At 39.7% G+C, this 60,948-nt stretch overlaps 7 protein-coding genes across 15 annotated transcripts; all 7 read left to right on the top strand.

The window, feature by feature from the left end:
• Positions 1-219: 219 nt before the first annotated feature.
• Positions 220-4,533, top strand: LOC110630239 (pentatricopeptide repeat-containing protein At1g13040, mitochondrial). Of its 3 annotated transcripts, XR_006348213.1 has the most exons (4): positions 220-2,080; positions 2,922-3,020; positions 3,582-3,635; positions 4,230-4,533. XR_006348213.1 is itself a non-coding variant. In XM_021777637.2 (1 exon), exon 1 carries the CDS (start codon positions 524-526, stop codon positions 2,072-2,074), a length of 1,551 nt encoding a protein of 516 aa, XP_021633329.1. In that variant the 5' UTR covers positions 220-523; the 3' UTR covers positions 2,075-2,466. The 3 variants fall into 3 exon arrangements, 1 of the variants encoding a protein (XP_021633329.1); XR_006348214.1 differs by lacking the exon at positions 3,582-3,635; XM_021777637.2 differs by lacking the exons at positions 2,922-3,020; positions 3,582-3,635; positions 4,230-4,533 and having other exon boundaries at positions 220-2,466.
• A 216-nt stretch (positions 4,534-4,749) lies between these two features.
• LOC110630079 lies at positions 4,750-6,291 on the top strand. Its single transcript, XM_021777395.2, has one exon. The coding sequence runs from the start codon at positions 4,901-4,903 to the stop codon at positions 6,080-6,082; it is 1,182 nt and encodes a 393-aa protein (XP_021633087.1). The 5' UTR covers positions 4,750-4,900; the 3' UTR covers positions 6,083-6,291.
• Positions 6,292-6,450: 159 nt separating this feature from the next.
• Positions 6,451-8,802, top strand: LOC110630242 (cytochrome P450 71B36). Of its 2 annotated transcripts, none has more exons than XM_043949480.1 (2): positions 6,451-7,073; positions 7,217-8,802. In XM_043949480.1, the coding sequence occupies exon 2, from the start codon at positions 7,288-7,290 to the stop codon at positions 8,680-8,682; it is 1,395 nt and encodes a 464-aa protein (XP_043805415.1). In that variant the 5' UTR covers positions 6,451-7,073; positions 7,217-7,287; the 3' UTR covers positions 8,683-8,802. The 2 variants fall into 2 exon arrangements, with proteins under 2 accessions (XP_043805415.1, XP_021633335.1); XM_021777643.2 differs by having other exon boundaries at positions 6,469-7,992; positions 8,071-8,802.
• Positions 8,803-8,897: 95 nt separating this feature from the next.
• Positions 8,898-12,130, top strand: LOC110630237 (cytochrome P450 71B34). Its single transcript, XM_021777629.2, has 2 exons — positions 8,898-10,379; positions 11,172-12,130. Exons 1-2 carry the CDS (start codon positions 9,045-9,047, stop codon positions 11,787-11,789), a joined length of 1,953 nt encoding a protein of 650 aa, XP_021633321.2. The 5' UTR covers positions 8,898-9,044; the 3' UTR covers positions 11,790-12,130.
• Positions 12,131-17,642: 5,512 nt separating this feature from the next.
• LOC110630243 lies at positions 17,643-20,498 on the top strand. Its single transcript, XM_021777644.2, has 2 exons — positions 17,643-18,018; positions 20,170-20,498. The coding sequence occupies exons 1-2, from the start codon at positions 17,693-17,695 to the stop codon at positions 20,177-20,179; spliced, it is 336 nt and encodes a 111-aa protein (XP_021633336.1). The 5' UTR covers positions 17,643-17,692; the 3' UTR covers positions 20,180-20,498.
• Positions 20,499-21,625: 1,127 nt separating this feature from the next.
• Positions 21,626-27,077, top strand: LOC110630238 (coilin). Of its 2 annotated transcripts, none has more exons than XM_021777630.2 (13): positions 21,626-21,949; positions 22,046-22,110; positions 22,198-22,473; positions 22,669-22,821; positions 23,206-23,275; positions 24,315-24,392; positions 24,724-24,934; positions 25,096-25,136; positions 25,269-25,463; positions 25,695-25,766; positions 25,852-26,004; positions 26,367-26,595; positions 26,688-27,077. In XM_021777630.2, exons 1-13 carry the CDS (start codon positions 21,764-21,766, stop codon positions 26,873-26,875), a joined length of 1,917 nt encoding a protein of 638 aa, XP_021633322.1. In that variant the 5' UTR covers positions 21,626-21,763; the 3' UTR covers positions 26,876-27,077. The 2 variants fall into 2 exon arrangements, with proteins under 2 accessions (XP_021633322.1, XP_021633324.1); XM_021777632.2 differs by having other exon boundaries at positions 21,628-21,949; positions 26,436-26,595.
• A 16,175-nt stretch (positions 27,078-43,252) lies between these two features.
• LOC110630241 (pentatricopeptide repeat-containing protein At1g13040, mitochondrial) lies at positions 43,253-47,608 on the top strand. Of its 5 annotated transcripts, XM_021777640.2 has the most exons (5): positions 43,253-45,124; positions 45,443-45,521; positions 46,011-46,111; positions 46,673-46,726; positions 47,323-47,608. In XM_021777640.2, exon 1 carries the CDS (start codon positions 43,568-43,570, stop codon positions 45,116-45,118), a length of 1,551 nt encoding a protein of 516 aa, XP_021633332.1. In that variant the 5' UTR covers positions 43,253-43,567; the 3' UTR covers positions 45,119-45,124; positions 45,443-45,521; positions 46,011-46,111; positions 46,673-46,726; positions 47,323-47,608. The 5 variants fall into 5 exon arrangements, with proteins under 5 accessions (XP_021633332.1, XP_021633331.1, XP_021633330.1 ...); XM_021777639.2 differs by lacking the exon at positions 45,443-45,521 and having other exon boundaries at positions 43,254-45,124; XM_021777638.2 differs by having other exon boundaries at positions 43,254-45,521.
• Positions 47,609-60,948: the final 13,340 nt, after the last annotated feature.

Raw genomic sequence — 60,948 nt, 5'->3', positions numbered from 1 at the left:
GAGAATATTACACCGTAATTACTCATTTTTAATAATAATAAATTATATTTGTTAAATAATATTAAAAATCTAAAAATACCTATCCCTTCGATTTTTTTTTTTTTTTAAATATGTAGAAGAGGAAAAGGCAATATGTTTGGGGCCAGGCCGCTTGGGTACATAACTTGCAAAATTCTTAGTAGAAGCCCAATCGCTAGCCCATATTCAAACCCAAAATCCACGTACTTTTTCCGGCTTGGCAGACGGCTCCAGGCTCACTGTTTTGCTCCTGAGTCTCACAGTATCCCCTACTCATTCTCCATCGCCGAAACCATGTGGCTGCGCGCTTTCTCTTTCCTGGTTCCCTGATTCTATCTCCGCTATTAGCTCTGCTTATCTCTACCTCTCTTTTTTCTCCTCTTTTGTCTTACAAATTTGGAAAAACACTTCGATCTTTTTTCTTCATATGTTTGTCCGATGGGGGGTCTATTGATTGCTCCCATGAGTTCTCCATTCGATCCACTGCCATGCATTTCGTCCTGACATGTATCAATCTCTGGGCGCGCACCGCCTCGTATACCGTGCTCGCATTGCCTTTTGTGTTAAGACCGGTCTAATCGAAAACGCTATCCAAATGTTCGACGAAATGACTCAATCAAATTGCCGTGTTTTTAGCGTCGACTTTAACCGATTGATTGGCGTTTTAATCCGCCATTCTCTCTTTGATTTTGCCCACCAATACTACACTAAAATGGGTCCTCTTGGGTTCTCGCTTTCTCCCTTTACTTATTCTCGCTTCATTTCGGGTTTATGCCAAGTAAAGAACTTTACGCTTATTAACGAGTTGCTGCATGACATGGAGAAACTTAATTATGTACCTGATTTTTGGGCATTTAATATTTATTTGAATCTCTTATTTCGTGAAGGTATGATAGAATTAGCCTTAGAGGTGTTTGAGAGGATGGTCGAGAGAGGAAGGGAGCCTGATGTTGTAACATATACTATTATTGTTGACGGGTTGTGTAAAATAAAGAAATACAATACTGCAATTTGGTTTTGGCGTGATATGATAAATAAGGGATTAAGACCCGATAATAAAGCCTGTTATGCGCTTGTTGTTGGGTTGTGCGGTGGGGGGAAGGTAGAATTGGCTTATGAGCTCACAATTGATGTGATGAAGAGTGGTCAAGTTAAGTTTAGTACGACGATATACAATACCTTGATTAGTGGGTTTTGTAGAGCCGGTAGGATTGATAAGGCTCGGGCGATTAAATCTTTTATGAGAAGAAATGGTTCTGAGCCAGATTTGGTTACATACAATGTGTTGTTGAATTATTGTTGTGATGAGCTAATGTTGGAGGAGGCGGAGAAGTTGATAAAGAAGATGGAAAGAAGTGGGATAGAACCTGATGTGTACAGTTACAATCAGCTTCTTAAAGGATTTTGTAAAGCTAATCGGCCAGATGAAGCTTATTTATTGATGAACAAAATGGGGTCAAAAGGGTTGTGTGATGTTGTTTCATACAATACTATTATTAAAGCATTTTGCGAGGGAAGTGATGTCAGAAGAGCTTATAAGCTGTTCCAGGAAATGAGGCAGAAGGGGATTCCACCAGATTTGGTTACATTCACTATACTTGCAAAAGCTTTGCTTAGACAGGGTTTTTCTAATATAGCAAAGAAGCTTGTTGATCAGATGACAGAAATAGGTCTTTCACCTGATCGTATATTTTATACAACTATTATGGATCACCTATGCAAGAGTGGGAAAGTAGATATGGCTCACACCCTTTTTTGTGATATGATAGAACAGGGAATTTCACCTGATGTGACTGCATATAATGCCCTTATAAATGGGTTTTGCAAAGCCTTTAGAGTAAGTGAAGCTTTGCATTTATTTGAAGAAATGGAAAGCAGAGGATACTATCCGGATGAAGTAACATACAAATTGATCATTGGAGGTCTTATCGCAGAAAAGAAGCTGTCAGTTGCTTGTAGGGTGTGGGGTCAAATGATGGAGAAGGGTCTCACCCTTGATAGAGCTTCCTCTGAGACATTGATTAGCGCCAGTTCAAGAGAATTTGCTTCTACGTGAGAAATGGTTAGTAACTTTGTATCTCATGATTATCTTCCTTTCCCTGTGTGTGCAATGCCCAGCTTCTGCCAAAGCTAAAGATGCTCTACTGGAGATGGATGCTCCAGTGACCTTATGGTCATGCTATGTTACTTGTTAGTGTTACTATGCAAGGTATGGGACTTGGATCCGGAATCAATGGTATAGCCACTTTGATGTGGATTTTAGATGGAGTTTGGCTCTTCCACGTCAAGGACTAGTGTTTGGGGTGTTGTCCTCATAAGGTTCCTAACAGTTAGACTGAAGTGCTTCTCTTCTACAATTGTATGGAACCTGGAAATGCAGGGAAAACTTTATATTAGCTTAGATAGTTGGGTGAAATATTTATCAGAGGCAGCACTTTAATTGACTACTGACACAACTGGTAAGTTGATATTCTTACATGCAATAATTGTTCTTGGGATTATTACGTGGTAGATGTTTAATAATAATGCTGATTTAGAGTTGGCTGGGATAGAATTCGCAAATTCAGAATTGGTTATCCATGGTTTACTTGCACTAGTAGTTATAGTTGTTTTTAAGCACATCTTCTGGTGATGTGCCAACTGCCAATTACATTGGTCATTCATGGGATACTAATCATTGAAATACCTTGTTTTCATCCAGGAAGTGATTAAAAAACAAGGAGGATATAAATTTAGAGTATGCTATGTTACGGCCTTCTTTTATGCTTTCTGAATGTGGTCTTAATTTTAAGCTAGCATCTGACATAATATCCAGCATCTTTTATTGATGAGCAGATTTTTTGTGTTTTCTGGTTGAAAGTTAATGGTATTTGGTTACTTATATTTGCCGCTGTATTGCAGAGCCCAAATTGTGGCATTCATTGGTAGGAATACATCTCATCAGGTCTGCGATGTTGGAAACTCATTGCCTTCTTGGTGAATTGCCATGGTGGTGCACACAGGTTTGAGCCCTTTGCTTTCATTAATTCTCTTGCAAATGAATGAATATTGTAAGTGCAAATTTCTGCTTCTTAGATATGAGAAATTTAAATATGTAGAAATGTAGCAGTATCATGGAAATCAGGACTGAAGGGAGTTGTAGAACTAAATATCATAAAATTAAAAAAATTGTTTATTGCCAAATACAGCAATTTGAATAGTTATAGTGCATTTATTTTATTCTTTCAATGATTTTTTCTCGCGATCAAGAGGTGTTTTACTAAATTGCATTGGGCTATGAGCATGATTTCTTTCTTTCATGCTTTGTCCAAGCTACTTGTTTCTCTTTCATAAACATATATCAATTACAGTATTTACAATTTTTTTTTTGTTAAACTTTTGCTTCTGAATTTTATTTTTAATAAAAATCTTATATTGATATCTCCATTTATCTTGCCTTGTCATAAGAGTTATGAAGGAACATGCTCTATAATATTTCTTTAGATGAGATTTCACTTTGAACATACATCCAGTTGAGATGTTATTAACAAGATGAAATGTACTCTGTGCATGTTTATATGCAGTGCATGATGGGATTCGGTGCTTTTAGATCAGATAATTCAAAACAGCACAACCTTGTATGATTCTCCCTCTTAATCTATTATTAGTATTAGTATTTTTATGTTGCTAGATATATATGTGTGTATATATGTATATATGTATCCTTTAATTTCATCTTTCAGCTTGGCTGTGTATTTTTCACTAATAATTGTGTGATCCTGTGCTTTTTGGAGTGGGATAGGGGAATCACAAATCATTGTTCAACAAGTCCTATGAAATTGCAATGCTTTGGACATTCCATCTATGGCATATTGAGGTTGTTATTTCATGTTCTAGATCCGCTGAACATATTAGAAAACAATGTACTTGTCTGCTTCTGTATTCCCTCGCTTTATGAGATTCAGATATCCATGATACACTTTTTGTCCCCTTTCTTTTCTTTCTTAAAATGGAGGTGACAGGAGAACACTAATTCAAAGCTTTGAAACCCAGATGAAGGGTATTGTTTCTCAATCCTAAGTGCGCATTGACATGCATGTTGATTATTGAACACCTAATTTTTTCGTCTTCTGCACCAGCTACTACTTGCTATTGAACAGATATACAGTAGAATGGAGACTTATCAGATGATTGATGCTGAATCTTTGCTAACACGTTCACCTATCTTGCAGAATATAAACCAATTAAAAGCAAAGAATAGAGCTGAGTCGCACTTCTGTTGACTGAAATTCCGTAGCTATTCCATGTTTGGCAATATCAATATTAGACAAAAATGCCAAAATTGACTGCAACTGATTTCTCCAAATGAGACCACCGAACTGTACAGACGACCGAGGTGTCAAGAAATTAAAAGTGCGAAGCTACGCGTAACAGGCAGCACTTGTCATTTTGCAGGCATGATATGCATTTCAAGTGCCAGGACTGAGTGTAGATCATGAATATTCCAAAGTCAATAAAACAGAGAATTTGTATGCTAATTATTGTTGGCTAGCAGGAACCGAATTTGCCTCCCTTTTGATTTAAAATTACACTGCAAGAGTTCGTTTTGAAATTGAAGTGTACCCTTGAATGTTGGAGAGGAAAAAGAACAACAGTATAGATTATGAGCAGTCTGCATAGAAGGGAAACACAGAAGAGAGAGAGAATCACCAATAAAGTTTACTTGCCCCCCATAATTAGGATATGTTTGATTCTTTACCTTCATCAGAAATTCAGAATCCTAGTTGGAGTTCTCACGAAGTCATCCTCCTTAGCCCATTGGCTTTACAACTATTTCCATAATCATCTTCTTGTCACATTCGTCCTTGCCTGTCCTAACTTTTATTACTAAAAATCTACTATCATGCCTAGACACCCTGAAACCAACCCTCACTTCATTAGACTACGACAGCAGCGTGAAGACCAACAACTCCCTACACCACCTACTCCTGGAAGTACACCACCTATTACAGAGCTGCCATCATCAGCAACGCAGCATCGGGACCGACAAGACCAGCCACCTAGCCAACGCGCTCCGAAACAACTTCAACGCTCCAAGCCACGGGGACACGGTGATGGCCCATTCCAAGCTCCATGGAAGCAACCTGCAGCCCCACGTGAAGACCAACATCCCCGTCCGATACATGATCAAAGGCTTGATGGTGAATACCATAGTCCCTGGATGTTTCCACATCATTCAGATAAAGACCAACGCAGTCATGATCCTCGGCTTGACGGCAAATACCATAGCCCATGGGTTCTTCCAAAGCAATACCCTGATGAAGACAACAACATCACTCTCCAGCAGAATCGTCCAGCAAATGAAGATCAGCATCCCAGGCAGCCTAAAAGAAGTCGGACAAAGAAATCACAGGATCAAGATCACTATCCAATCCATTATGGTCTCCCACCGGCACAGCAACAGCAACAGGACCGCTTTGGCCACCCTCTTGGTCTAAGGGCCCCAGAACCCCAACAAACGAGGCCAATAACATGGTTAGGTGCAGCCCTGTGCGCCATTTTCTGGATTGTAATTTTCCTAGGAGGACTCATTGTGCTCATTGTGTATCTAGTGTATCGCCCACGTAGCCCCTGGTTCGAGGTGTCTAGTGTCACCTTGAATGCAGCTTACGTAGATGCAGGTTCTCTGCTCAATGCTGATATCTCTGTGCTTGCAAACTTCACCAATCCAAACGACAAGGTCAGTCTGGATTTCAGTCATATCATCATTGATCTATATTATGGGAATAGTCTCATTGCTACCCAGTACGTAGAATCTTTCTCTGCATCAAAGGCTGAGTCCAGGTTTGCAAATGTTCATATGGTAACTAGCCAGGTTCGGCTTCCTTTAGGAGACGTTGCTCGGCTTCAGGAGCAGATAAATCAAAATGGAATCATATTTAATATTAAAGCAATGTTTCGGGTGCGATCTCAGCTGGGGAGTTTATTTGCATATTCTAATCGGCTTTATGGCCAATGCTTCATCATGGTTACTGCACCTCCTACTGGTGTCCTGAGAGCAGCCAGGTGCAGTACAAAACGTTGAGATGGGTCTTCTAATTAGTGAGAAATGATTTTGCATATTTTCAAGAATGATTCTTCCATGCTTCCTTTATTGTATCATTTTTTTAAAAGAAAAACTCTAATTGGGTTTCAAAGAGTTGCAGTTCCTCAGCTGACTACATCCAATTTTTATTACATTGCCATCTACATACATTTTTTTGAGATAAAATACAATTATTTCAGTGAACTCAATGATGGTGTAGTCTGCAAATTTCTGAAGCAGACGCATATATGTATATTAGTTTTCCTCTCTGGTATACTAAAAAATAATAAAATTAACCAAAAGCAACTGAAAAGGCGAACAAAAAAAAAATACTGAGCAGTATAACAATGTCGTCCATGCAACTTAAAAAAAAAAAAAAACAATTTGCAGTTAAGGTATCAGAAACAGCTGAAGCAATGACCACAGTAAGCTACGGAATCAAAGAATTGTCTGTCAAGCATGAAGACAAGATCAACTTGAAATGGGCGATGATTATTTTACTTTGCAGCCATTTGAAAGACAACGGGAAGATGTGAGTGTTGCTACTTTGCTTTACTTTTACATCTCTCAAGTTCAATAATTGTCCTTGTTGGGATTGAGAAGACTTTTCAAACAATGACAATGTTTTAGAAGATGTGGAAGAATCCCACAAGAAAGAAAAAGAAGAGTATATTAGTGGACACACTGTACTTATTGCAAAGCCCAGCAATATTTTGGCCCAATATCCCACACTGTACTTATTTGCATTCAACCTCATCTCTAAATCCCACCAGACAATGAATCTTGACAGATAAGGTTAGTATCTATCATATTCAATGGAAAAGAAATTATCCCAAATCATATTGCAGAACAAAATTGCAACATTATTAAGTTTTTTCAGTGCAAAAGAGTGAAGATGAAAAATTCTCCTGATGCTTGTAGTTGGTAAACAAGGCAGCTAGTTATTTTGAAGGTGAAGAGACAGCTTGAAGAAGTTTTGGGCATATCTTAGGTAAAGTACAATGATTCTCTATACCTTATGCTTGTGGATGCCTGTTTTCCTTCTGCCTTTTCTGCTTCTAATCAAAAGAAATATGAAAGTTGAATGCGAAAACAAGCAGCTTCCTCCAAGCCCTCACAAGTTTCCAATTATAGGCAACCTTCATCAACTTAGAGGATTGCCTCACTACTCTTTGTGGCAACTCTCCAAGAAATATGGCCCAGTCATGCTTCTCCAATTCGGTCGGGTACCTGCAGTTGTAATATCCTCAGCTGATGCAGCAGAGGAGGTTCTTAAGGTAAATGATCTTCTTTGTTGCAGTAGACCTCCCTTAGCTGGTGCTGGAAGACTTTCATACAACTACTTAGACATAGCCTTTGCCCCATATGGTGATTACTGGAGAGAGATTCGGAAAATATGCGTTCTTGAGCTATTTAGCACGAAAAGGGTGCAGTCTTTTCGGTTCATTAGGGAAGAAGAAGTTGCTTTGCTGATTGATTCAATCTCTCAGTTTTCATCTTCAGCAAATCCTGTTGATCTTACTGAGAAGTTTTTGACACTTTCTGCAAATATAACGTTCAGGATGGCTTTTGGGACAAACTTTAGAGAAACTGATTTTGAAAAGGATAGATTCAAAAGGTTAGTTGATGATGCTCAGGCCTTGTTGGGAAGTTTCTCAGCAAATGAATACTTCCCACATCTAGGTTGGATTTTCGACAAGGTTTCTGGTTATCATACAAGGACAGAAAGAGTTTTCCATGAATTGGATACTTTCTTCAAAAGGGTAATTGATGATCATATTGAACTTGGACATGGGAGGACAGACAAAGGAGAAGAAGACATTATAGATGTGCTGCTAAGAACAGAGAAAGAGCAAACAGGAGTTGGTTCAATTCAGCTTACAAAAGATCATATTAAGGCAGTTCTCATGGTATGCACCTTAGTTTTTGCTCAGATTATACATCCTGTACTCAAACTTGCTTATTTTTATGTGATGTTCTTGCATCAGGACTTATTTTTGGCTGGAACAAACACCAGTGCAGTTGTCCTGATCTGGGCTATGTCTGAGCTGGCTAGGAATCCAAGAGTGATGAAGAAAGCACAACAAGAAGTCAGAGATATTATAGGAAATAAAGCAAGAGTTACTGAAAGTGATATTGGTGAGCTTCATTACCTTAAGCTGGTAATAAAAGAAACACTGAGATTGCACCCTCCTGGTCCATTTCTACTACCAAGAGAAGCCATGTCAAAATTTAAAATCAATGGTTATGACATTTATCCCAAAACACTGATCCAAATCAACATTTGGGCAATTGGAAGAGATCCTAAATACTGGAAGGACCCAGAAGAATTCTTTCCAGAAAGGTTTTTGGACAGCTCCATAGAATTTAAAGGACAAGATTTTGAGTTTTTACCATTTGGAGCTGGAAGAAGAGGCTGCCCTGCAATTTATATGGGAACTATATCAGTGGAGCTTGTGCTTGCAAATTTGTTATATTATTTTGATTGGAAACTACCAAATGGAGGTGAAGGAATCAACATGGAAGAGAAAGCTGTACCTAGTCTCACCGTATCGAAAAAGGAAGCTCTCCAACTTGTGCCTGTCAATTTCCTGCAGTAGCTATCTGAAGTGCATTGCTTTGCTTGTGTGTACTCTTCAAATTCAGTGATTGCTTCAAGTTATGTCTCTGTCTACTGTCTTATTACATTAAATATATCGTACTTCTAACGTATTGTGCCATCAGAAGTGTTGAAAAATCAAAATAAGGTATGATACCATTGCTGAAATTTAGGACAGAAAATTAACTAATTAAACCATAAAATAATTAACTAAAATCAAGAACATCAAATCCAAAAAACAGAGCATACTATATTTCATAAAAATATTAAATTTCCAGCAAGAAGACTAAACATCAGAGCTGAAGACTTGACTTCAACAAACACAACAAGAACTTCAAAATAACATAACAAAATATAGAAAATATGGAGAGAAAATCACTTCAAACTTCATTGATAAAAACAGAGTACTGCAAAGAAAATTTCTATTTTTCTTCATTTTTCCATGTACACTTTTCTCTCAGCTTTACGACAACAAACTCTTCCTTTATAAGTAAAAGGAAAAATCTTACAAAACCAACGACTTCACATAATACAAGACAAATAAGTGATCAAATTTCAACACCCTCTTTTTTCTTTATTACTTGCAATTATTTTTTGCTTTCTCATTATGTCGACAAGGAGTGGTCCCGAGACTTCATTCCTTGTATGCTACTTTGGGCATTTGAACAGCAACTTCAGCCAATAATTACAGGAGGTAAAAAGGCCACGTATCTTCATACTTTAATTGATTTCCAATATCAGCTTTTCTTTGAGCGGCAAGCGTCTGCAATAATTTTCAGGTTCATAAACTTACAGGCAAAAGCTCTAATGGCTCCTTATGCTCTACCTTCGTGGCTTCTTTTCTTAGTTCTGTCTCTGTTGCTGGTCTTCAGATGCAAGAGAAGACGAAATAAGCAGCTCCCACCAAGCCCTCCTAAGCTTCCAATTTTAGGCAACCTGCACCAACTTGGTGAATTGCCTCACCAAACTTATTGGCAACTCTCCAAGAAATATGGCTCTGTCATGCTTTTCAAACTTGGTCGTATATCAACTGTGATAGTCTCTTCTGCTGAAGCAGCAAAACAGGTCTTAAAAGATCATGATCTTGCCTGTTGCAGCAGACCTCAATTAGCTGGCGCTGGAAGACTCTCCTACAATTATTCAGATGTGGCCTTCACACCGTACGGTGATTACTGGAGAAACATGAAAAAACTAATTATTCTTGAGCTCTTTAGCTTGAAGAGGGTGAAGTCTTTTCAGTCCCTAAGGGAAAGAGAAATTGAATTGTTCATCAATTCAATCTCTGAGTCAGCAGCTTCAGCAACTCCTGTTAATCTTACCGAAAAGTTGCTCTCTCTTACTGCAAATATCACCTTTAAAATGTCTTTTGGAATTGATTATCATGGTACTGACTTTGACAGAAAAAGATTTCATGAAGTGGTTCATGATTCTGAAGCTGTGGTAGCAGCATTCTCCATCGGTGAATTAATCCCATATGTTGGATGGATCGTTGATTGGATAAGCGGTCATCACGCAAGGACTGAAAGAGTTTTCAATGAGTTGGATACTTTCTTCCAATATGTAATCAATGATCATCTTAAACCTGAAAGGAAAAAGGAGCAGGATGACATGATTGATGCGCTGATAAGAATGGAGAAGGAACAAGCTGAGCTTGGCAATTCTAAATTCACAAATAATACCATTAAGGGAGTCCTTCTGGTAAGCTGCAAACTTTGTTGAGAATTTGATTTATGGTATTAGGAAAGAAAATAAATCTCAATAAAATATCCTATAACTTATTGAATAATTAAAATTCTAGGATAATATAAAATAATAACTGAAATATCAAATCTAATATTGAAATTTTGAATTAAATCCCAACATTCTTCCTTAATTCAAAATTTGCATAAAATTTAAATTTTATTATTTGAAATTGTGTTGATTAATTGCTTCTCTCCGACTAATCAATGTTAGAGCATTTCTCTCCAAATTACCACACTAAACTTTTAACATAGTTCATTTTTTTTTTGTTGGACACTTCTCTCCAAATAACTTTTCTTGTCGATACACTCCTCACCGTTCATCCTTAGAAGACCCATTAAAATGTGTCATTCACAAACTCTCTTGTATTTCTTTACCATAAGATCATTAAAACTCTGATAACATGTTAAAAATTTGATTCATAATATTAGAAAAGAAAATAAGAAAAGAAATAATAGAGAACTGAATAGTTAAAAATGAAATTTAAATGCCTATTTAGCTTTATAACCAAGGTTCAAAATCTAAAAAATATCAACAAAATATCCAATAACTTATTTGAATAATTAAAATTCTAGAATAATAAAAATAATAACTGAATATCAAATTTAATGCTGAAATTTTGAATTAAATCCCAACATTATGCATATGATTATAAATTCTGCAGTTAAACTACATTTACCATTCATTTTGTTCGTGCTTGCTGTAACTTTGAAACTAAGCCTTAACCTCATTCTGACAATTGTGTATCAGAATTTATTTGCAGCTGGTGTGGACACCTCTGCTATTACTGTGACTTGGGCAATGGCAGAGCTTGCAAAGAACCCAAGAGTGATGACGAAAGTGCAAGATGAAATAAGAAATCATGTTGGAAAGAAAGGTAGATTGACTGAAGATGATATTGATAAGCTTGAATACCTCAAGATGGTAATAAAAGAGACTTTCAGATTGCATCCTGCAGCCCCACTGCTAGTTCCAAGAGAAACCATTTCTCACTGTAATATAAATGGTTATAATATTTATCCTAAAACAATCATCCAAGTCAATGTCTGGGCAATTGGGCGCGATCCTCAATACTGGAAGGACCCAGAAGAGTTCTTCCCAGAAAGATTCGCTGATAGATCCATTGACTTCAAGGGGCAAAATTTTGAGTTTTTGCCATTTGGAGCTGGGAGAAGAATTTGTCCTGGGATGCATATGGGAACAATAACAATAGAGAGTATACTCGCAAATCTTCTGTATTGGTTCGATTGGAAACTGCCCAACGGGATGAAGAGCGAAGACATCAACATGGAAGAGAAAGCTGGAATAAGTCTTACTCTCTCTAAAAAGATACCACTCAGCTTTGTGCCTGTGAAGTACCTTCAGTAGCTTTAACAAGATAATATCAGCTGAAAAGTATTTAAGATTTGTATTTTCTGGCAAAAACATAGACTCCAGTCATAGTTTTCTTTGCTTAAGTGCTGCAGTAAAATATTTTCCAAATAAAATCTGTACATGTGGTGAGATGACTGAATGATTGGAATTAGTAGTCAACGGTGTTAAGGATGGAAATGCTTTGAACTTCATTTCAAGTGTTCAGGGTGGCTATGCCACGGAGTCTGGTTTATGCTTTCTATTTCACTGCAGTTGTATCTGTGAAATTTCTGCAAGTCTTCTGAAAAATAATCTCAAGGGAACAGAGGATTTCTAGGTTATACTTAAGAGCTAAATTATACTCTCAATTTTATTTAAATTTACTCTCAGTTTTGCAGTGTGCATGTCTGTAGATATGGTCCTCTACAAAGACTAGAAGGAATTCTAACACAGCAAGTTTGTTTAAAATGCTGCTTTAATATCAAAATACATCTGTTATCCCATAGTATTGAGCGAAGACAAGAAATGAATAGTGAATTTCGCAAAGCCTTTTCCTGGAAATCAGCTGCAGCCTGCAGGTTAAAATCTGGTACTACTATAGAATGTGAAACATTTTTGTACATTCATGGACAAGTTCAAGGAAATCAAAAGTGTTTAAAAATATAATTCTTGCACGGTTGTTTGAAACTAGGAGAAAGTGATGTTCAATAAAACTCTATTCTACTAAACAAGAAATTATGGACAATAGTTACAACTGCATACTCAGGCCTTGTTCAGGTTGAACATGGTTGGCACTGCAATTACAGGTAAGCTGAACTTCCAGAAAGATTTCTGGATTACAATTATAAATGTTGACTAGAATTCTCAACTTAACTAAACTATAATCCCAACCACTTAGAATTGGCAAATGCCAACAATAATTGTAGTACCAAAAAGATGAGAACATAGACATAACAGACAATGAAATGGCTTCAAAGCGGTGGTGAGATTCTTCCATGGGTATCATGAATCAATTAAATGACCAAATGCTGCTGCATGGGGCCAAAACAATGAATTTCAGTGCGGTTTGAGAAATGGATGGCTTATGTGAAGTGGAAGCAGATGGACATGGTGCTATCATGTTGTTGATACAAAGAAGTTTGAATTTTAACAAGATACTGCACTCCCATACTTCAAGACGATATTTAATGGAAAAATTGACGAATATTGAGCAGCACGGGGATTTGCACAAAAATCAGTCTGCAGGCTAAAGTACAAGAGGAGAACTACTTTTATCAAGAACTAGTAAAGACAGCTGATTACCAATATTGCTCAATGGAGTCAGCTATTTGTGCTTCTTACTGTTGTACTTGGGATTTCCAACAATGATGTCTGGTTTCAAGGCAAAATTAATTAACCTTGCAATTTGTGAGTTCAACATTACCTTGATGCTTTTTTGCATATCTTAAACTACCTTTCCTTGAACTACACTACGTTATCTCGTGTTAAAGTAATTTCCTGAAAGAAATGAAAGAGTCATCAGAATCAAATAAAAAAGTTACCAAGATGTTTTGCTTAATTTGTAATTTTGTCTAAATCAAGAAAATTGCACATGATTGCCTCTCTGAAATTACTGTCACTAAGTAGATACCTCTCTGCAACCACCTTCACTACAATGGACAGCAGAAGATGACCTGAGCTGAAGAGCTGTTTCATTCAAATCCACTGTCATTTGTGAGAGGATATGCAAGAAAAATGAGAGGATATGCAAGAAATTAAGTGAAATGCCATGCAAAAAATTAACAGCAATAACAGCTAAGCCATAACCTCTAACCAGTCAAGTCTTAATCTCAAATTAGTTGAAGTCAACTATACAAGTCATTTTTCCTCATTTAGATCTGTTTGAAGCCAATCCTGGATTGAGTTTCAAAAATTGTAAATCTTTTGATACATTAGGGGAAAAAATAAAATAAAAAATTTGACTACAACCTGCATCATTTTGATGCAAACTAAATCATGTTGTGAAATATTTTGATATCAGTTGCGAGAGAGCATTAACATGGACTACTTTTGCAACTCTGCTTATGCAATGTAAATCTTAATCCTTATAGAACCAATATAACAGAACAAGATAACCTTGAAGAAGTGTGTAACAAACTGCCACTTCTTGAATGTGTAAAGAATTTGAAAGTTCAAAATAAATACAGCAGAAAGAAAATGTAATACCCGGCTAGACTCCGGTGTTGGAATTCCAACTTTCCGACGGAATCCCCGTTGAAATCCTGAATCTCGGATACCAGAACCTCTTAGAAGGGTAAAATATATTTTTACAAAATTTTTTTTCATGATTTTATTGATTGGTTTTAAGTTAAGTTTTAAAATGAAAGAAAAATGCTTTTGAGGGACAAGCTCACGTTCGGCCGCCGAACCTTATGTTCAGCCGCCGAACATGGTGCTGTTGCGGGAGCTATTCTTTCGGCCCGCAAAGGTGGTTTGACCAGCCACCTATAAGAGGCCTCCAGTCCGAACATGGGGGAGTTTCTCTCTCCATTTTCGGGTAATGGTGAGTTCTTGCCCTTCTTTTGATGATTTTATGTTTTTCCTTCAAATTTTTATGAGTTTTCGCTTATTTTTGAAGTTTTAAGCTTAAAATCGAAGATTTTAAAGTTTGGGAGACCGTTTCTACTCAACCACAAGTTTGGGCTACCTTAGATCGTCAAGAGGTAAGTGTAGATCCTTGTATTTTTCTATGTTTTAAGTAAGTTTTAAAAAGGGTTAAGGGTTAAAAATGCATGTTATGGTTAGATCTAATGTTATAGGTTTTGAGTTGGGTTTTTGATAATTGTATGCTTATATGATGTTCTTCTTGTTGTTGTTGGAGCTTAGGTTATTTTTATGCCCCTTATGCTTGATGGAGTGATTTTTTTGCATGTTTTGAGAAGTTAGATATGAGTTTGGTGAGTTTGGGTGGCTGAGTGTTAGGCAGAATCGGGTTCTGCCATTCTTGAGAACCCAGGTTTGGCCGCCGAAGCAAGGTTCGGTCGCCGAACTTGCCTGTAGAGGCAGCCTTTGACCGCCTAACCTGCCCCCGAAAGGATGGACTTTCGGATCTGTGAAGGGGTTAGGCCGCCAAACCTGCCTCCGAAGGTTGGTAACTTTCGGATCTGTGGAGACCTTCGGCCGCCGAACCTGCCCCCGAAAGTGCCTGACTTTTGGATCTGTAGGGACTTTCGGCCGCCGAACCCGTCGCCTAAAGTCCCCTGCCCAGCCTTCCTTTGCTCGTTTTATATGCATGTTTTATGATGTTTTAGGGGATTTTTGGAGAGTTGTTTAGAGTCGTGTAATAGTTGTGTTGGTCCCTCGTTTGAGTCCATCTGTGTAGGATCAGACTTGGGAGACCGTAGAGGCCAGCAGTGAGTTAACTGCTCCAGTGTTAGTAAAGCGTCGGCCAGAGGTGAGTAGAACTAAACTAATCTATTGTTTTTAAAGTAATCAAACTTTTAAGCATGTTCATGCATCATGAATGCCATATTATGTAATAGGTTGTTGCATTAGAATTCACGAATATGATGCATTGCATAATTTACTGTTGATGTGAATGGATATTGGATGACCCACTAGCCCTCGATATGATATGATATGATACGGACGTCCAGATCGAGGCCCATTCTACGCCCTTGGCACGATGTAAGAGAAAGTCCAGGTCGAGACCCATTCTACGCCCCTGGCACAGTTGTATATGTTATGTTATGTTTAAGAGGAAGTCCTGAGGAGCTCCGTTGAGAGCCGGATATTATTTGGATATGTAGAGGGTTACTGATGACAAGTCCATCCTTGATGTGTATTGTTTGTATTGTGATGCATTTCATGAGAGCATATGTTTAATAAACTGTTTTTATGTTCTGCTCACTAGGCTCTTGTAGTTTATCCTTTTCCCCTAACCCTAGGTTTGCAGGGTCAAGAATAGCTCGGGAAGTCGGCTAGATGACTGGTGTAGTTTAATGTAATAGAATAGAAGTGGACATGTACTATATAATGGATTAGATTTGTGCTTTGCCCTAGTTTATGTTTTGTAAATCCCTATAAACATAATTTTTATATAAAAGTTTTTATGATGAGTTATGTTGAACCAAACTTGATGTATGTGATATTGACCATGCTAGAGCATTTGATGGGGGCTCTAGTGTGAGTTTTATGTATACAATTTGTGATGCATACACAGGTCGAACTTGGTATATGAAAAGTTTAAATATTTTTATGAAAATATATGATTATGGGATTTTATCAGGTACACAGGAGGTACAGTAGGCTTGCTACGGGTTCTGACGACCTTAAGTCGATCTGAATCCTAGTTTCGGTAACGGTCCGATTTCTGGGTCGTTACAGAAAAGATTAACAAAGGGAAAAGGTATAATCATAAAAGGGGTAGAGAAAGCTCCATTTCATTTGAATTCTGTTGCTCTGCCTCAGGTTTGCATAAACCCACAAAGTCAAGTCCAAGCCACTGCCATGGCCAACATACATATCTAGGACCATTTCGACCCCTTGAGTCTTCTCGAGTTTCAAACTCATCAAGCTGACGGCTGAGCTCCTCCACTCTATCCATCAGTCTAGATGCCCTCATGTCAGCCAATCTCAATGACTTCTCAGCAGCCTCTCTTGCTGCCATGGCAGCAACAGCCGCCTCTTCTTTGAGTTTTAGCTTTTTCTCTGATTCTAACATGGTTAGCCTTGTCTCTTCAAGTTCCTGTTTAACTGCTGACTGACAGCTGCATGTGCATAAACAAGGACATAGTAATTAGGAACAGAAACCTTAGTAAGAGTATAAAATGAGAATGAAACTATATATTTGCTTCATCTATCTCACTGCTCTAGATACAACATGGACATCACATTGCTATGATACTAAAATCAGTTATGCTTCACTTGTTTCAGTCTACAAGTACCCAAACATTGATACTAGATCTATTGAATTTGGGAAAATGGAAATTGGATCTTAAACTCAAATATAAATTTGCAAATTTTCATTCTCTCATTGCCCCGAGTTTTCAATTTTCTATTTGAACATTTTATCCTGTTTTCAGCCAACACTATAATGTTTTGCTTATCAATAAGATTTTGGAAGCTTTTGAAAAGATGTCACTTAGCTCTAAAAGTTCAGAGACATAAGTTTATTCAAGAGATCTAATCAAATTCTATATATGAGAAAGGTGTTGTTAATATGGCCAACAAAATATCATATGCCAATAAATTGGATATTTTTATATTCAAATAAATTTTAATAAAATGAATTTAAATAATTATAATTCGATTCGAAACGGGTCAAATTAAAAAAAAAATATCATTGCAGGTTTCGATTTTATGTATAAATATCCACTGTCTGAACATATTTATATAAATAATTAATTTAATATAAAAAAATATATTTTATAATAATATTTATAATTTTTTTATATATTTTCATTTAAAAATTAAAATTTAAATATTTTTTAAAAATATTAAATTTTTTAAATAAAAATTATTAATAAAAAATATTTTTTTATATAAATTATTAATTAAAATATATAAAATTTAAATTTTATTCAAATAATAATAATCGATCTAAAATAAATTTAAATAATTTAAATTAATTTTTAATTAAATTTAAAATAAAATTTAATTCAAATTAAAATAATTTAATTTTCGCGGCTAGCTGTCCGTTTCCATCTTACCATCTCTGCCTTTTGAAGAATTGGTTTGCCTGATCCCTTCCAGTTCCAGAGAGTCTGGAGTTTTAAAGTGGCAAATCTGAAATAATAGCTTTATACGAAGGGTAATTTGGTTATTATGTCAGAAAACTCTGTTAGTTCTAAACGGTGCGTTTTTCTTTTCGCCTGGCAACAGCTACTCACAAAGAGCAAAACCCTAACAGAGAGAGAGAGTCCAAATCCCTCTAAGAAATGAACCCGATAGCCAGGTGTGCGTCTTCCATCTTGAGGCTCCCGAGTCAGAGCGTCAACTCACTGAGTCGGGACCTTCTTGCTTATCAGATTCAACAATCGCGGGGGATTCGGGTGAAGGTACTGAATGGGAACTTGGAGCAGGCTTTAGGATTGATGCAGAGGAAGATGCAATCAAGCGGGATCGAACGGTTGATAAAGCGCGAGCAGCTTCATCACATCAAGAATTCGGAGAAGCGCGTTTTGGCACGCAAAAGTCTCCAGCGCAGGCTTCAATCCCAAGAATTTTGTCGTAAGCTCAAATCCCTCCTCATCAAGAAAGTCAGGTACTTTTCGCATTCCTCTTGAGTATTTTGTTAACAAAGGATCAATTTGGCCTACAATTATGTGCTATTATTTTTCTTTCATCCCCCCTCTATTTGTTCTTGCAAATTTTGAATTTTTATCCTATGATTTTTCTAGCCAAGCGGAGTTGTTAGTGGTTGATTAACAGATTGAACTAGTGAAACTTCTGCTGAAAATGTATTTATCTCACTGTTAACGTTCTCTGGTTCTAGATTCATATACTATCAGATAGCCAAGTCAGTAGGATTTTTTGTTTTTGGTTCATTGGCTTGGACTGGGAATCAAACTCCAGTACCACAGAGTTAAAAGCTCATTGATTCAGAAGGATGGTGGTACTACTAGAGGCTAGTAGAACTGTGTTCCTAATTTTGTTCCATTATATCCTTTTCATCTCTTTCTGGTGCATTCAATTTTTGCTTTTCTCGTCTTGAATTAATGAGTCTTGTTGAGTGCTAATGTCGTTTGTTGAGTGTTTTGACATGTGATTGATAAATATAACTAAACATAATGATATGCAATTGAAATGTGGAGAACATTTTGTTCTAGGTTACTACTTGTGAGCAGAGTTTGTGATCAGTAGATAAATAAAATCATTCTCTTTCTGTCATTTTCTTCTTCTCCAAAATGCAAAATCAAAGCCCTGTGCATCTCTGCATTACTCAATCAAATACATGCCTAAGGCAGAAGACTCAAATTTTCCTTCATGCCTAAATAAGATTTGATTTTTCATTCCAATTCTCAATTATAGTTTTCAACTTAAGAGATCAAATCCTTTGGTTGATAACCCCTATTTCTGTCCAGAACATGCCTAAATGATATGCAATTGAAATGTGAAGAACATTTTGTTCTAAGTTACTACTTGTGGGCAGAGTTTGTGATCAGTGGATAAATAAAAATTCTTCTCATCTGTCGTGTTCTTCTTCCCCAAAATGCAAAATCAAAACCCTGTGCATCTCTGCATTACTCAATCAAATACATGCCTAAGGCAGAAGTCTCAAATTTTCCTTCATGCCTAAATAAGATTTGATTTTTCATTCCAATTTCCAATTACGGTTCTCAACTTAAGATAGCAAAATCTTTAGTTGATAACCCTATCTACCATTTGCCTCTCTTTCCCTCTCCAAATTAACCATCAGAAATTGGGAAAGGAAACACCACCTTGCTGTCTTCAAATTTCAAGAAAATTTTCTCTGTTCGCCATTGTAGCTGTTCGGAATCCACAAACCATTCCAACTGGAGGTCAGAATTTCTTCGAATACGTCCTTGAATTCATTCGAGATGTGAGCAAAACTCAGATTGGAGAGGAATATGGCCCGTGGGTCCCCTTTATTGGAACTATGTTTCTATTTATTTTTGTTTCTAATTGGGCGGGGGCGCTTTTACCTTGGAAGATCATACAGTTACCTCACGGGGAGTTAGCCTCACCTACGAATGATATAAATACTACCGTTGCTTTAGCTTTACTTACGTCAATAGCATATTTTTATGCGGGTCTTAGCAAAAAAATATAGAAAAATATAAAAAATATTCTATTCTATAATATATAGAAATATAAAAAAATGGGATCCTTCCTTATTTGATTCATCATCCCTCATATAACCTCATATAACATATAATTGGGGAAGTAGATAGGAGTTCATTAGCAATGGAAGATATCAATTTCAACGCCTACGCCTGTTAAAATCTCATTAACAAACAAAGAAAATACATATGGAATGTATTTTCTTTTAGCTAACCTCATTTTTAGATATTTTGTCTTTGGCTTTAACTTTAATGAATAATTCTAAATCTATCTAAAAATCGAGACGGGGTTGATTCATATATCCTATTCGCTTTACTTTAGGATTTCAATTGAGAATGTCATGAAATCTGAAAGATTCACCGAGTAAAAATTTCCTATAAGTTATCTTCGAATTCCAGAAATTCCCAGTAAGAAAACTTCCTCTAAAGCTCCCATCTCCAATTCCTTGCTCTACTTACTGATTTTTGGGTTTCTTAAGTTCCACTTCTGTAAATACTCTGGCTAAATCTCTTTCTTCTCTGTTTACATTTTAAGGTTTTTTTCATATGGATAATGAATCTCTGAGTAAAATATGTGATGATATTCACTGGTTTGTTGATTAATGTTCCAGGGGTCTATGAGAGCAGCTTTGGCATATCTTTGCAATGTTCTCTGGGTTCTAGCAACACCGAGGGGTTTCTTGCAGCTTTCATTTTACTTGTTCATTTGGGAGCTGTAGTGACTTTGTAATCAATATGCTGCTTACTTTGCTTTTGGTGGAATTTTGATGAATTTCATGTCTTCTGGAACTCCATTCATCACAGAGCACTGTGACCTGCAACATGAAGTGATGAACTCGTATTAAACAGAGTTCGCTTACCATTCGAGCTTATCAAAATTATTATTGGACTTTGTTGTTCCACATGTTGAATTGGAAAATAATCTTTGATTTGTTGACCACATTTTCCAAAATTATAGAACAAAATGTTAGTAAGTGCTTTAAAAATATATTCTGCAAAATAATGCTAATTACTTTTGCTAAAAGGTTGAATTTTAAACATTTTTATGTTTTATATCTCTAAGCTAATAATATTTCAAATTTATGAGAAAAAGAACATTTACAAAGTGAAAGCACCCATGTACTTGCAACTTTTGTAGTTTTTAAACAAAATATGTCAAATTTTGTGAATTCATAACTGAAAGTATAAATTTTAGATTCCAAGATTGGAATTTTATAATGCTAGTTTTTTTTCTTTCAGTTGAAATATAATAATTAATTTGCTCTTGGATTTCTTTTCCACTGCATTTGCAACTTAACTCATTACAAATTCAAAGGATTAATTGTAAATTTGTTTTCTAATTAGAAAATAAAAATGAAGCTTTTTTTTAATAAATAAATATTATAAATTAAAAAAAATATTATTTAATTTGAAAAAAATTCACTAATTAATCTTTTAATTTTAAAAAGTTAAATTTAAAAAATACATAAAATATAATCACACCCTTCTATAAACTAATACCCTTCTATAAACTAAAAGAGAAACGAGAATATGAAATCAATGAGTTTTCATGAGTACTAACCCTAATATGAATACTAACAATAGATTTCAAAATCGGTGCATATAATAATCAATATTAAATGTACATAGCTCTTTAATAGCGTAACAAGAATATGAGATTTCAAACTATTAATGAACAAAAGCTCTAAATGCAATAAATAAAATACAAATCATCATAACTTTCATAAATTTAAATTCAACATCCATCGAATTCATAAAATAAAGTTCTAAAAATTATATTTATAATCTATTTAAAGGAGGAAAAAAGATGTAAATTTCGAGTAAGGGAAGAGGTGTTATATCTCACTGGAGAGAGAAGATGCGACTAGACGAGTAGAAGAAAGAGAACTGTGCCTTTGAAAACAAAAATCCTATGAAAAAAGAGAGGAAACTTTATAAAAAAAACGAGGGACAATGGTTTTTTTTTTCTTTTGCCTGCCTCATTTAGTAAAGAAATCAAGTAAAGCCAAAATTTTGTAGAATCAAACATCACTTAAATAGTGAGCAGCTTAATTCATTGCAGCCCGAATAAAATAAAATCACCGCACCAAGGGAAAATTTTAAACCCACTTCGAGGGTTTAAGAGCTTAACTCAAGCCCACGGAGATCTTCATTCCCTTGCCCGTCTTTGCAAATCCTCTCTCCTGGTCTTCCGTGTCGTGGCTAATGATGGAGACGGTGAGACTCCGTTTAGAGTTCGATCACATTCTAAGCAAATCGCACAAGACAGAGGGCCTCCAACGTTGCTGGATTCTCCTAAAACCCCAACACCAAATCATCTCCGATCTTTCCTCTTATCTACTGCATGCCTTCGATCTCCAAAGCTACTGCCCTCGCGGTCTTATTCTTTCTGTAAGTCCCTGATTATATACGTACCTCTACTGTGAAAGGTTCCTTTTTTTTTTTTTTTTCCTTCTAATCGTGTGATCTTTCTACAATGAGTTGCAGATGGAAGGGTTTGCTTTACCACCTTTCGAATCAACTTCTATTTTGAAAGATAAGGATATTATCCGGTCGGTTCACGAGCTAACACATTATTGATTAAAACTCATTTGCTGATTTCGTCGTTTAGATAATCTTTTGTGCTTATATTGTTTCAGAGTGGAAAAGAATGGCGGGTTATCTTCTGAACTTGTAATGTTAGGTGATGAGGGAAATTCCTTGGAGGTGGTAGAGATTGTGGAAACGCAGCCTGTAGCTGCAGGCATGAATCTTCTGGCAAATGAGGAATTTGAGAAGGAATCGGGAGGCTACCAAAGTGAAGAGGAAGAGGACGCACCAGAACAGGCGAAGGACGCAGTGCAGGTGGAAGATTCTCGGGAAGTGAAAAAAGTGTCCAAAAAGAGAAAGGCATCAAAAGAGCTCAAGATTTCGAAGTATGTCTCGAGTCAAAAGGCTCAATCTCGTATTTTTTTTATTTGATATTTGGATTTGTCCACAGTGATGTAGTGCTCTACATTTGCTTTCCAAATGTATATCGAACAATCTACATGTTGTGCTATGATCTAATTTTTAGAAATTGAGCAAGTATATGTCTTCTCTTGTTCGATTCTGAAATTTGTGTGCTACAGGAGGAAGAAAACCAAATCGGCTAGTGCTGAGAAACGTATAGTTGTTGCAGAGGATATTGGAAATAATGTTTCTGAGGATCAGAGTGGAACTTTGAGCTCTGCTAAGGTTGATGAAAGAAGTGAGAGTAGTAAAGCTTCACCCAACAGAAAGAGGTAGATTCTTTAGCATATTAAGTGTGTTGATCTTATTTCTTTATCCTTGTGGATTCCATTGGTTGGTCAGGTCAAGTAAAGTTTAGCATAAAACTTGGCCTTCACCATATGTGGTGTTACTGAACATTTCCAACAGGCATAATAATAATTTTTTTTTTCCACCAAACCATATAATCAGACTCCTTATTCTTGATGTTTTGTATTCATGAAATGGGACAGAACAAGCTGGTAGGCTCCTGAAGCATAGTATTATCGTATACAAAGCATTGCATGTTGGTGCAAAAATGTATCTTTGGAGTGAAGATTACTTTCAATTCTTTTCTTTACTGCCTCTGACTTAACCAAATACCTAATTACCTATCTCTCCTTGCTTCCGTTCTGTAGGCTCACTCAGCCTCAAGAAAATGGCAAAATGACTGCGGACGCAACCCTGACTCCTAGTGGCACTATGAAGGTCTTGCTTTACTTCGTTGTTTGAACTGAATCCACATAATCTTGATTTTTAGGTGCATTTTGTATTATTAATGAAACTACAATCTTCAGCTGCATAGTCATTACTGCCTTGCATTTGGTTTGTGATTTTTTAATGTTCAATTTTTGTATGCTTACATGGTGCACCAAAATTCTATTGTTTCAAACAATTTCTCATGTTTTTTGTGGTCTATGGCATTTGTCTGGCATCCATACTTATGGGTATAGATATGTTGAATGGTCTGGAAAAATTTCTCTCCATTCATTTGGAATACCAAATTTGTTCTTTACATGTTAACCACCCGGTTTAAGCAGTGTTAGATCTGCAATGTTCTGATATCTACTTAAAAGGAACTAAGTAGTATTCTTGAGATATTTCACTGGCTATTTTGCGCAATATGAAAGTGATGACTGAATTATCATTAAGTCCTATCATATGTCAAACTTGAGGGTAATTTCTATATATTTATGTCCTTCATGTATACTCAAGGTTAAAATGGCCTATAGCTACACTTTTGTTTTTTTGGGAAAAATTGCAATATTCATCAGTGTTATTAAAGGCGCCAAAAGTTTCGAGGTGACACCTTTTGCAAGAGGCGAGAGAGGCAAGCACCTTTTCTCTCCTTGCTTGAGGCGCGAGGCAAGGCACAAATGCTTTTTTTTTTTTTCTTTCTTGCATGCATGCTTTTTTCTTCCCCTCCCTTTTCAAAGACTAAATCCTAATCCATATTTCCTTTTGAACTAGCTGATTGGAGAACTAAATTTTTGGTACTAATTAGAGGATATATCCACATAATTTTGCTAATTAATTAGTGATGTTTATGCTACCCAATTAGGGATGTGATTCTAAAGCTTCCGTAGCGACTAGCATTCTAACAACCAAACCAGGCAAGGCAAGTGGGTTTTCAATGTTGTAGGACTTCTAAAACTTTTAGATTCTGGAATATCACACATAAACCTAGCCTTTTCATCACTTGAATCTCAAGTGTCATCTTAATTATGCCATAATCTTATCTTTTCAGTTGCCTAGTAGAAGTGCTCGACGTAAAAAGGCCAAGAGGAAATGGTTGAGGGAAAAACTGAAAGCTGAAAGGAAAGAGGTAACTGATGTTTGTTTTCAACTCAATGATTCCCATTCCCATTTGTTGTCATTTTAATTGTGTTGCTGTTGTTCTTAACTCAAGAAGTAAAGAAGAGGGGTTGGGGTGGGTTGTACAGTATAGATCCATATCTTACATATATGTGCATGCCACACTTAGTAGGTAAATGCATGAAGTTGAAGAGAGAAAATGAGAGGGTGGGGCAGGGAGGATGAGAGGGAACTTGGGTCCCAAGTTAGCATTCTATAATTTGTGTGCATATTTGCAGAGAATAAGAAGTGGTGTCTATCTTTGGTTACTGAAAATTTTTATATTGTATTGAATTTTGCAGCAATATCATAGGAAACTACTCAATGGAAGTGATCAGTCATCTAAAAAGGCTAACCAGATAGTTTCTCAAGACTCAGATGAAGTATCTGAAAGTGATGGTGAAGAACTTCAGAAAGACAGCCAACAGCTTGATCAAGATAGTGATGCAGAAGATGATGTTGTTCCTGTAGTAATAAGGCCAGGACATATCCGCTTTGAGCCCCTCAGTAAAGGTCTGATGGTGTGTGTCTGTGTGTGTATAATGGATACTGAGTTTCTATTATTCTTAGCTTTTGACTGCTATACGAAATATAAAATAAGTTTATATGAGGTAAAAGCTCTTTTTAAGTCTCTGCCATAATATATGATGTGTTTGATGCATTTATCATTCCAGTGGGTGCTGATGAGGCTGTGCAGAAAAATCAAATTCCTTTGGTATGTTTCTCTAGACATTATGGTTTGGTGGATTCTTTTTTATTTATTTATTTATTTAACTTTATCTATTATTTTGTAATACAGTTTGTTCTTAGCTCCAAATTGATGTCAAACTTCTATTTGGTTCTTCAGGAGAACTTTAGGTGGAATGGAATAACAAGCAAGAAGAAGGGTCAAAAATGGGGTAAAGAAAAAGTTACATCTTACAAAATGAATGATTACAAAAATGTCAATCAAGGGTGTTCCAGGACTCGAAATTATGAAGCAAGGCCTGTATTTAATCATATCAACTTTGAGAAGCTTGAATTCTACGCTAGCTTGCCTAAGGTTCGTTTCTTTTGAAAGTTTTATTATATTAGTTGCATGAAGAAATAGTGCCTACTGGGCTTGATATGGTGAGACCGATCAACAGATTACTTATTAGATCTCTCTGGATCTGATAATCATCTAGGATATCTGTTTGCCCCATTGCAAGTAAAGATGCTGGATCAGTCTATATTTATTTCTTGTTCATCCTGTTTGGACATTTACTTTCAGTTTGTTCTTAAAACTTTGCAGGAAGGTGATGTGATTGCTTATCGTTTGATTGAATTATCATCATCCTGGACCCCTGAACTGTCGTCCTATCGAGTACAACTCTTTTGTGCTTTGTAATTGTTATGGGACTCATTCTTGTTAAGGGAAAATGTTGTTTATTATGTTCGTTTGTGTATAGGTTGGGAAGATATCACGATATGACATTGAGTCCAATAGGGTTCGGCTGGTGCCAGTTCCAAAATATCCAATTATTCCTGAGAAGAAAATGGGCGATGATGCATCTGCTGAACTATCAGAAATGTCCTCTTATGCAAAAGATGGCTCATTATGGGTGTGTTTACTTTACCTCTCTTCTTTTCTTTCAGATGGGGAAGGAGGGGAGTGGGGAGTGGAGGGTGGCATGTTGTTGTTGGGGTGCTGGTGGTGGGCCTATTAGACAGGTTCTGAATTCTGATTGAATATGCTAAAGTTGTTTCCTTATACTCGGAAAACTTGGTAAATGATAGAGTTCTGGTTGAATTAATTAAGGTTTTAGTGGTAGACTTATGCAGATAAATTCTAATATGATTTCGTCTATTTTGAGTTTTGTTGACAACTTGATCTGCAAATTTAATGTTTTCAGTTTTTTGGTTGAGTTTTGGATTTTAGTTTTTGGCTAGTTTGCTGAATTATAACTTCCGGCGATTTACATAGGATGAGAATTTCCTTGCTGGTCTTGGTTTTTTCTTGACCAAGAAACTGACAAGGACAGCTCTTTTCCAGATAGAGTTCTCATCACTTGTGGAAGTGCGTCTTGTCACCCGAGGCAACTTTAATTCAGAGAAATCAACGGCTGGAGTTAGTGACGTCGGTGGCAGAGATGAAGGAACTGAAACAGGCTTCAAATGCAACAATGGCAATGAAGCTTGTGCTTCTGTCCAAGGTATCAATCCTTCTTTAAGACATACCAAGGAGCATGCAAGCAATATGATATGTGTAAATGAGCTCATATTTTATTGTACTTTTGTTCCCCAGAAAATGGAGAAGTAAATGTATGGGAAGAAATTAACCAAGCTTTAAAAGCAAAGAAGGAAGAGCTATCACAAGAGGATAACTGGAACAAGACCCAGAGTTCAGGCAGGAGACCGTGGTCCTATAAGGCCTTGAGAGGCAGTGCACTGGGTCCAACAATGGCTTTATTAAGATCTCAAAATGAACTATGAGCCCTTTGTTTAGGAAAATTACCGTTGACCTTTCACTTGTTTGTGAGCCGTTCAAGGTCCCAATTTTTGCCTTCTGCTTTTCGCATGTTTACAGTGCTAAAGAAGTGGGAACTATTGAGGGCTTGGCTTTTGTATAGTGCTGTCGAAGTCTGAACCCTTTGTAAATCTCTGACTTCTGTTTATTATCATTTCTTTTGACCAACTTATATCTCCTTTTAACAGCTGCAGTGAGTGTTGGACAGCAACCTTCTATTGTTGATGTCCATTGTTGTGAAACCACACTAGTTCAATCTGAGTCCCTATGCAGTCGAGAAGGCGTGCCTCTAGTAGTCTAGCCATGTGTGCAAAGCGTTGCTCCCAGCTAGACCTGGCCACAACCGGTTCTGTCTACGCCAAAACAGGACCAAAACCAGCCAGGTCTACATCTAACTCTCTCACCTTTACTACTGAAGCACAAACAAAAATGGGCAACATTATTTTACTAGAATGAAGAATCATTTCATATGAGAAACAGTGCATCTCATCCAACGGTTGATAATATGATTGATTTCTAACCCTTGAACCGAAATTTAATGGGATCATTATTCTCACTCATATTGTTTACTTCTAATTCCCATTAGGTTTTGTTTTTTTACATAACGTAATTTAAATCCTCAGTCACATCACACAAGCAAAGAAAGATTCGCTTATACTGCCTTTTTTCTTTGTCAAAAATAGATAAATTTAGTTTTATTGATTTAACTATCAACTATAAATTTTCTTTTCAAATCATATGAAAGTAGAAATAAGACCTTATAAGAAGGTGAAAATAACAATTAATATTAGCAATCAATTATTAAAAGAGTTAAAATTTAATGTTTGTAAAATTTTTCGGTGAGGGATAATTAGTATCATATTATATTTTGATTTTGTTTATTAAAAAAAATATCCATCTATCCATTTTACTATTAATTTATTAGTCAAAATGTTTTTAAATTTTGAGATTGTGTCTCTATATTTTGTGCTAACTAATTAAAATGTCCATATAATTTTAGAATTATATTAAAATATTTGTATATTTTTATTTTATTAACTAAAAAGACATTCAAAATTAAAAAAAGTTTTTCTATGTTAAATTACCCTCGTATTGAATAAAATTCATCACTCATCCTACTAGTCTCTACTCTTGTTAATTAGCTCATGATTGTCCGCATAGCCAACTCGTAATTTAATACAGCCTATTTTTAATTTCAAGGAATTTAAGGTTTGTTTTCAATTTTAGTTAGTACAAATTTGATGACCATATTGGGTCTTTGATATTCAAGCCGCAGTTGAACTCGCGTTGGAAGGCCAAGTCGTAACCACGCAGATCCATCATGTAATACGCAGTCTAAACTACGCTCGGGCAGATTGGACTGCGCTTCGACAGATTGGGTAGAGCAGGATTCGGACCCAAAAGAGAGGGATCCAGCTCAAATGACTTGATGAATCAGTAGGAGAATAGATCCCTACACATCCAAGATCATGACAACTCATACACCGTATAAAATTAAATAGCCTCTTGACGATAGAGAAAAGAACGGTATATCCATACATACAACTGTGCATGATAACGACATGTGGTACTGTGGCAGGATGACGATTACACGTTATTAGAAGACAAAAAGGAAAAAGGATAAAGGCAGAGGGGGTCATTCAAAGGAGGACACACATACTCTAATCCTATCCTCTATTGGATCTCAAATCATCAATTGGCACCGTCTGTGGAAACGAATGAGATCTTTTCATCACCGGAATTCTCATCTTCATCATACCCACTGAGGACCACATGGCCAATCACGGTGAAAACTACACTGGAAACACTCTGAATGACTTGAGTTCTACTCATAAAGGACCACAGTTTTCATTTTCTAATCCCACAGTCCCATTGAACCAGCCACCCGTATTGTTCAATCCCTCACTAAGCTCAGCAACGGTCGTGCCTAGAACCACCCTGTCTGACCAAGAGCTACAAAACATAGCTCTTAAACTCTAAAATACCGCCTATTGGTTGGGGCAAATATTGCAATAAAGGGGACTCAATATCCTATTGAATGTACCACCCATAGCCGAAGGATTCAATGTTAACGAATCCTAATCTACTTTGAACTACCAAATACCCCAACAGCGTAGTAAGAGGACAGGTGAAAGAGATGGAAAGGCCAGTAGGAGAAACGAGGCTATGGCTAGAGCAAAAGGCCGAGTAGTAAAGGAGCTTATCGAGAACGATGAAGTCGAAAGCTATTCTTGTAAGCCAATAGGGAGATTAGAAAGTGAAGAGTTGGAGAGAAATTACCGCCTAGAGAAGCGGCTAAGGAGAGAAGAAGCAGACATAAATCAAAAACTGGAGAGGCTAAAGGAGTAACTCCTGGCAGAACTGGGGGCACGAGAAAACAGCAGCCCCTTGCTACCGATCTCATCCCCATTCGTGAGATGGGTACAACAAGAAACTATTCCTAAAATGTTTATGATGCCGCCAATGGCTGCGTACGATAGCACGAAGAATCCTCAGGAGTATGTCTTGAACTACAAGACATTCATAGAGCTTCAGACCTACTCTGATACTTTGATGTGCAAGGTCTTTCCTACCACTCTCACCAGACCAGCCCGAGCATGGTTTAATAGCTTGGAAGCAGGGATCATTAAGAGCTTCATGGAACTAACCAACGTGTTTATCAGCAAATTTATTACTGGGGTCCCAGTGGAGAGAAAGACTAGCTACCTAGAGACAGTCAAGTAAAGGAAAAAATGAGTCTCTGAGGGAGTACGTAGCCAGGTTTAACTCGGAGACTTTGCAGACCCTCGATGAGGCCAGAGTGATAGAAGCCATGCAAAAAGGGACCACCTCTCCAGAGTTTTTCGGCTCGTTGTGTAGAAAGCTACCCACTACCCTAGCAGAGCTGATGAAAAGAGCAAAGAAGTACATAAGGCAAGATGATGCCTTAACCACTAGTAGATTCGCGGGAAGCATGAGATAGGGGGAACGCTGTGGAAGACAAATGACCTGAAAGGCAGGAGCAGAGGCAAAACCGGGGGTCGGAGGTATTGAACATGCACCAGTGGGAAAGAAAGGAACAAAGACCATATTAACCCCGTAATCCCTAAGGTAATCACTCCTTTGAATGTGTTCAGGGCCAAGGTGCTCGTAACTGTCCAAGACAAAGACTTTGTACAATGGTCCAAGCCCATGAAGGCCGATGCAAATAGAAGAGATCTGGACAGGTACTGCCAATACCATCATACTCATGGCCATGACACTAATGATTGCTACCAATTAATAAATGAGATAGAAAGGCTCATCAAGATGGGGCACCTCAGGAACTTTGTAAAGAAGCTAAAAGGGCAGAGACCTTAACAGAACGTGGTGGCAGAGAGGCCCCGTAGAAAGATAGGGGGACCGGTGAATGATGGCTCCAGCAGGACGATCAACATGATCGTGGGAGGAACTGGGGGTTGTATGAGCAGAAGAGTGAAGAAGAGAAGCAGGAATGGAGAAGGGAGCAATGTCGAAATTATGCAGATAGTGGAGCACTCTCTAGTGACCATCTCCTTCTCTCCGAAAGATGCCCCCATGGCGTCCAAATGCCTCATAATGACGCCCTGGTCATAGAGGTCATCATTACAACTTCTGGATTTGCAAAGTCCTAGTGGATGATGGGAGCAAAGTACTACTACCCTACCGAGTCTTCCAACAGATGAATATACTAGAGGAACAACTGGTCAGAGATCAGGCCCCCAGTTAAGGGAATAGGAGGGACTCCCGTGGCAGTGAAAGATAAAGTAAAAGCAGCCCTCACTCTGGGAGAACCACTCTTATCTCGCACTTATTATGTAGTGTTCCTCGTGGTAAAACTACCTCTGAATTATAGTGTCATTTTTGGAAGGCCGATACTATACGACTTCAAGGCAGTGACCAGCATTTGGTACCTGACATGAAGTTTCCAATAAAATCGAGGGTGAGCGTAGTACGAGGAAGATAGGAGGAAGCCTGAGCTATATATCTGGCTACAGTAGAAGAGCTAAGCGCCTGGCCAGAAGAAATAAACTCGGAAGTCATGGAGGTCCGAGATGAGAAGAAAGAGGCCAGGATCGAACCGATTGATAAGCTGGAGACTTTCTCACTGTTCGAGGAAAAAGGCAACAAGGTCTTCAATATCAATACAAGCCTTGAAAAAGACTAGAAAGAGACACCAATGGCTCTGATCATAGTACATGCCTCAAGCTTTGCCTGGAGACCCTCAGACATGTCAGGGATTGATCCCGAGGTGATGACTCACAAATTAAATATCCTCCCCGGAGCCAAACCAATAAAGCAGAAGAAAAGAATGTTTGGGAAGGAGAAGTAGCAGGCTACAAGGGAAGGAGAAGTAGCAGGCTACAAGGGAAGAAGTGCAAAAACTGAAGGAGGCCAGATTTATTAGGGAAGTTATGTATCCACAATGGTTAGCCAACCTTGTACTAGTAAAAAGGGCAAGTGGGAAAGATAGAATGTGTATAGACTTTAAAAGATTGTTATCCCCTTCCTGATATTAATAAAATGGTCGATTCTATGGCCGGTTTTGATTACTTATCATCCTTAGATGCAATGTCAGGGTACCACCAGATCCCATAGACAAGTAGGATGAAGAAAAGATCTCCTTCATTACCGAAGATGGAACATATTGTTATAGGGCTATGCCTTTTGAACTAAAAAATACTGGGGCAACATATCAATAGTTGATGAATAAGATCTTTAAAGATCAGAAATGAAGGAATGTGGAAGTCTATGTTGATGATATGGTGGTAAAAAGTCAAACCTTCCAGTAGCATCTAGCCGACCTAGAAAACGTATTCAGAGTACTGCAGCGGTACAATATGAGATTAAACCCTGCAAAATGTGCCTTTTTTATTAGAGGAGAAAAATTTTTGAGCTATATGGTCAGCGGAAAAGGCATAGAGCCAAACCTGAAGAAAGTAAATGTTACACTGAGAATGCCTGAGCCGGCTTGTGTGAAGAATGTATAGAAACTTACAGGAAGAGTGGTGGCACTCAACCGGTTCATGTCAAAATCAGCGAAAAGATGCTTGTCGTTCTTCAAAAAGCTAAGGAAAGTCCCGAATTTTGAATGGACAAAGGATTGCCAGGAATCCTTTAGAAACCTCAAGCAATACCTCAGTTCTCCACACATACTCAGTAGTCCTTTAGCCAGAAAGGAACTCCTAATCTACTTAGCCATATCTGAACAAGCTGTGAGTGCTGTGTTGGTAAGGGATGAAGCAGGGATCCAAAAGCCTATCTTCTATATCAGCAAGGTACTCAAGGATGCCGAGGTCATATATATGAATATTAAGAAGCTGGCATTCACCTTGTTGCTAGCAGTAAGGAAGTTCAGGGTGTATCTAAAGGGCCATCAAGGGGTAGTAATGACTGACCAACTCCTAAAGAAAATCTTGCACAGGCCTGAGACCTCAGGATGGATGCTAGTCTGGTCCATGGAAATCAGCCCATACTACCTCATTTACCAACCTCGAACAGCCATCAAAGCCCAAGTCTTAGCTGACTTCATAGTCGAATGCTCTTTCAACTCAGATAAAGAAGAGTGAAATGAAGCGCCACCAAGCTTGACAAAAGAGAAGGAGGGGGACCAATAGCTACACAAATTCAGATGGAGCCTATTTGCAGATGGAGCGTCCAGCTCCACAGATAGTGGGGTTAGGGTACTTTTGAAAAGGCTAGATGGACTCAGGGTGTGCTATGCTCTGTGCTTTGGGTTCCCTGCATCCAACAACATGGCAGAGTATGAAACTTTTATAAATGAGATGCAGATAGCCGTAGAAGTGGGGGCAACCGACCTCAAAATAAACATTAACTCCCAATTTGTAATAAACCAAATAACAGGAGCGTATCAAGTAAAGGATCTCATCATGCAGAAGTACTTAGTCAGAATATGGACTTTGGAAGTCGAGCTCGATGAGTAAGGGATCGTTGTGCAGTATCAAAGAATACCTCGGAAAAAAAAATAAAGAAGCAGACCTGCTCAGTAAGTTGTCTGCAGAAGAACTAGAACAGCTCCCGAACGAAGTATATATACAGCAAATAAATGCCCCTACCTTCAAAAAACCAGCCCCAGTCATGCAGATCAAAGAAGAATAGAGTTGGATGACCCCATACTTGGAATATCTAGAAGCAGAGAAGTTACACAAAGACAAAGCAGAAGCTCAAAAAATTACAGTTAAGGCTACCAATTACCAAGTAGTAAGGGAATCTCTATACCAAAGAGGGAAATCCAGCCCGTTGCTAAGATGCATGGGCCTGGAAGAAGCAGCCAAAGTAGTCTGGGAGATATATCAGGGAGTTTGTGGGGTTCATGAAGGGGCAACTATATTGGCAAACATGATTTTTCGATAAGGGTACTACTGGCCCACGATTAAAAGGGAAGTAGAAGAATTTGTCAAAAGATGGATATCTACCAAAGATTTGCCAACACTATTAACAGTCCAGCCACACTGTAGTCAAGCATATCTACCCCCTTGGTCGTTCTCACAGTGGGGGATAGACATTCTGGGTTGTTTTCTAAAAACTGTGGGGTAAAAGAAATTCGTGATAGTAGTTGTAGAGTATTTTTTCAAGTGGCCTGAGGCAGAAGTTGTGCCCACTATCACAACTCGCAAGGTAATAGACTTCGTTTGAAACAACATCATATGTCGATTCGGAATAACAAGGACGCTCATATCAGACAATGGTAAGCAGTTTGACTGTAAATTCTTTGAAGATTTCATGAGAAATATGGGCATATGACACAAGTTTTCTTCGGTGGCTCCTCTGTAGACAAACGGCTAAACAGAAGTGATGAACCGAACTATCCTCTAAGGGCTGAAGAAGCGGCTGGATAGTGCCAAAAGAAATTAGGCTGCCGAGTTACACAGCATCCTCTGGGCATTTCGGATTATGCTCTAGATCCCAACAGGAGAAACACCATTCACATTGGCATTTGGAACCGAAGCTGTAGTCCCCATAGAGCTGCAGATCCCCACCCACTGAGTCTAGTTCAGTGATGAGAATACTAATGGAGAAAAAATTGAGTAATCTAGACGTCTTGGAAGAAATTAGAGATGAGGCTCAGATAAGAACAGCTGCTTACCAATAAAAGGCAGTCGGTATTACAATCAGAAGGTTCAGGAAAGGAGCTTGAAGGTGGGGGACTTGGCTCTGAGAAGACTGAAAGCAACGGGGAAGAGAGCGGCCATAGGAAAGCTAGCACCAACTTGGAAAGATCCCTTTAGAATAGCTAAAGTCATCAGGCCCGGGATATACTGAATCAAAGACCTATAAGGAAATCTAGAGCCTCATGCCTAGAACATCCAACACTTGAAGAGGTATTTTCCATAAAAGGCATGTAATGTAAACCCCTATTCTTTGAGCCATGAATAAATATTGTCGTTTTCCCTTCCTATTAGTATCCTTGAAGCAGGTACCGAAGCCCTTAGTGAGGTAGGTGATTGGCCTTGGAACATGACGTCCGACACCACAAAATCGACTGAGGAGAAGAAGACCCCAATGAGGTAGGTGACTGGTCTCGGAACATGACCGCCGGTACCAAAAAACCGAGTTGAAGAAGTGAAGCCTTCAATGAGGTAGGTGATCGACCTCGAAACATAACCCCCGGCACCACAAAACCAAAATGAGGAGAAGAAAACAGCAATAAGGTAAGTGACCGGTCTCGGAACATGACCGCTGGCACCAAAAAATCGAGTTGAGGAAGCGAAGCCCTCAATGAGGTAGGTGACCGCCTTTGGAACATGACCCCCGACACCATAAAACTGACTGAGGAGAAGAAGACCCCAATGAGGTAGGCTATTGGTCTCGAAACATGATTGTCGGCACCACAAAACCGACTGAGGAGAAGAAGACCCCAATGAGGTAGGCGATCGATCTCGAAAACAGACCACCAGTGCCAAAAAATTGAGTTGAAGAAGTGAAACCCTTAGTGAGGTAGGTGATCGGTTTCAGAATATGACCTCCAGCACCATAAAACCGATTGAGGAGAAGAAGACCTCAATAAGGTAGGTGACCAGTCTCAGAACATGACCGTCGGTACCAAAAAACTGAGTTGAGGAAGTGAAGCCCTCAGTGAGGTAGGTGACCAGCCTCGAAACATGGCCCCTGGCACTGCAAAATTGATTGAGGAGAAGAAGACTCCAATGAGGTAGGTGACAGGTCTTGGAACATGATCGTCGGCACCAAAAAATCGAGTTGAGAAAGTGAAGCCCTCAGTGAGGTAGGTGACCGGTCTTGGAACATGACCGCCAGCACTACAAAACCGTCTGACGAGAAGAAGACCCTAATGAGGTAGGCGATTGGTTTCAGAAACATACCACTGGGGCCAAAAGACCGAGTTGAGAAAGTGAAGCCCTCAGTGAGGTAGGTGACCGATTTCGAAACATGACCACTGGCACCACAAAATCGATTGAGGAGAAGAAGACCCCAATGAGGCAGGTGACCAGTCTCGGAACATGACCGCCGACACTAAAAAGCTGAGTTGAGAAAGTGAAGCTCTCAGTGAGTAGGTCACCTCCAACACCACAAAACCGACTGAGGAGAAGAAGACCCCAATGAGGTAGGTGACCAGTCTTAGAACATAACCGCCGACACTAAAAAACCAAGTTGAGGAAGTGAAGCCCTCAGTGTGATAGGTGACTAGCCTCAGAACATGACCCCCGGCACCACAAAACCGACTGAGGAGAAGAAGACCCTAATGAGGTAGGTGACTGATCTCGAAACATAACCGCTGGCACCAAAAAATCGAGTTGAGGAAGTGAAGCCCTCAGTGAGGTAGGTGATCAGTCTCGGAACATGACCGTTGGCACCACAAAACCGACTGAGGAGAAGAAGACCCCAATGAGGTAGGCGACCGGTCTTGGAAATAGACCATTAGTGCCGAAAAACCGAGTTGAGGAAGTGAAGCTCTCAGTGAGGTAGGTGACTGGTCTCGGAACATGACCACAAGCATTACAAAACCAGCTAGGGAACAAAGGCCAACAATGAAGGATCAGCGCCAACAAAGGCCATAAGCCCATAAGAGAAAACAAACTGAGAAAAGTGCTACCGACCTAAGAAGGGATCTCGACACACGTAAGACTCAGCAAAATAAAAGCATAACTTCGACCTTGCTGGAGAGCTCGAATCAAACTAGAATACAGGCAAGAGTCAAACTCTAGCCTCACAAAAAGGCTTAGGTTACAGGAATGCAAGTAAGAAGAAACAAGGGACCGACCTCTCTAAGGAGCTTGGACCATAGAAAATGAGATAACGATCTAAAAAATGAGCCTAGAGTATGACAAAATGGGCCTAAAAATTGAAGCGTTATGACTGACTTCACAATAGAATTCGGTGCAAAAAAAATAACCTAAGGCATCCTAATGCCCATTTCGCAAAAATGACTTCACCTATGAAAAAGCTAACTCAAGGCTCATGAAGCCAAAGTGTTATACTGACCCCAAAAATGAGCTTGGCGCCCTTAAGGCCTATTGGCAAATGAAATCAGGGCAAAATTAAGATAAAAGTAAACCTTATTGTTAAACTCCACAAATGAGTGTGCGAAGGAAAAAATTAAACAAAACTTAGCCAGTTAGAGGACAGAACGAGCTAAAATAAAGAACCATAAGAAAACGAGTTGATGAACTATCAACCCGGTAATTATCACAGGCAGTTTACCTAAAAACAGCCCAAATATACAAGTATAAACAAAATTAGAATGACAGATTGATAGCCCGGCAACATTCGCCAGCTGTCTACATAAAAACAGCTAAGTATGAAAATACGGATAAATTCGAACGACGGGTTACCAGCTCGACAACATTCATAGGTTATATACATAAAAATATTCTAAGTATGTAAAACATAAGCACATTAAGTTAAATGAGCTAACTTTCCTACAGAGCTCACGAATTGCCAGTTCGGTAAAGGCTATAGGCTATACACACAAAAATAGTCCAAGTATACAAACTCAAACAATTAAAATTAACGAACTATCAACTTGGTAACATCCATAAGTTGAACAATCTCAGGTATAGATATATACAAATAGAATCAATAAGTACAAAAAACAAAAATAGACAAAGAAAAAAATGAAATATAAATTTTACTGATTTATGGAATGAGTTACAAAGGTAGCAAGGAAGGGAGAATAGGAACTAACTAAATCGTTAAGAGATTTATCTGCAGTATCCTCCCCCTGAGGTCCGAAAGGCAAACGAGGAGCACCCTTAGGCAATGGATTGTCATCCTCTCTGTAGCACACCTCTTCGCCATCAGAGTCCACTTCTAGAGCTCCCAGGTCCACCAACAAAGTGGAGGGGGCATCCCTAGCTGACTTTAAGCCCTGATTATAGCCTGAAGCAAATATTCAGAATGCCTTTTTATATATGGTCTCTTTCATCTTCGTAGAGGCCTTATATTCCGCTAGTCGCGCTTCACAGACCTACTGGATTTTATCTTTCAGTTCGACAGAGTCCTTGTACTCTCATAAGCGCTCCTCACAAGCCTACTGGACCCTATCCTCTGCAGTCCATGCATCTTTCAATAATGCAGAACACCTCTCCTCTAGAGCAGTGACCTCTTGGCAGAGTTGTTATTGCCGGAGGCGAGATTCCTCTGCTGCCAAAGTCATGCCTTTTAAGTCCTCGATGTGTTTATTAAACTCCTGCTGGAGGACTGCAGCACGAGCTAAGGTCTCATCACGCTAGGTCCTGGCCCCATCACATTGGCGGTAGGACCCCTCTAAAGAGGATAGTTGTGCTAAGGCTTCATTCCCCTGAGACTCAGCTGCAAAAGCTCATTGGGAAGCCCGGGTGACCTCCTCTCTCATATCCCCTAGTCGCTTGGTGATGTCCTCTATAACTCATTTGAACTCAATAGTTTGCTCGCGAGCCTCACCAGTGGCAATGATATTTACATCTCGACACTCCTTAGCGATGCACTGCTCCATTGAGCTCTGGAAAGATCGATTTTGAGCATCAATCTCAAGGAATACCCCGAACGCCTGCCACAAGGAAAGAAAAATGAAATTAGAAAAAACCAAAGGAGCTTAAAATACCCTTGAAGAAAAACAAAATGACTTACTATGAGGAGCATCTCCCTTAAGCTATCTCCGAGGTCGTCCACAGAACGAGTATTGAATGCAGCTTGTTGTTTGGTGGAGTAGGTAAGGTGGCTGACAAGAGCCAAAAAGTGGGGATCTGAGGCATCTGGAGTTCCCCCAAACATCTTATTGTAGAGCTCTTTGGCAGCTGAAGCTGGCATAGACTCTAGAGTCACTCCGGCAACGTTCAAGAGCTTGTTGTCAAGAGTTAAGGACAGTTGCTCTACCACCTTCTTTCCTTTATCAATGGAGGGAGGAGGTGCTGTCTTCGTAGGCTCCGCAACACGAGCTCGCTTAGGAACCTTGCCTTCTGTTGCAAGCTCTAAGGTCCGGGCTCGCTTGCTGGCTGCTCCTCCAATCACAATGACCCCATAGCTCGGGTAGGGGGGACGTCCAAAGGAGCAACTCTAGTGCTCTCCTTTGAACTACTATCGGCAAATTCACCAACAGCAATGGGCTCTTTGGAGGTCGATTTGGGAGCAGCCAGAGTCTTGGCTGGAGTTGGCGTCTTAGTGGGAATGGACGTCTTCAAGGTGGCAGACCGAGAACCCCCTGCTGCGGGTACCAGCGCTAAAGTAGGGGTAGAGGGAGTTGAATGACCTGCAGCTGCTAGATCCATCGCTTGGAAAACTTCTCGAGTCACATTAGCCACTGATTTATTAGTCTTGAAGGCTGCCAGGGTCACCTTCATGTTCTCCAGGGACAAAGAGAAGTTCTTCAGAAGCTTGACATTCTCCATAGGAATAGCAGACACTGAGAAAAAAAATGAGATACCAACTCGGTTAGAACTCGAAATAACAAAAGAGAAATGCAACAAGGAATAAAAATGAAAAAAATAATAATACCAGTTTCTTGACAGTCCCGAAAGTTGGACATGAATATGCAGTTCTCAACGTCATACTTCTTCCTTACAGAGGTCGATCGGAGAAGGCAGATCTAATTCAACAGGGTCAACCTAGGGAAGTCATTATAGTCCTGAGGGACCTCCCCCCAAGAGAGATCAACATCCCAATTGATCCCTGAGCTTTCTTTTAGCTTGACAACCACAAAAGCCTCTGCCCAACCCTTTATCGAGTCATTGTACCTGAAGATGGATAACCCTGCCCGTGAATCAAAGTAATAGAATTCGTGGGTAGACCGGATGAGGTGGAAGAAGGTGAAAACCAAAGCAACATAAGGGGCAAAACCCCAACAAAGATAAATCGACTCGAAGTAACACATGAACAGAATGGAGTTGGAAGATAACATACAGGGAGTCACCCTAAAGTGATGGAAAATCTCATTAAAGAAAGGGGTAAAGGAAAATGTTAACCCAAAATCACACTGTTTTACAAAGAAAACTAAACTACGTCTTTGTTGGGCGTCTATCAAGCCCGCCGAAGGAGGATTGGGAAGAATAATCCTCTCGGAGGGAAGGGGAGCCCTAATCCTATAGATGATGGTGTCGGTGTACTCGCAAGAGAAGAAATTGAGAAGGGAAGAAGAGGTGACAGAAGATATTAAACCAATGACATTAGGAATTTTAATGGAAGCCATAAAAAAAGTGAGACTGTAACGACCCGAAAATCGGACCGCTACCGGCGCTAGGATCCGGGTCGATTTAAGGCCGCCGGGACCCGTAGCAAGCCTGACATGCAACCTGTAAACCTGTTTAATCCCATACATGATCAACAATCATACATAAAAATTTAAAACTTTTCTTTCATTCATTTCTCATATGCCAAACTCAACCTGTGCATGCACTAAACATAATCATAAACTTGACCCCTCTGTGGGATCTCATCAATGCCCCCAATGGGTGGCAATACATGTGTTGAGTTGGCTAAACATAGACATCCATAAACATTAAGATCATGTATCAAAAGGGATTACAATAACTATGGTCAAGCACACTTCTAAACCTCAATATCATTACATTACATATCCAAACATCATTATACAATCCGTCATGTCCACATTCTAATTATTACAATAACAAGACTTTACTCTTCTTGACTTCTCTGTCTAGCCCGTACCTGCAATCCTGGGGGATTAGGGAAAGGGGTGAGCTACAAGAGCCCAGTGAGCAGAATAATAAAACATTTAAAACATATGATAACATGAAATGCATCACATCACAGCTAATCACATCAAGGATGAATTTGTCACCAATAGTCCCCTACATGGTCCAACTGTGCAAGGGGCGTAGAATGGGCCTCACTGGTCTTTCTCTTACATAACATAACATAACATGGACCAACTGTGCCAGGAGCGTAGAATGGGCCTCACTGGTCTTTCTCTTACATGGTGCCAGGGGCGTAGAATGGGCCTCACTGGTCTTCCGTACCGTATCATCATCATCATAACAAATGAGGACTAAAGGATCATTCAACATTCATCCACATCATCAACATAATATGCAATGCAACATATTCGTGAGTCTAATGCAAACATCCTATTATATCTCATGGCATTCATGATGCGTGAATCATGTTAAAACTGATTTATTTATTTAAAGCATAAAAGTCATTCCACTCACCTCTGGCTGAAGCTCTACCGACTCAGAAGCAGCTGAACTCACTGCTGGGGTCCTCGGTTCCTCGGGTCCAAACCTACACAGGTGGACTCAAATGAGGGACCAACATACTAGAACATAACTCTAAAAACATCCCCCAAAAACCCCCTAAAACACCTCAAAACAATCATGTAAAAACATGCAAAGGAAGGCATAATAGGGCAGGTTCGGCGGCACCTTCGGCGGCCGAAAGTCCCTCCAGAGCCGAAACCCAGGCAGGTTCGGTGGCACCTTCGGCGGCCGAAAGTCCCAGACAGAGACGAAAGTCTCTTTTCGGGGGCAACTTCGGCAGCCGAAAGGCCTGCCTCCCCAGCCATGTTCGGCGGCCGAAAGTTCCTTCGGCTGCCGAACCTGGTTTCTGCCAAAGGGCAGAAACTTGGCTCCTTCAAGCACATTTGCCTCCAAAACCTCCAATCATGCATTTAGCTCAACCAAAACATGCAAATATACATACATTGACTCCTAGGGGTTTCAAACTACCTAAAACCCCAACTACAACACACAACAACAACACAATCCAAGCCACATTGCTCAAAGCATAACATTAACTCAAAAATCTAACTATGAGCTAAACATGCATTCTATCCCATAGATCTTGCATAAAACTTACTTTAAACATAAAATGAGCTTAAGATCGGCTCTTACCTCTTGAGGATCGAGAGGGAGACGTCCTAAACTCGGAGGTGGGAGATTTTGAGTTCTTGAACCTCAAAGCTCCAAAACTTGCTCAAATCTCTTCAAAACGACATAAACCTTGTTAAAACATGAAAGATTGAAGGAAAATCATAAAAAATGAACCATGGAGGAGCAAGAACTCACCGTGGTCGAAAATGGGGAGAAAACTCACCCATTTCGGCCATGGAGCTCTTATATAGGGGCTGGCCAGTTCACGTTCGGGGGCCGAACGTGCCCCCACATCTCATGCATGTTCGGCGGCCGAACCTGGTTTCTTTCAAACAAAACTTTCGGAGGCCAAAAGTGCTCCCAAAACCTATCCACGTTCGGCGGCCGAACATGACTTTCGGCGGCCGAACCTGGTAAGGTTCCATGGTCTTTTCCTTTTAAAAACTCAAATTCATTCTTACTTAAAATCATCAAAAACATTAAAACATTTCATGAAAACATGGTTTTACCCATCTAGAGGTCTCCGACATCCGAGATTCCACCGGACGGTAGGAATTCCGATACCGGAGTCTAGCCGGGTATTACATCTATCAAGCCCGCCGAAGGAGGATTGGGAAGAATAATCCTCTCGGAGGGAAGGGGAGCCCTAATCCTATAGATGATGGTGTCGGTGTACTCGCAAGAGAAGAAATTGAGAAGGGAAGAAGAGGTGACAGAAGATATTAAACCAATGACATTAGGAATTTTAATGGAAGCCATAAAAAAAGTGAGACGTACCTCAAATCAAGGAAGTAAGGATTACAGAGAAGAAAAAAGACGAGTTAGCAAAAGCAGCGAGAGAAGAAAAACCGAGAGTGAAGTAAAAAATATGAATTTGAAATGGGTAAAGGCAGAGATAAGACATTTTGGCAAAAGCATTCCTAGAGCTGCGTGATCATAATTAGAGTTTCGGAATTTACCCTTCATTAATCATGAAATAATTAATGAGCAGTTAAAAAAGCACTTGATGACAGTTAGACCTCTGATACCCGGCCCGCAGTTGAACCCACGTTGGAAAGCCAAGTCGTAACCCCATCAAAATTCAATACGCAGATCTGTCCTCTAACACGCAGCTCAGGCTACACTCGGACAGGGCGGGCAGAGAAGGGATTGAGTCCAATGGAGAGGGATCCAGTCCAAATGACTTGATGGATTAGTGGGGGAACAAGCCCCTACACATCCAGGATCATGACAATTCAAGCGCTGTAAGAAATTAAATAGCCATCTGATAATAGAGAAAATGGCAGTACATCCATACGTACGACTCTGTATGATAATGGCATGTGATACTGTGGTAGGGTGGTAATTACACATCACTAGAAGATAAAAAGAAAAAAAAATAAAGGTAGAGGGGTCATTCAAAGGAGGACATACATATCATAATCTTACCTTCTATTAAATCTCATATCATCAAAATTAATTTGAGACATGTAAGAGAATATGAGGAGATCACAATCAATTTGATACATGTAAGAGAATATGAGGAGGGAGAGCATGAAAACAGATCGAAAGGGGTGAGTGTAAATTTTATTTTAAAAAAAAGATAATATAAATATTAAAAATCTTTTTTAAACTAACAATAAAAATGAATAGAAATTAATGAGTGTGATTTTTAGTTAATACAATAAAATATAAAAATATTTTATTATAATTTCTATAATTATAAAAGTATTTTAATTAATTAAAATAAATTAACGATAAAATAGATAAAAATTAATAGAAATTTTTTTAATTAATAAAATGAAAATTAAGGTGATTTTAATATAATTTTAAAATTATAAAAGATATTTTAATTAATTAAAGTAAATTACAGGAATATTACACAGTAATTATTCATTTTTAATAATAATGATAAATTATATTTGTTAGATAATATTAAAAATCTAAAACTACCTATCCCGTCGGTTTTTTTTTTCATAAAAAATGTGTGGAAGCGGAAAAGGCAAAATGTTTGGGGTCAGGCAGCTTGGGTACATAACTTGCAAAATTCTTAGTAGAAGCCCAGTCGCTAGCCCATATTCAAGCCCAAAATCCACGTACTCTTTCCGGCTTGGCAGACGTCTCCAGGCTCCCTGTTTTGATCCTCAGTCCACAGTATCCCCTACTCATTCTCCATCGCCGAAACCAGGTGGCTGCGCACTTTCTCTTTCCTGGTTCCCTGATTCTATCTCCGCTATTAGCTCTGCTTATCTCTACCTCTCTTTTTTCTCCCCTCTTGTCTTACAAATTTGGAAAAACACTTCGATCTTTTTTCTTCATATGTTTGTCCGATTGGCGGTCTATTGATTGCTCCCATGAGTTCTCCTTTTGATCCACTGCCATGCATTTCGTCCTGACATGTATCAATCTCTGGGCGCGCACCGCCTCGTATACCGCTCTCGCATTGCCTTTTGTGTTAAGACCGGTCGAATCGAAAACGCTATCCAAATGTTCGACGAAATGACTCAATCAAATTGCCGTGTTTTTAGCGTCGACTTTAACCGATTGATTGGCGTTTTAATCCGCCATTCTCTCTTTGATTTTGCCCACCAATACTACACTAAAATGGGTCCTCTTGGGTTCTCGCTTTCTCCCTTTACTTATTCTCGCTTCATTTCGGGTTTATGCCAAGTAAAGAACTTTACGCTTATTGACGAGTTGCTGCATGACATGGAGAAACTTAATTATGTTCCTGATATTTGGGCATTTAATATTTATTTGAATCTCTTATTTCGTGAAGGTAGGATAGAATTAGCCTTAGAGGTGTTTGAGAGGATGGTCCAGAGAGGAAGGGAACCTGATGTTGTAACATATACTATTATTGTTGACGGGTTGTGTAAAATAAAGAAATACGATACTGCAATTTGGTTTTGGCGTGATATGATAAATAAGGGATTAAGACCCGATAATAAAGCCTGTTATGCGCTTGTTGTTGGGTTGTGCGGTGGGGGGAAGGTAGAATTGGCTTATGAGCTCACAATTGATGTGATGAAGAGTGGTCAAGTTAAGTTTAGTACGAAAATATACAATACCTTGATTAGTGGGTTTTGTAGAGCCGGTAGGATTGATAAGGCTCAGGCGATTAAATCTTTTATGAGAAGAAATGGTTCTGAGCCAGATTTGGTTACATACAATGTGTTGTTGAATTATTGTTGTGATGAGCTAATGTTGGAGGAGGCGGAGAAGTTGATGAAGAAGATGGAAAGAAGTGGGATAGAACCTGATGTGTACAGTTACAATCAGCTTCTTAAAGGATTTTGTAAAGCTAATCGGCCAGATGAAGCTTATTTACTGATGAACAAAATGGAGTCAAAAGAGTTGTGTGATGTTGTTTCATACAATACTATTATTAAAGCATTTTGCGAGGGAAGTGATGTCAGAAGAGCTTATAAGCTGTTCCAGGAAATGAGGCAGAAGGGGATTCCACCAGATTTGGTTACATTCACTATACTTACAAAAGCTTTGCTTAGAGAGGGTTTTTCTAATATAGCAAAGAAGCTTGTTGATCAGATGACAGAAATAGGTCTATCACCTGATCGTATATTTTATACAACTATTATGGATCACCTATGCAAGAGTGGGAAAGTAGATATGGCTCACACCCTTTTTTGTGATATGATAGAACAGGGAATTTCACCTGATGTGACTGCACATAATGCCCTTATAAATGGGTTTTGCAAATCCTATAGAGTAAGTGAAGCTTTGCATTTATTTGTAGAAATGGAAAGCAGAGGATACTATCCGGATGAAGTAACATACAAATTGATCATTGGAGGGCTTATCGCAGAAAAGAAGCTGTCAGTTGCTTGTAGGGTGTGGGGTCAAATGATGGAGAAGGGTTTCACCCTTGATAGAGCTTCCTCTGAGACATTGATTAGCGCCAGTTCAAGAGAATTTGCTTCTACGTGAGAAATGGTTAGTAACTTCGTATCTCATGATTATCTTCCTTTCCCTGTGTGTGCAATGCCCAGCTTCTGCCAAAGCTAAAGATGCCCTACTGGAGATAGATCCTCCAGTGACCTTTTGGTCATGCTATGTTACTTGTTAGTGTTACTATGCAAGGTATGGGTCTTGGATCCCGAATCAATGGTATAGCGACTTTGATGTGGATTTTAGATGGAGTTTGGCTCTTCCACGTCAAGGACTAGTGTTTGGGGTGTTGTCCTCATAAGGTTCCTAACAGTTAGACTGATGTGCTTCTCTTCTACAATTGTATGGAACCTGGAAATGCAGGGAAAACTTTATATTAGCTTAGATAGTTAGGTGAAATATTTATCAGAGGCAGCACTTTAATTGACTACTGACACAACTGGTAAGTTGATATTCTTACTGCAATAATTGTTCTTGGGAAATGTATTACTACGTGGTAGATGTTTAATAATAATGCTGATTTAGTGTTGGCTGGGATAGAATTCGCAAATTCAGAATTGGTAATCGATGGTTTACTTGCACTATTAGTTATAGTTTTTTTTAAGCACATCTTCTGGTGATGCCTATATATTGTTGCTATAGAAGTCAATAGATCACCTGCGTGATGTGCCAACTGCCAATTACATTGGTCATTCATGGGATACTATCATTAAAATACCTTGTTTTCATCCGGGAAGTGATTAAAAAACAAGGAGGATATAAATTTAGAGTATGCTATGTTACAGCCTTCTTTTACGCTTTCTGTATGTGGTCTTAATTTTAAGCTAGTATCTGACATAATATCCAGAATCTTTTATTGATGAGCAGATTTTGTGTTTTCTGGTTGAAAGTTAATGGTATTTGGTTACTTATATTTGCCGCTGTATTGCAGAGCCCAAATTGTGGCATTCATTGGCAGGAATACACCTCATCAGGTCCGCGTCGTTGGAAACTCATTGCCTTCTTGGTGAATTGCCATTGTGGTGCACACAGGTTTGAGCCCTTTGCTTTCAGTAATTCTCTTGCAAATGAATGAATATTGTAAGTGCAAATTTCTGCTTCTTAGATTAAATATGTAGAAAGAAAAGGAACATGGAGCAGTTTGATTGGAATCAGGACTGAAGGGAGTTGTAGAACTAAATATCAGAAAATTAATAGAAAATTGTTTATTGCCAAATACAGCAATTTGAATAGTTATCGTGCATTTATTTTATTCTTTCAACGATTTTTTCTCATGATCAAGAGGTGTTTTACTAAATTGCGTTGGGCTATGAGCATGATTTCTTTCTTGCATGCTTTGTCTAAGCTACTTGTTTCTCTTTCATAAACATATATCAATTACAGTGTTTACAATTTTTTTTTGTTAAACTTTTGCTTCTGAATTTTATTTTTAATAAAAATCTTATATTGATATCTTCATTTATCTTGCCTTGTCATAAGAGTTAAGAAGGAACATGCTCTATAATATTTCTTTAGATGAGACTTCACTTTGAACATACATCCAGTTGAGACGTTATTAACAAGATGAAATGTACTCTGCGTGTTTATATGCAGTGCATGATGGGATTCGGTGCTTTTAGACCAGATAATTCAAAACAACACAACCTTGTATGATTCTCTCTCTTAATCTATTATTAGTATTAGTATTTTTATGTTGCTAGATATATATATATGTGTATATATGTATATATGTATCCTTTAATTTCATCTTTCAGCTTGGCTGTGTATTTTTCACTAATAATTGCGTGATCCTGTGCTTTTTGGAGTGGGATAGGGGAATCACAAATCATTGTTTTACAAGTCCTATGAAATTGCAATGCTTTGGACATTCCATCTATGACATATTGAGGTTGTTATTTCATGTTCTAGATCCGCTGAACATATTAGAAAACAATGTACTTGTCTGCTTCTGTATTCCCTCTCTTGATGAGATTCAGATATCCATGATACACTATTTGTCCCCGTTCTTTTCTTTCTTTAAATGGAGGTGACAGGAGAACACTAATTCAAATCTTTGAAACCCAGATGAAGGGTATTGTTTCTCAATCCTAAGTGCGCATTGACATGCATGTTGATTATTGAACACCCAATTTTTTCGTCTTTTGCACCATCTACTACTTAGTATTGAACAGATGTACAATAGAATGGAGACTTATCAGATGATTGATGCTGAATCTTTGCTAACAAGTTCACCTATCTTGCAGAATATAAACCAATTAAAAGCAAAGAATTGAGCTGAGTCGCACTTCTGTTGACTGAAATTCCGTAGCTATTCCATGTTTGGCAATATCAATATTGAACAAAAATGCCAAAATTGACTGCAACTGATTTCTCCAAATGAGACCACCGAAGTGTACAGACGACATAGGTGTCAAGAAATTAAGAGTGCGAAGCTATGCGTAACAGGCAGCACTTGTCATTTTGCAGGCATGATATGCATTTCAAGTGCCAGGACTGGGTGTAGATCATGAACATTCCAAAGTCAATAAATTAGAGAATTTGTATGCTAATTATTTTTGGCTAGCAGGAACTGAATTCGCCTCCCTTTTGATTTAAAATTGCACTGCAAAAGTTCGTTTTGAAATTGAAGTGTACCCTTGAATTTTGAGAGGAAAAAGAACAACAGTGTAGATTATGAGCAGTCTGCATGGAAGGGAAACACAGAAAAGGAGAGAGAATCACCAATAAAGTTTACTTGCCCCCTATAATTAGGATATGTTTGATTCTTTACCTTCATCAGAAATTCAGAATCCTAGTTGGAGTTCTCATGAAGTCATCCTCCTTAGTCCATTGGCTTTACAACTATTTCCATAATCATCTTCTTGTCGCATTCGTCCTTGCATGTCTTAACTTTTATGAGTAAAAATCTTCCACCGTGCCTCGTGTCATGGAATAAGTGATTCAATACTTGAATTTCACCCATGCGATATTAATTCCAACTAAGTTCAACTTTACTAATAGCTCAAAATAAGAGCTGTAGTAGATAAAGGTGGTAACAGAAATCTTAATTGGGGTAAAGGTGGTCACAGAAATCTTAATTGGGGAGAAAGGGTTGATGGTGAACACAAGAGAAAATGATAATAGAAAGAAGAAAATTGTATTGCTTTAAAAAGTATTTTACAAATTGTGGATAATTGGGGATGACGAAGGGTTGATGGTGAATACAAGAGAAAATGACTATGAAAAGAAGGAAATTGTATTGCTTTAGAAAGTGTTTTACAAAGTATGGATGTTTTAGCCAAAATCTTTAGGCTGTACAAATGAATATTATTGTGGGTATTTATAGGCATTCCACCTTTTTAACATGTGGTGGAGATACATTCTTTAATTTGTGGATAGAATTGTCCTTCTAAAATTTTCAGGGGTTTTTTGATAATTTTACATTATTGGAAGAATTCTGGAATGGCCAAGCTGCCCAGCAGATTTCTGGAAGCTTCTAGACTAGTCTGGCAGTCTCCAAGCTGTTTTGGGCGCTTCTGGCCAATTTTGGATCACTCTGGAACCTCTAGCGGCTTACTAGACTCCTTTGGCCAGTTCTCGCACGTCCTAAGCCCTTCTAGAAGCCTCGCGCTCCTTCCAGCACGTCCCAGCGCATTGCATTGCCTCCCAGTGGCTTGTGGACTTGAACGTTGTTGTAACGACCCGGAAACCGGACTCTACCGGCGCTAGAATCCAGATCGACATAAGGTCGCCGGGACCCGTAGCAAGCCTAACATACAACCTGTACACCTGATAACATCCCATACATGATCATATATTTTCATAAGATTTTAAAACTTTCTATTCACCAAGCTTAACATGTGCATGCACTAAAACCATATACATAAAACCCCTACTAGAGCCCTCATCAAATGCTCTAGTGGGTCAACATAACATATGTCAAGCTAGGTTCATATCTCATAAAACATCATTAAAACATTTCATTTAAAGGACCATGTACAAAAGGGATAATCATACATTAGGGCCAAGCACAATTCTAAACTTTAATACACTTCTTTACATTACAAAACATTCTTAAACTCTTTTGACAATACATATCCACTACTAGCACTATTACATAGACATAACATGCTTCAACCTTGAAGACTCCCCGGTCTATCCTGAACCTGCAAGTCTGGGGGTTAAGGGAGAGGGGGTGAGTTAAAAAGCCCAGTGAGCAGAACCAAAATACATTGCCATAAATCATGCTTTCATGAAATGCATCTGTAACGACCCGAAAATCGGACCGCTACCGGCGCTAGGATCCGGGTCGACTTAAGGCCGCCGGGACCCATAGCAAGCCTAACATGCATCCTGTGAACCTGCTTAATCCCATACATGATCAACAACATACATAAAAATTAAAACTTTTCTTTCCATTCATATGCCAACTCAACCTGTGCATGCACTATAACATAATCATAACATTGATCCCTCAGTGGGATCTCATCAGTGCCCCCAAAGGGTGACATAACATATGCTGAGTTGGTTTACATAATCATCATAAAAATCTCTACGATCATGTATTAAAAGGGATAACAACATTCTAGGGTCAAGCACTCCTCTAATAATCCATAAACATCATTACATAACTATACTGTACTACTACATTACATCATACTACGATTTGTCATGTCCACATTCTAACTATTACACAAACAAGCTTTACTCTAACCGACCTCCTCTTCTATCCTGTACCTGCAAGCCTGGGGGTAAAAGGGAGAGGGGTGAGCTAAAAGCCCAGTGAGTAGAACTATAAAACATATTAACACTATGCTCCAATGAAATGTATCATAACACAGACAATTCACATAAGGGTTGGGTGAACTTGTCACCAACTAGTCCAAGCTAACTCTGTGCCAGGCCGTAGCATGGGGTCCTGGTCTTCCTGTCATAACATACATTACTTACCATTTGCCCCAGGGCCTCCTCTGGGCTCCTGGTCTTCGAGTCCCATAACCGTGCCAGGCCGTAGAATGGGGTCCTGGTCTTTCCTTACATAGTGCCAGGTCGTAGAATGGGGTCCTGGTCTTCCTGTCATGGACTAATTGGGTCATCCAATATTCACCCACATCAACAACAATCGATGCAATGCGGCATATTCGTGGAAACTAATGCAATCATCCTATTGCATAATCATGATGCATGAAACATGATAAAACATTTAATTTAAAAGATTAAGTTTAGTTCCACTCACCTCTGGCTGACTCTGACAACACCGAAGCAGCTGAACTCACTGCTGGGGTCCTCGGTTCCTCGGGTCCGAACCTACACAGGTGGACTCAAATGAGGGACCAAACATACCTGAACATAACTATAAACTACTCCCCAAAAACCCCCTAAAACATCATGAAACAACCAGAGAAAAACATGCAAGGAAGGCCTGGATAGGGCACTTTCGGCGGCAGGTTCGGCGGCCGAAAGTCCCTCCAGAGCCGAAAGTCAGGCAGGTTCGGCGGCACCTTCGGCGGCCGAAACTCCCAGACAGAGACGAAACTCATGCATGTTCGGCGGCACTTTCGGCGGCCGAAACTGCCAGACAGAGACGAAAGTCTCCCTTTCGGGGGCAAGCTTCGGCAGCCGAAAGGCTGCCTCCCCAGCCATGTTCGGCGGCCGAAAGTCCTTCGGCTGCCGAACCTGGTTTCTGCCAAAGGGCAGAAACTTGGCTCCCTTTGCACATTTCGCCTCCAAACCTTTCCAACATGCATCAAACCTATTCTACAACACACAAACACAAGCATACATGTTCCTAGGGGCCTCAAACCAATATAAACCCCATCTACAACACATCAAGAAACTCACATTGTTCATGAACATACATTTATACCCATAAACTCCAAAAACATAACCATAACCTAAACATGCATTTTATCCCATAGATCTACTTAAAACTTACTTAAAACATGCAATGAGCTTAAGATCGGCTCTTACCTCTTGAAGATCGAGAGAGAGACGACCTAAACTCGAAGTTGGGAGAGATTGGGTTCTTGAACCTCCAAGCTCCAAAACTTTGCTCAAAAGTTTTAATCTTCAAAACAAAGTTAAAACAAATGAAAATCTTGAAAGATTTAGAGGAAAGACGCCAAAGATGGGTGAGGGGGCGGCGGAGACTCACCTTGGCCGAAAATGGGGAAAAAGCTCGCCCGTTTTCGGCTAAGGGACCCTTTTATAGTGGCTGGCCAGACCACGTTCGGGGGCCGAATGTGCCTCCGCATGCATGCCATGTTCGGCGGCCGAACTTGAGGTTCGGCGGCCGAACCTGGACTTCCCTCACTTACGCTTTCGGGGGCCTAAAGCACACCCGCAACGCATGCATGTTCGGCGGCCGAACCTGAGTTTTCCTCCAATGCTATTTTCATGCAAAAACTCATTTTCTTTCATGCTTAAAACATAAAACACATTAAAACATTTAATAAAAAAACATGGTTTTACCCTACTAGAGGCTTCCGACATCCGAGATTCCACCGGACGGTAGGAATTCCAATACCGGAGTCTAGCCGGGTATTACAGCATCACAACACATACAATTCACATCACGGATGGACTTGTCACCAATAACCCTCTACATCCAATGTGCCCGGCCCTCGACGGAGCTCCGCAGGACTTCCTCTTAAACACAATAAAATGCCAAGACGCGTGGACATGGGCAGCCCTGGACTTTCATTAATCATCATATCATACATAACAAATGCCAGGACGCGTAGACATGGGCAGCCTTAGACTTTCATTAATCATCATATCATATTGAGGGCTAATGGTTCATCTAATATCCATCTACATCAACAACATAGAATGCAATGCATCATATTCGTGAGATTCTAATGCAACAACCCTAGATATATCATGGCATTCGTGATGCATGAACATGCTCAAAACTTTATTATTTTTAAATTATAATTTAATTCTACTCACATCTGGCTGACTCTGATCTAACTCTGAAGCAGCTATCACTGCTGGACTCCTCGGGTCCTCGGGTCCGATCCTACACAGGTGGACTCAAATGAGGTGCCAAACAAACTCAACATAACTCTAAACATCTACCCAAAAAACCCCCTAAAACATCACAAAACATTCATAGAAAAATATGGAAAGGAAGGCTGGACAGGGCACTTTCGGCGGCAGGTTCGGCGGCCGAAAGTCCCTCTAGAGCCAAAAGTCATACACCTTCGGCGGCACCTTCGGCGGCCGAAGGTCCTTCCAGATCCGAAACTCATGCATGTTCGGCGGCACCTTCGGCGGCCGAAACTGCCCTCCAGAGCCGAAAGTCCAAGCTTTCGAGGACAAGCTTAGGCGGCCAAACATGCCACCACAGGCAGGTTCGGCGGCCGAAAGTGCCTTCGGCTGCCGAACCTGAGTTCTTCCAAAGTGGCAGAACTCAGCCTCCTCATGCACATTTTGCCTCCCAAACCTTCCAAACATGCAATTAGCTATTCTACAACGTGCACACACATGCCAACAAGCATATAGGGGCATAAAACTAGTCTAAACCCCAACAAACAACAACATAACGTCACATTGCATACATTTATCCTCAAATCTACATAAACCCTAACATTTTTACAACTAGCTTAAACATGCATTCCTACCCCATAAACCTTCATAAAACTTGTTTAAAACATGGAATAAGCTGAAGATCTACCCTTACCTCTTGAAAATCGAAAGGGGAGGTGACCTAAACTTGGAGAAGTGGAGGAAGAGAGCTCTGGGGTCTCCAAGCTTCAAATCTTGATCTTAGCTCCAAAAATCTTCAAAACAGGGTTAAAACTTGTTAAAAACTTGAAAGGATTGAAGGAAAACCTCAAAACCAACCATGGAAGGGCATGAACTCACCTTTGCCCGAAAATGGAAGAGAAAACTCGCCCATTTTCGGACATGGGGCCTTTTATAGGTGGCTGGCCAGATCACCTTCGGAAGCCAAAGGTGACTCCAAAACTTCACTGTAACGACCCGAAGATCGGACCGCTACCGGCGCTAGGATCCAGGTCAACTTAAGTTCGCCGGGACCCGTAGCAAGCCTGCTATACTCTCGGAGTACCTGTAAAATCCCCATACATGATCATACATTAACATAAAATTTTGCTCTGTACCAGGGCTCAGCCTGTGCATGCACTAACTCTGTACTATAGAACCCCTTACTAGAGCTTGCTCTGGACGGGTTCAACTCATACTATGTTAAGCCTGGTTCTCACATACTCACCAATAAAACATTTCAATAAACAGATCATGTATACAAAAAGGACTTACAACATGGGTCAAGCACAATACTCTACGCTATACAATACTAAAACATCTCTTTACAATATTACATGTCCACTCTATGCTATTACAAAACTCTTTACTCTTTCTGTACCCTGCTGAACTTCCCCTGAACTCTGGACCTGCAAGACTGGGATTAAGGGAGAGGGGTGAGCTATACTAGCCCAGTGAGTAGAACAATAAAAACATGTTCATAAACATGCTCACATGGAATGCATCACATCACAAGTAAATCACCCATCTCAGAAGGACTGATTCAAAAATCCCTCTGTTCTGTGCTCGGCCCGCGAAGGAGCTCCTCAGGACTTTATTACGCACCCTATGGTGCTTTGTGCCCGGCCCCCCAATGGGGCTCCTCAGGACTTTACTCGGAGGGCTAATGAATCCACTCTATGTCCGATCCGTACAAGCAAGGAATAATGCAATGTGTCACATTAGTGTATTCTAGTGCACTCAACCTATTACATATCATGATGCATGGAATAGGCTAAAAGCATGTAATTTCTCAATTTAAAACATTAAGTTTAGTTCCACTCACCTCTGGCTGACTCTGAACTGACTCTGAATACGCTGAAGCAGTGCTCACTGCTGCTCTCTTCGGTTCCTCTGGTCCGTTCCTACACAGGTGGACTCAAATGTGGGACCAAACTAACTCAAAGACATCTCTATAAAACTCCCTAAAACCCTCCTAAAACATCCTAAAACAATCAAGGAAAACATGTAAAAGAAGGCTGGACAGGGCACTTTCGGCGGCAGGTTCGGCGGCCGAAAGTCCCTTCCAGAGCCGAAACTCAGGCACTTTCGGCGGCACTTCGGCTGCCGAAAGTCCTCTCCAGAGACGAAAGTCCCCAACCTTCGGCGGTACCTTCGACAGCCGAAACCCCCCTCTAGAGCCGAAAGTCCAAACTTTCGGGGGCGAGCTTAGGCAGCCGAAACCACCTCCTTAGCATGCTCGGCGGCCGAACCTTCTTTCGGCGGCCGAAACTGGGTTTGCCAGTAAGGCAGAACCCTGCTCTACTTCATGCAAACCAACTTCCAAACTCCCTTAACCCTGCAACCAACAACTCACAACCTGCATATACTCAAGTATAGGCACAAAGGGGTCCAAAACTAACTTAAAACCCCAACAAACATCACAACTCAACACATAAACATGCTTTGACCACAAATCAACCAAAACTCAACTTAACCTAAACATGCATCTCTACCCATAAAACTCCATAAACCTTCATAAATCATGAAAAGAAGTTAAGGATCTACACTTACCTCTTGAAGATCTAGAGGATAGGTGATCCTAACGTGGAGATATGGAGCAACTCTCTCTCAAAGTCTCCAAGCTCCAAAACTTTGGTTTTTAGCTCAAAACCTTCAAACAATCATGAAAACTTATCAAAACTATGCAAGATTTGAAGAAAACATGAAGATCACCCAAGGAAGATCATGGTCTCACCTCTGTCCGTGAAAATGGAAGAAAACTTATCCATTCACCGACCTAGGGCCTTTTATAGGTGGCTGGCCATACCACCTTCGGCGGCCTAACGTGATTCCAAACTCATGCATGTTCGGCGGCCAAACTTCACCTTCGGCGGCCGAACCTGGCATTTCTTCCTTGGTGCTTTTCTTTCAAAAACTCATTTTCTTTGCACTTAAAACATTAAAACATACTAAAATATTTAGAAAAATATAATTCTTACCCTTCTAGAGGATTCTGACATCCTGGATTCCACCGGAAAGTAGAATTCCGATGCCGGACTCTACCCGGGTATTACATCCACCAAGTTCGGCGGCCGAACCTGAATTTTCTTCCTTAGTGCTTTTCTTTCAAAACTCAATTCTTTTGTTCATCAAAACCATAAAACATGTAAAAACATTTTAGAAAAACATATTCTTACCCTTCTAGAACGTCCCGACATCCGAAATTCCGCCGGACGGTAGGAATTCCGATGCCGGAGTCTAGCCGGGTATTACACTTGTCTGGCGTAGCTCCGCAGGCCAACCAACACTTGTCCTGCAATGGCACTCCTGTGTGGTTGCTTAGGCTCCTTACGCGCCCCAGCCCTACGCACATGCTTCGCGCTTTGCGCAATGCTCCGCGCTAGCCAAACCTCGTTTAGGCGCTCTGCAAGCCCACTATCGCAATTCTTCCTTTGTCAAAAATTTTGGATATTTAAGAGAGATGGGAAAAGGTGATACATGCTCCCCCGGCTATTCTTGCGACGCCCTCGTCGCGTCTTGCCAATAGACATGCACCTTGTCTTCATGTTGCCACAAGGAAAGTTCATTTTCCCAGCTCGCCTCAGCATCTAGGAGCTCCTTCTATTTCACTAGATACTCTTTATAGGGTGCATGGGACCCTCTCTTCGGTATTTGCTTATGAGTTAGAAAACTTACATGAAACACCTGATGGCACTCTAGGTATGGTGGCAACTTGACTCGATAGGCCAGCTACCCAATTCGTTTTTCTACTGGGAATGGTCCTTTGTACCTTCTCAGCAATCCCTTGTGAGCTATTTTAAAATTGCAAATAGTTTGAGGAATGAGTTTCACCATGACGAGATCCCCTTCCTCAAACTCTCGGTGTCTCCTCTTCAGATCTGCCCATTTCTTTATCTTCCTTGTTGCGTTTGCCAAAGACGCCTTTGCTAGCTCAAGCTTCTATCTCCAGGCTTTGGCAAATCAAAAGGCACCTGGACTTTTCCCTTTGTATGGAACTACTAAGTCATAAGGTGCAAGTGGTTGTTGTCTCGTGGCTAGCTCGAGCGGGCTTATCCCTATGGACTCTCTCTTCTGCAGATTATAAGAGAATTGGGCTACATCCAGCAACTCAACTCAACTCAATTCCTCTAATTAGCAGTAACGTAATGCCTTAAATACAAATACAGTTCCAACAAGGCATTGATACGCTCGGTTTGCCCATCCGTCTGGGGTGAAAACTCCTAGAAAAGTTAAGATCAATCCTTATGATCTTGAACAACTCTGTTTAGAATTTTCTCACAAATCGAGTGTCCCGATCACTGATAATGGAGCGTGGTATCCCCAATACTTTACCACATCCCTGAAGAATAGTTGGGTTGCATTCCTTGCATCGAAGTTGGCCGGTATTACAATGAACACCCCATACTTGCTGAACCGGTCAACCAACCATAATGTTGCCGAACCCATTTACCCTCGGCAATCTAATGATAAAATCCATAAAAATACTCTCCCAATGTCGCTTCGGGATTGAGAGAGAATCCAACAATCCGGCTGGTCTTTGTTGCTCAGTTTTATTCTGCTAGCAGACCAAGCAGGTTCTCACATACAACTCAACATCGTCAAACGTCTGGGGCCAATAGTAGGCATGCTCCAGTAGAGCCATTGTTCTCCTTACTCCAGGATGGCCAGCCCAGAGGGAATCGTGGCACTCCCTCATGATTTCTTTCCTCAAGCCTCCCCACCTTGGCACAAATATGCTACCCTTCTTGGTTCGGATTAGACCTCTATCCAACCAGAATCTCCTTGTCTTCCCTTGCCTCGCCATTTCCACCAGTTGCTTGGCTTGATTATCATGCATCATCCCCTCTTTGATGTGATCCAGTAGAAAAGAACTTGGTTGGGTGGCAGTAGCAGCCAGCTCTGCCTTTCTGCTGAGATCATCTGCAACCAAATTAGCCCGGCCTGGTTGTACTATATAAGGAAATCAAATTCGGCCAAGAATGCCTGCCATCGAGCTTGCTTTGGGGAGAGCTTCTTCTGAGTGAGGAAGTAACTTGTAGCCACATTATCAGTCTTCACCACGAACTTGAAACCTAGCAGATAGTGTCTCCAAGTTCAAAGGTAGTGGGCTACAGCGGTCATCTCCTTCTCTTGTACGGTGTACTTCCTCTCAGTCTCATTCAACTTTGGGCTTTCATAGGCAACTGGATGCCTCTCTTGCATTAGAACTCCACCAATTGCAAAGTCAGAGGCATCCGCGTGTATCTCAAAAGGTTTGTGTTGTCCCTTGAGGCAACCCAAGAGGGGGGGTGAATTGGGTTTATAAAAAATTTAATGGCAAAGACAAGAAATTAGAAGAGAATGGGGAAGAGAAAAATCAACACAAAGATTTATAGAGGTTCAGCTATCCAAGCCTACGTCCTCTCCTCAAGGTCCACTTGAGAGTTCAACTCCACTATCAAATCTTCTTTGGGTGAAGATCAAAACCCTTACAATCTTAGAGCAAGCCTTTGCTCTTTACAAATCTCTTTTTCAACTCAAGAGCAATTCTTTGCTCAAAGCCACACTCACAACAACAGAATCTCTCAATCAACCTTTACTCACTCAGAAAAGCCAATCAATTACAACTCAAAACAAGCTTTCAAGAAATCAATGCTTTGGCTCAAGGTTTTGAGAGAGAGAGAGAATGAAAAAGCTGTAATCTCAATAAATATTTGCTTAGATGGTTGTTGTAACCTCTTCACATCAAAAGCAAGTTGTATTTATAGTTCTATCATAAATATGGCCGTTGGGGATGCATTAAATGCAAATAGAGCCGTTTATGTTCAGAAATAACCGTTACATCGCGTTCAGAAAAACTCAGGTTCGGCGGCCTAAGCTTAGAGTTCGGCGGCCGAACCATTTGGGGTGAAGAAACTATTCTTTTAAAACTGAACTTTCGGCGGCCTAAACTCAATGTTCGGCGGCCGAACATGGTGGACTTTCGTTTCTGTTCCTCACTTTCGAAAGCCAAACTTTAGGCTTCGGAGGCAGACCCAAAACACACTTTCGGCGGCCGAAGGTTAAATGTTCGGCGGCCGAAAGTGTGGGACTTTCGTCTCTGTCCCTCACTTTCGGAAGCCGAAGGTCACACTTAGGGGGCTGGTTGAAAATCCACTTTCGGCGGCCGAAAGTCAATGTTCGGCGGCCGAACATATGGGACTTTCATTTCTGTCCCTGACTTTCGGAAGCCGAAAGTTGTGTTTAGGGGGCACAAAATCCCTTCTTTAAAACTTTGAAAAATCATAACTTAGGCTATAAAAATTTATTTTTCAATCCGTTTGAATATTTGTAACCTATATTTTTAGATCTTTCATTTTGATGAAAAATATTTTCAAAATCACTTCTTTTGAGAAATTTCATTTTGGTCCCTGAAAGTCAAGTACTTAGAAAAATTGGCCATATCTAAAAGAACTTTTAGAAAAGAAAGAACCTTGAGCCATCACAATCAATTACTTGAAATTCACAATGAATAGAATATAACAAAGCATAAACAAAAATAATTTCTTATCCCTTTCTTGTGGTATGCTTCCATATTAGGCACTTTTCACTTTTGTGACAGAAGTAATTTCATTTATTTCAATAGGGGACCTGCAAGCTCAATACAAACACCTTTAAAGATAATTAGTAGCACACCAATTGTTTATTAATCATCAAAACAAGGATTAGGACATTTAGGTCCAACAATCTCCCCCTTTTTGATGATGACAAACAATTGGTAAACAGTAGGATAATAATCATAAGTGTAGTGTGTGTATTTGAAAAATTTCTCCCCCTTAATGTGCTCCCCCTGTCAAAAATACTTTATGCCATATTTAAAAAATGAGAAAGCACATATGCCATATTTAAAAAAAGAGAAAGCACATAAGAGAGGTTTTGACTCAATGCAATGCTATGAGATGTAATGGATCCTATATGAATGAATGAGTCCCAACAAAAATGCATCTCAAATGAATACTCACAAAATTCACAATCCAAGAGAGAAAAATTTTTAATCCAAAAGAGTCAAACAAAAATAGCCAATATCCAAAAAAAATATTCATAAAATCATTAAATATGTACATAAATAATACCATCCATTATAATACCATCCATTCTCCCCCTTTTGACATCATCAAAAACAAAAAAGATATCGCAATATCAAAAGGGAAAGAACTAAAGCAACTATATAAACAGCAACAAAAAAAAAAAATCACTGAGGAGGCTGAGGAGGTGGCACTCCAGATAACTGCTGAAGGTAGTGCAAAAACTGTCTCTGCTGCTCGATCAGGGTCTGCTGCTGGTCTGTAAGAGGTGCTAACTGCTGCTCCATCTGAGTCTGGCGATCAGACATCTGAGCCTGCTGCAGCTCCAGACGACCCATGGCATCATACAGATCAGATGCAGTCCGAGAAGATGTACCCTGCTCGGTGGACCGCCCGGTACTAGCATCACCTCTGGGAGCTCGCTCGGTCTCATGATCAGCAGGAGAAACATCATCTGTCTCCTCATCAGAACCATCATGTGCCTGTGCTGCTACATGTGCTGCTCTGCGGGCTGCAAAATCTCGTCTGGAATTATAAAATTCATCGCCTCTCCTAACCAAACCCATATGGTGAAGAGTGGCCTCAGTGTAGGGTAAGTACTCACTAGACAAGGGTAGGGCAGACTCTGTGCCTGGATCAACCCCTAGAGCTCGGAGAAGGAGAGTAAGATGACGACCAAAGGGGAGACAGCCCCTACTCAGCCTAAGGGAGTCAGCTATAGTGTGAATCATGATATGGGGTAGGTTAAGGGCTCGACCCTCTAGCAAGCAGGACACTACAAACATGTCAGAGTAGGTGAGAGCAGTCCTATGACCCGCTCTAGGGAGAACCTCATATGTGACAATGTGGTGAACAACTTTAGGGAGAGTGGTGAGGTCACAGGCCATGAGCCTGGAGGGCGCCTCACAGTCTGCGTCTCCAGAAACAATCCTAGTCTGGTGAAGAGAAGAGACCTCACCAGTGATCCACTTATGAGAAGTGGAGACGATAGCCCCAGAGTTTCTGATACCTAGGTGATGAGCTATGATGTCAGGAGTGAGGTAAACTCTCTGACCATTAACAAAACTGACCAGGTGGGGGGGAGTGTGACGGGTGAAGGTGTGTAGGTTAGCATAGAACTCCCTAACTATCCTAGGATGGGTGTCTGAGGGAGTGATAAGAAGGTGCTCCCATCCCTGGACAATGAAAGGCTGTAGAAAACCATGAGAGCGAAAAAGCTGAACATGGCGTGCATGAATTGTTCTCCCAGGATGAACAAACCTGAGAGAAAAAGGCTGAAAAGCAGGATCATGCTCTCTAACTACAGGGAACTCAAAGGGTGGAGAGGCAGGAGGGTCAGGGGAGGGGGACCTAGGGGGATCAGACTGCCTGCTAGACTGACCTCTGAAGTAAGGATGTCTACGGGCTGTGGTTTTTCTACCCATTTTTAGGCTGACAAACTATAGAGGCAAATGATAAACAAATGAACAATAAAATACCAATCCATAAGCAAATATATATCACAGACATCAACCTAAAAACAACACAAAAGCCAACCAATAGACATCACAGTCTCATATGTAAAAACAGATCCAGCTATCAATAGGATAACCCAGCTAACCATGCCCATATTCAAAACCAGAACAACAAAAAAAAAGAGTGCTTTCTAAACCAACCAAATAAAGCAACCCAGCTAACAGTATGTAAAAAAAAAAGATTTCATATAAAAAAAATTATCAGAACCACAGCTAATCAACAATGTAACCCATAACAATAAAACAACCCAGCAAAAAAAACAGGCAATTTATATAGATACCCAGCTAACAGAGAGCAGCACACAAAAAATAGGCAGAGTAT

This window comes from Manihot esculenta, chromosome 13 (genome assembly GCF_001659605.2).
Source record: "Manihot esculenta cultivar AM560-2 chromosome 13, M.esculenta_v8, whole genome shotgun sequence".
Taxonomy (NCBI): Eukaryota; Viridiplantae; Streptophyta; class Magnoliopsida; order Malpighiales; family Euphorbiaceae; genus Manihot; species Manihot esculenta.
The sequence above is the reverse complement of the archived record's forward strand: the minus strand, read 5'-3'. Positions and strand labels throughout refer to the sequence as shown.

Excerpts from the sequence above, each read along its gene's own strand:
- LOC110630079 (XM_021777395.2), top strand. The coding sequence starts at position 4,901 with ATGCCTAGACACCCTGAAACCAACCCTCACTTCATTAGACTACGACAG.
- LOC110630243 (XM_021777644.2), top strand. The coding sequence starts at position 17,693 with ATGAACCCGATAGCCAGGTGTGCGTCTTCCATCTTGAGGCTCCCGAGT.
- LOC110630238 (XM_021777630.2), top strand. The coding sequence starts at position 21,764 with ATGATGGAGACGGTGAGACTCCGTTTAGAGTTCGATCACATTCTAAGC. Across the intron at positions 21,950-22,045 it reads CTCGCGGTCTTATTCTTTCT|ATGGAAGGGTTTGCTTTACC; the intron begins GTAAGTCCCTGA and ends AATGAGTTGCAG. Across the intron at positions 26,005-26,366 it reads CAAAAGATGGCTCATTATGG|GATGAGAATTTCCTTGCTGG; the intron begins GTGTGTTTACTT and ends CGATTTACATAG.
- LOC110630242 (XM_021777643.2), top strand. The coding sequence starts at position 7,084 with ATGATTCTCTATACCTTATGCTTGTGGATGCCTGTTTTCCTTCTGCCT. Across the intron at positions 7,993-8,070 it reads ATATTAAGGCAGTTCTCATG|GACTTATTTTTGGCTGGAAC; the intron begins GTATGCACCTTA and ends TTCTTGCATCAG.
- LOC110630241 (XM_021777640.2), top strand. The coding sequence starts at position 43,568 with ATGTATCAATCTCTGGGCGCGCACCGCCTCGTATACCGCTCTCGCATT.
- LOC110630239 (XM_021777637.2), top strand. The coding sequence starts at position 524 with ATGTATCAATCTCTGGGCGCGCACCGCCTCGTATACCGTGCTCGCATT.
- LOC110630237 (XM_021777629.2), top strand. The coding sequence starts at position 9,045 with ATGGAGAGAAAATCACTTCAAACTTCATTGATAAAAACAGAGTACTGC. Across the intron at positions 10,380-11,171 it reads CCATTAAGGGAGTCCTTCTG|AATTTATTTGCAGCTGGTGT; the intron begins GTAAGCTGCAAA and ends ATTGTGTATCAG.